The 72089-nt window shown below is 37.7% G+C and overlaps 3 protein-coding genes and 1 pseudogene across 6 annotated transcripts; 2 read left to right on the top strand and 2 right to left on the bottom strand.

The window, feature by feature from the left end:
- Window positions 1–26028: 26028 nt before the first annotated feature.
- On the top strand, window positions 26029–28058 carry LOC103444479 (protein S-acyltransferase 18-like; annotated as a pseudogene).
- Window positions 28059–28330: 272 nt separating this feature from the next.
- On the bottom strand, window positions 28331–32134 carry LOC103444478 (probable polygalacturonase). The gene is made up of 7 exons (XM_008383402.4): window positions 32081–32134; window positions 31498–31955; window positions 31001–31324; window positions 30120–30240; window positions 29864–30038; window positions 29638–29708; window positions 28331–29252 (listed from the first exon to the last, which is right to left on the bottom strand). The coding sequence occupies exons 2-7, from the start codon at window positions 31543–31545 to the stop codon at window positions 28552–28554; spliced, it is 1440 nt and encodes a 479-aa protein (XP_008381624.1). The 5' UTR covers window positions 31546–31955; window positions 32081–32134; the 3' UTR covers window positions 28331–28551.
- Window positions 32135–32327: 193 nt separating this feature from the next.
- Window positions 32328–33747, top strand: LOC103444477 (uncharacterized). The gene is made up of 5 exons (XM_008383401.4): window positions 32328–32596; window positions 32701–32748; window positions 32842–32902; window positions 33081–33356; window positions 33444–33747. Exons 1-5 carry the CDS (start codon window positions 32532–32534, stop codon window positions 33573–33575), a joined length of 582 nt encoding a protein of 193 aa, XP_008381623.1. The 5' UTR covers window positions 32328–32531; the 3' UTR covers window positions 33576–33747.
- A 14310-nt stretch (window positions 33748–48057) lies between these two features.
- On the bottom strand, window positions 48058–66494 carry LOC114826025 (auxin response factor 13-like). Of its 4 annotated transcripts, XR_011584092.1 has the most exons (6): window positions 66367–66494; window positions 66069–66164; window positions 65886–65942; window positions 65220–65299; window positions 49644–51493; window positions 48058–48826 (listed from the first exon to the last, which is right to left on the bottom strand). XR_011584092.1 is itself a non-coding variant. In XM_070827415.1 (4 exons), the coding sequence occupies exons 1-4, from the start codon at window positions 66162–66164 to the stop codon at window positions 51382–51384; spliced, it is 345 nt and encodes a 114-aa protein (XP_070683516.1). In that variant the 5' UTR covers window positions 66165–66484; the 3' UTR covers window positions 49596–51381. The 4 variants fall into 4 exon arrangements, 1 of the variants encoding a protein (XP_070683516.1); XR_011584091.1 differs by having other exon boundaries at window positions 66069–66484; XM_070827415.1 differs by lacking the exon at window positions 48058–48826 and having other exon boundaries at window positions 49596–51493; window positions 66069–66484.
- Window positions 66495–72089: the final 5595 nt, after the last annotated feature.

Here is a 72089-nt window from a genome sequence, read left to right as displayed (position 1 = left end):
AAACGTGACTCATTTGACAAACCTAATTAGAAGTGTCAACACTCTCTTTGCATATTATATAAAATATAGGGAGACTTTAGATGCGGTCCTTAGTTATGAATATTCTTTGATTGAAACCTTGTTTGTTTTTAATTTTTGATCGAGGTCCCTGAAATTAATGTGATAATTTATTTTTATGTACATTACTATATTTTTTTTATATTAAAAATTAGAAATTTTAGTTGTTTATATAAATGAGATTTTAAATAAAAAAACCATAATTTGTGGGATTAAAAATATTAAAAAATAAATATACCATTGTGTGTGTGTGTGTGTGTGTATATAAACATGGGTACATTCATCAAAATCAACCAAAACATTTATTGTATCAAAACATGGGTACATTCTTCAAAATCACAAAAAAAAAGAAGGGATATCAGGCTTAATAACATTAGTAAATTTCTTCGATTAAACTTGACATGGATACATTTTAAAATCAAAGAAAAAAGAATGTACCCATATAAGTTTAAAAATGGATTAGAAAAAAATTGAATAGATTTTATATAAAAAAGGGTACATTTTACATATAACAAATTGGTATATTTAACAATGAGTACATTTTAAGATTAAAAAGTTTTACATGAATGGGTACATATAATTAGCATGGGTACATTTAGCAAAATAAAAGTACAAACACAAAAAAAATATATGGTTACTAATACAAATAAACTTTAAAAAAATATGGGCACAAAAAGAAATTAATATATGGGTACAAATTAAAACGGAAAAGAAAATTGGTACAAGTTAAAAAAGAATTACAAATTAAAAATGGATACAAACTAAAACTAAAAATATATGATAAAAAATTTAGTCATAAATATAAATATACTAATTGTAACATTTTTAACATTAAGTGAATATATTTAGAAATAAAAAATATTTTATTATTGAAATAATTAATGATGTTATTAATACACAAGGACCTTGATCAAAAATTGAAAAGGAATAAGATTTTAATCAATAGAGTAGCAAAATGAAGGATGAGAACCTAATTTCTCCTAAAATATATGTGTATGCACACACACACGCACATGCACATCTCCTCACTAAATTTACAAGTGAATATATCGAGATATAACTTCTAACTTCAAATACAGCATGCAGGGATTAATTAGTAGAAAGAGCTCGTGACTATCCCTGTAACATCCCACATTGCCCAGGGGGAGTGAATCATGTAAGCATTATATGTATATTCCCATATCTACCTAGCACGAGGCCTTTTGGGAGCTCACTGGCTTCAGGTTCCGTATGAACTTCGAAGTTAAGCGAGAAGGGGGCCAGAGCACTCCCAGGATGGGTGACCCACTAGGAAGTTGCTCGTGAGGTCCCAGAAACAAAATCGTGAAGGCGTGGTCAGGGCCCAAAGCGGACAATATCGTGCTACGATGATGGAGCGGGCCCGAGAAGTGGTCCGCCCCAGGCCGGGATGTGACAAAATGGTATCAGAGCCAATCCCTGGCCGGAAGTGTGCCGATGAGAATGTCGGGCCTTTAAGGGGGGTGGATTGTAACATCCCACATCGCCTAGGGGGAGTGAATCCTGTAAGCCTTATATGTATATTCCCATCTCTACCTAGCACGAGGTCTTTTGGGAGGTCACTGGCTTCGGGTTCCGTAGGAATTCCGAAGTTAAGTGAGAAGGGGGCCAGAGCACTCCCAGGATGGGTGACCCACTAGAAAGTTGCTCGTAAGTTCCCAGAAACAAAATCGTGAGGGTGTGGTCAGGGCCCAAAGCAGACAATATCATGCTACGGTGGTGAAGCGGGCCCGGGGAAGTGGTCCGCCCCGGGCCGGGATGTGACAATCCCTGTTTCGATTGGTGGATTAATGATTAATCTTACTTAAGGTTCTCATATGGATTATTAAACTCTTTTGTTTTGAGGCACCAATTGCATTTGGTAAAACACCTGCCATTATGCTAGGACTAGGAGTACCTCATGTCATCCTTACCTTAGGCTTCTTAGCGTATTTCTTTTGTGCCATTTTTTTATTGTTCAGGTTTTTCTTGGTAGTCATTTGATAACCATTTTGTTTTCAATTTTTCATTTTTGTTTTCATTTTTTTTAAACTGAAAAAAATATTTGGTAATACTTTGCATTGACTTGCAAAGTGTTACCAAAATATCAAAGTTATGCAATTACTTTATCTACTTTGTGGTAAACTTTGCGTGTAACCAAAACATCATAATATATACATGCAATGTAATCAAAAGTCCAAAATAACTTAACGCCATTATAGATACATGTAACATGCATTTCTTTATTCTAAATTTCCAATCCTTGGTTATTGAGACACGGTTGAACATAGCTCTACTTGGTTATCACTTTCCTTGCTTCATGTTCCGTGCTTGCTTGATGATTTTCTGTGGTCTGGATCATGCTTAGAAGAGTGTGGGCTCTCTATTTCCACCAGCACAAGAAGTTTCCAAGGGAGCAAAGACTTTGAGTGAGGAAATAACATGCAAGCGTGATACAGAAAAAGACTCCTTGATTGGGCATGTGGACTCATACTTTTTATATAAAGATAGAAGACCCTTTTTTTTATCTTAGTGAAATGCAATTATGTGATGGGATGGAGAAGATGGAATTATCCAAGTCACAACATGTTCTTAGCTTCATTTTCTAGACTCGAGGATCACAACCAGTGCTAACTTTTGAGTCCATATCAACCTCGACAACGCTTGCTGCAACGAGTTATGCATAGACGATTGATATGATAATTTGTGGACTTTGATTTGATTGATTATATATAACTTACAATAATTTGGATCTAGTCCCCTTGATTATGACTCTGTTTGTTTGTTTGTTTGTTTTGCTCTTGGATCTAGAGTGTTTGTGTATTTATATTGAAGGAATATGACATGAATTTCATAAATACCATGAAAACTCAATAGCACCTCAAGGCATGTAGGCAAATTGCAATAGATACAGTCAGTGAAGTTTGATCTGAGTAAGCATATGTGATATACACCTATAAGAAGCACAAAGTTAAGTTCCTAATGAATGTGAGGTAGCCAAGGTCAGATATTGGCCTGGAAAGGGCATTCAATAGCCTTCTCTCTAACTTCTTTGTAAATAGATTGGAGGAGATTTTTATCGACACGACACGGCAAGGTCTATGATACCAGCCAAGCCAAGTTGATTCATTGTTCTATGAAAATGATACATGTTTGAAGTTGATTGTGTTGTAAATTTTGTTATGACATATTACTCACTCATTATATGACTCTATGATTGAAAAGGTTGACCCATATTTACCAAGGTCTAGTAAAGCAAAACTTGGGATGCTTATCGATGAGGTGGGTTGTTCAAGATAATTACGGTGGAGAGTTCATTCTTTGGATTTTGAGATCATCCAACGATAAGAAATCAAGAATTTAGAATTTACACTGAAATTTATTTGTATTTTATAGGATATTGTATTTTTTTATTGACTAAAAATGTATTCCATGTACATGTACAACAGAATTGACATTGTATCGGGATTAAAACACCAAAACGTGGTGCAATATTACACTTCTTGGAGTGATTCGACTTTTTCTCTTGAGAAAACTTGAATCGGAAGAAGTCTTGGAGATGGATGGTGATGGAAGTAAGTTTCACTCGAAGGACCTGGAAATAAGAACAAAGACAAAGAGAAGCAACAATGTCCTTACTTGTACATTGTACAAGAATGCTGTGAAATGTACCTTTAGACTACTTAAAGATATGTGTTATGTTTTTTTTTTTTTTTCAATCATAACTTTGTTTTATTAACCATGTTTTGCCGAGTGAAAAGATATTGGAGAGGAAGGGTAACATGACATGGGATGAAGCATTGAGTGTTTTCCGAGACATAACAAAAGGTTGTACACCCTCCATGAAGGTATAACGCATAGGTATCTGAATCCATCATATGTACTTGTAGATGACAACAAATGGAAGACGGGAGATTAAGGAATTGATGAGTGTTTTTGGTTTGTTTATTAGTAAAAGTAAAAGTTGGTGAGAACATTTGAGAAATAATTTTATGCACTTTTTTATGCAGCACAAAAGTTGGTGGGTGATTGTTTCGATGATGATGAGATGTAAGAAGAGTTGAAAGGTCAGACATAATGTGCCAGCAGATAAAGTGGACTTCAAAAAGGACATGTTCAGCCTTGGTATGATGCTCTTGGAGCTGCATAAACAACCAAGGACGATTTCTAAAAATTGTAGCATTTTCTATGGCTTCAAGAAGAAAGGAAAACTTCCTAAGAAAGTGATTGATCATCGATTAAGAGCCTTGTGCTAAAGCTTTTGGACAAGACCCTATAAAGCAGCTTTCAACTACAGAGGTATTGGATGATATTACTTTTAGAACGTATATGGATATAGTCTGATAGTAGAGATCAAAACCTTCCAATTCTCACAATCCGATGTCGATGAGGACAAACATGGACATAATTGTTGTGTGTTTCCATATGCAACTCTACAAACTCATTTGTCATTCACAATATGCTTAAATAGATTGAGTGAGTATGTGGAGTGAATGAAGGGTAAGTGAGTATGTGGATTGGCATTATACAACAATGCAACAACTATGTTCATGAATGTCTTCATCGGCATCAGACTATGATAGTTAGTAACTTGATCACCACCATCCTACTATATCCATATACATTCTACGCAGTGATATCATCCAAAATCTTTGCCGATGAAGGCCTCTTAGCAGGATCTTTGATGGTCATTCACTTTTTCAAAAAGGTTTCATTCCTTCTTGAAGCCGTAAAAAATGCTACCTTTTTTTTTAAACGTTTCTGGTTGTACAATCAGCTTCAAGAGCATCATATCAAGGCTGAATATGTTGGTTTTGAAGCCTACTTTTATCTTATGGCACATCATATGTCTGACCTTTCAACTCTTCTTCCATCTCCCTACCTCGAAAACAATCATCCATTAGCTTTCGTGCTGCATAAACAGGTGCGTTAAATTATTTCTTAAAAGTTCACACCAGTTTTTACATTTACTAATAAACAAACTTAAAACACTCACCAATCTCAAAATATTATATCTTCATTCGTTGTCTTTTACAAGTACATTTGATGAATTTAGATCTTCATGAAGTCTACCTTTTTAGTGGATGTACATCAAACTTCTTGTTATGTCTCAGAAACTCTTAACACCTCATCTCATGTCATGTTACCCTTCCTCTCAAATAGCTCCTCAGTCAAAGTTATGCAAAATAGGGTTATCAAACAAAGTTAACATAGGAAAAAAAAAAGACACATGTTAATTTATGCGGTCAAATAGATTTATGTGAGAAACTTGAACAATAAAACTTCCTTTTACTTATATAATGACACATGATTTATGTCAGATAAGTCTTGTGCAGATAAAACCAAAAAGCTCAGCCCATCACAAACTTGCATCATTATCATGTTGATTTATTCATTGATGTCATTGATAAGCAACTCCCTGAGTTAATTGATCGATATATTGAAAAGAATATTGAGTTACTTCTTTGTGTGGCAAGTTTAAGTCTAAGTAATTCTTTCTTTGCTTTTGATAAAGAAATATTGTTGAGCCTTGCCCATTTTTATCCAAGTGATTTTTTCGGAGAACGATCTTGAGTTACTCGAAGAACAACTTGAGAATACATTTGGGACATGATGTCTAAAATTGAGTTTGAAAATTTGAAAGCAATTAGTGATCTTGCACAAAAGATGGTTGAAACCAAGAAAGATTAGACTTACTCGTTAGTACTTGCTTTTGACAATATCATTCATCTTACATAATCGAAAACTCATCAAGGACCATTACTATGATTATTAGGAATATTTAATATTATCGATGCTACGTTATTTTCAACTTTCTTCTACTTTCGATGACACGCCCCAACCTCGATATCCTCAAATATCGAGGTAGGCACGTGCTGGCCGACAACCGAGGGTGACGAAGCCACTTTAAACATGTATGCAAATTAAAATAGGTTATTAAGAAGAAATATGTTAATGCAGAAACGTGTTCAAAGCATACAGCTAATAAAAAATAAAGTAAAAGAATTATTATAGAAAGGTACGAATCGAGGAATGTGACCTACACCGAAGAGGCTTGAAGATGCCTAAGAGGAAGTGCCCTGAAACCAGGATTGTGTGCCTCGAATCTTTCCTGAGGGGGCGCAAAAACAAAAAAGGTGAGTGAACCAATGTTTATAATAATACTAATAATATGAAAACCGATTTCTTTCTGAACATACTAACCCCCTGTTTTGAAAACATATATAATACTACATATAGTAAGTTTTTTGAAAACTATAGTGTGCCATGCAATTATTCGTAAAACAAGTACGCATAAAACAATGCTCAATAATGGTGTTATTGCCGCTCGAAGTCAAATCCGTAAATCTCAACCATACTGTACTCTCTAGGGGTATCATAGTCGCTCAAAGGCAGTACCTGTCTATCACCCAAAGGTGAAGTTGTACGACATTGGGTTACGACCATGGTCCATCACCCGAATGTGAAGTTGAACGACTCCAGGTTACGTTGGAGAAGATGATATATAACATCACACATCGACACTAGCCCTGAGCTAGTGAAGCTGGGGGTATATCATCAATATCATAAACTTCTCATTCACCCGAAGGCAGTACCTGTCCATCACCCGAAGGTGAAGCTATACAACATTGGGCTACGCTAATGAAGAAACCATGGTCCATCACTAGAAGTTGAAGCTGTACAACTCCGAGTTACGCTGTAGAAGAGGGTATATAACATCACACACCAACACTAGCCCTGGATTAGTGAAGCTTGGGGTATATCATCAATATCATCAACTCCTCATTTGCCCAAAGGAAGTTCATGTCCATCACCCGAATGTGAAGATATACGACACTAGGTTATGCTATTGAAGAAACATGGTAGACCCCATCACCCGAAGGTAAAGTTGTACGACTCTAGGTTACGCTGGAAGAGAAACATATACATAGATATCCTTAACAGTGTCCTATGGCCATAGACATCTACATACCCATGTTGTGTGGATGTGTTGTATGATAACCCACTAGTACCGAAAACATATCTTAAACTCATATCAAATCCGGAGTTAACAAGCTCAAAGCCTCATTCATAAATTCAAAATAATTCACATTCATAAATCCATAGAATTCTATATACGCAAATCCAAAGAGTCATAACTCATATTCGGAAATCCGCAATATAAATCATATTCATAATCCATAGATTTTCATATACGTAAACCCAATATTTCATAACCCTTCGTAAAACATAAATTCGATAAATCATAAATATTCCGGAAAAGCAATTTAAATAAATCATAAGTATGAAAATCCATAAAACATATTATAAATCATGCTCCATCCATGAAATATGCAATGCATGCAAGCCTAACATTTTATAAAAAAATGCAAGTTTAGAAGGGGTACACTCACATATATGTCCATTGGGGTGGTTGTGGTTTTGGAGGTTGGTTGTTGTTGGGAATGGGAATAATCTATTCGTACAACTTTGCAGTGATCTGACTTGATAGAGTCATCAGCCAAGGTAACACAAAAATTGACCTCCTCGGACTCGACTAGAGGAAGCAGGATGAAATCATGTTGTTTGGTGATGGGGTTGCTCACATAACACTAGTAAATTGTTGAGTTGAACAACAGAAGTAACCCATTAGAAGAGTCGTTGAGTTTGTAAGAGAAGTCACATCCCCAATCCACCTCAAATAAGGGATAATCATATAAGTAGAACAAAGAGATTAACTGATACATATTATCGCGAGAGTGGATCATACAATAGAAAAGACCCACAGTTGGAAACTGCAACCAAAATATCCGCAGTCACACATAGGAGGTTATTCGATGCCATTGCCAAGACTTGAAAACCATCTTGCACTTTACCAAATCCTTTTGTGATTATCTACACAAATATTAAACAACGAATCCTCACACCAACATCATCATCATCATCATAATAATAACAATAAAAAAGAATAAGAAGAAGAAGAAGAAGAAGAAGATGAACAAAATAATAATAACAATAACAATAACAATAACAATAACAATAACGACAACAACAACAACAACAACACAATAATAATAACAATAATAACAATAACAATAATAAGAACAACAACAACAACAACAACAACAACAACAACAACAACAACAACAACAACGACAACAACGACAATAATAATAAATTGCTCATCCTTGTACTTCATGAATCTGAATCTAAAACTAAATCATTAAGATTACTATAGGAGTTGGAAAGGAAGCCATTGTCGATGAAGATGCTGCCGCCACCAGTTTTGACAGAAAAACCCTACCTTACCCTACCCTAGAATGAATGAATGAATTCTGCAACTAAGTAATTAACTGAACACAAGAGAAAGTTGTCATCGTCAATAAGCCATTTTCTCACCAATAATGTAATCGTAATGCAATGGGAGAAGCTGTAAAGGGAAGTAGATCAATCTATTCTTCAAATAATTTTTTTTTCAAAGCCTCCTGATGAGTTTGCTCACCCTTCAGTGTTGTACTCTCCATATCTCATTGACCAAATAAAACATGAGAAATCATTTTCAAACAAAAACAACCGCTAAGATTAATGACAGTAGGTTATATGGCCTATTTGGTATCGTATTAAAAGTTTTTCATAATTTCTCAAACCATTTCTCAAGAACATTTAAGATTCAAAAACTTGTTTAGTATGAAATTCAAAAATATTTTTAAAATTTAATAATTGAAAAAAGACAAAAAAAACAAAGAGAGAAGGGGAAGAGAAAGAGCAGAGAGGAGAGAGAAATACGAGAGAGATTTGGAGGTCAAGAGAGAGTAAGATAGGATAGAGATATAGAAAAATCGAGAGTGAAATGAGAGAGAAAAGTAGTGGGTTTAGAGTTTAAAAACTCTAAAATTCACTTTTTGTGTTTTTCAAAAATAGGCTAATTTTCAAGTTAGTTTTGAATTCAGTTTTTTTTTTTTTAAATAGATTAACCAAATATTTCAGTTGTAAAATTTAAAAAGTGTTTTTGAGTTTAAAAAGATAGATTTAAGTAGAACACCAAATAGGCCCTTAATTATCCTTGTTTTGGTAGACTAGGACTAGAAAACTCACAAAATTTCTTCGTGCATTTTCCCTTTATTTTATTTTATTTTGTTTTATTTAAAAGGGGGGACAACTAGTGGCAAGCCACAGTTATCCATCCCTTTTAGGGGCTGGGAAGACTCACAGAGGCATTTCAGCCACTCCCTGGTCACAAGTCTAGCTTCCACACCAACAACGAGTTTTGAACCCGAGATCTTCACTTTTTAGTTTGAAGAAAGCCTAACAATCTACCATTTACCACTCGGCCACCAGTTCTTAGTTTCATGCCTTTTCCCTTTGGGTTTGGGGAAATTGTTTGTCATTTGTAACACTTGTGTGAGTGATTAAAGAAAGAATCCAAATCCAAATCGTTTATTTTATAAGAAAAAGAAAAATATCAAAATTTAATTAACCAAAATAAATGTAAAGTGGGCCATGCCTAATGAGTATTAGATGTATAATGGGTTTAGTATGTAGAACATGTGTGCTGGGTGGGCTAAGATCCTATCATGACCTTCAAGTTGAGAGTAGGGGTGGGTTCAAAAAACCGAAAACCGAAAAAAACCGAAAACCAAACCGAACCGAAACCGAAAAAACCGAACCGAATGAAAAAACCGAACCGAATTGAAAAAACCGAACCGAACCGAATTCTTTTGGTTTGGTTCGGTTTTAGTGATCTAGAAACCGAACTAAACCGAACCGAACCGAATTAATTAAATTAATTTTTTTATTTAATTATTTGTTTTGGGTATTATTTTCTAAACCTAATTTGTAAGTTAAAATGTGCTAAACCCAATGTGTTGCCAAACTTTAAGCTCAAAATATTTTAAAAAGGCCTATAAAAACTCTAACCCTAACCTATTATTTATCCCCCATATAAGGTTCCGGAACCAAACCTTCTCCAGAAGTACCTACATCCATCTCCATAGCACTGCCTACTTCTGTCCTAGCTTTCTTTTCCAAATCTACTCTCATATAACATGTAACAGAATCCATAAACATTTATTTCGAGTAGATTACTTGGGTAATTTGTGATGGAAAAGAATCTAACACACACTAAATAAATCCACACACGCATTATTTTTACTAATCAAGTTGTCAACATGCAATTACAAGCAAACAACCTTGATCTTTGAACAACATCATACAATTTAACTTTTCTAAGTCATTTGTATGATTTTTGTGTTGTGAGGTTGTTAGTTTGGACTTTGGAAGACTTGATTGATGATTTTAGTTCAATTTTAAATGTTTATTTTCATTGTCTTTGATTCTAGTTAGAATGCTTATGTTATGATTGTGTTGAATATGTTAAAATTTAAAATTTCAATGTTTTTCATTTTTTGAAAAAAAAAAAAAAAAAAACCGAACCGATTTAAACCGAACCCACCCCTAGTTGAGAGAGACAATTTTATTCTCGTTTCCACCAAATTTGAAACAAATTTTTGCCATTCACACAATCTAACGGCTCTGTGAATTCCTCACGACCTTAAGTAAGTATAGCTGTCTTGCTTTGCGTGTTTCGACTCTTTCTCTCTCCTATTTTTCCTAAAATGTTCAACCCAACCATATGAAGGCTACTTAATATTACGATCTAGTGGTATTTATCTTCATTTATAAGTGAGAGGTTTTAGGTTTGATTCCACCAAAGATGAATTTAAACCATATTATTGTTAGCCCATTGTATGAGGCTTAGTCCACCCTGACCCTCTTGGTATAGATAATATCGTTTGAATTAAAAAATGAAATAAATCATTCCCTAACAGCTAGTTATTAATTTGTAACCCTGTTGGTAATTATAGGGAGCTACTAACTGAGTCCTATATTATTGAATTTGAATGCTGACACCAATTTATCATTATTTTTTTGGAAAGCACCAATTTATCATATTGATTAGGTTTTAATTTCATAAATTGAATGAACAAATATATGTTAGCAGATATGAAAGGTGCGTATGATTAGGGTTTCTTGATAAAACCAAATAGTATAGCAGTATCATTATTGAAAAGACATGACTTTTGGAACGGTGTGTGAATTAGATGATAGTGAGGGCCGCCTACTTATTTTCTGAATATATGTGATTTCTCCAATCATGCATTATTGGTTTTATGGTTATGAATTAATTTCGTTCAACTCATTGATTCTCAAAATTTGCAAGTACATTACATAGAATTTTCTAACCTAATAGTTAAAAATTAAAGTTATAAGGTCAATTTTGAAATCAAATTTGAATATAAATGTTATATCATTCCTAATGCACATCAAATAACAGTTCAATTTAACTTGTTAAAGCAAATGTAGAGTTATATATGACTTCTAGAGTCAAATGCAAAATCAAAGTCATATATAAATTCTAATTTTATGAAGCATATTTAAAATTAAAAGTTATATTTACCTCTAACTTTTCATGTGTAGCAGACATAGGTAAATTCTGTCAAATTATATTTTAGTCAAACTAAAAAATCGAATGGGCCGGGATTGGGCTTTATATATGTTTGTAATTGCATCGTTGGAAATTCTCTCATCTCATCGACATGAATTATCATTCACACAACAAGAGGTTTGTGATTGTGAGACATAGAAAGTTTGAAACTGCAAATCCATATTCTGCCGAGTCTTGACTTGCCCAGGTAAGCTTCCCAGTGCTCAAAGTTAAGAAATTTCCAAATTCACAATCCAGTTAGATGTATTTGGAATATAGGGTTAGAAGAATTCATTTAATTCCTCAATATATTTTATTCAAATTTTTGTATATTAATTTCTTTAGTTGTGCACTTTTTACTTGACCTCTTTTCATGATTATACAGTGTTCTTCCATAGTAGGCTACTCGTTCTGCTTAAACAGTTTTACATATATTTTTTCAGCTTAAGTTAACTAGGGCCAAGTAACAAAACTCCTAGTATACTAACCGTGTCCCTTTAATGTCGACAGATTCAATGTTCACCCTCTCAACCAACCTCGGAATAACTACTCCCAGAAAAGGCAAACAATTTACCCCTAAGCATGTAGAGAAAGTCCTCCCTACCTACCAAAAACAATTATTTATATTCAACACGAACTGAAGCTAATTAGATAACAAGACAGCCATATATGCTTTTGTATCATCTCTATCTTACTCGGAAAGTATTTCTTTGATACTCTTCTTTTTTCTTTGTATTAGTGCAAGCTATGGTGACTGCAGAGTATCCCCGCCTTCATGTACACTTCTTTTAAGCGTATCATGCTGTTGCTGCATTGTTAATTCTTTCAGCAGTTAATTCTTTCGCAAAATGTATATCTACAGATGCAGGCTGCTGCTGCATTGACGATACTTTTAAGGGAATGGTTCAAGACTTGATTTTAAAAATGGCTTCCAAGAAAACTGGCCTGAAATTGTTAATTGGATCATAGTCGAATTCTTGAAATCCGAAGCGGAGGAGACTCTCTTGTTCGGAGCAGCCTTGCTCTCAAGATTGCTTCTAGAATGCTCGGACTCCAATAGAGGAGAAATTGGGAGTATAAATGATGAAATTCTCAAGCTTTTGTGCACCACCATGGCCGTCGGGTTGTCTTCCATGCAGTAGAATTACATAATGTCCCTCTCCAAGTCGAGATTTGCAAGGCTGTGGTGCTGTTAATCTTTCAAGTTGTTCCACTGGCCGTCCTAAAAAAAATAGGGATAATAAAGCGACTGTGTTTATACTTCTAGATAGCAAGACGACGAAAGAAGCTATTGAAAGGATAGGACCAATGACTAAAATATCGATAATATTGGCGAAATATTGCTGATATTATCGTTTTTCAGATAGACCGATATTTTCCCACGTATCCCCCTAATTGTCGCCAAAATATCGCGATATTATTGAAACAATCGTCGTCGCTCCATCGTCGGAAAGGCAGCCAAGGCTGCGTTGTCGCAGCTGCCCAGATCTCTCTCTGCAATCTAGGCTTAGACCCAAGATCTGCGCCTCCGTCGTCGGAAATGAAAAATCCATTTTCTCTGGATCCCAAAACCTGCTTGGGTTTGAATCAAACCATTTGATGGATCCCTTTGCCTGATGGTGGTTGCCGGAAGGTGAAAAAGGGAGGAGGAACGGTCCACAGGTAGTGACGGTACTCGCCAGAGTGTGCGCCACTGTGGTGCTCTGCGGGTGTGGGTGTGGTGGTCTGTGCTCCGGGGGAGAAGAAACAAGGACATGAATGAGGGAGAAGGTTCGAGGGATTGGGGAAGGGGGAAACACGGGGAAGTGGGGTGTGTGTGCATCTGTCTACTCTAGGAAGAAGACTTGCAGAGAAGAGATGGGGGGAGAACCGGAGATGAATGAGGAGAGGAATGAGGGAGAAGGAAGTGGTTTGTGCGTGTGTGTGTGTGTGGAAGTGAGGTGTGAGTGTGTGTGTGTGTGTGTGTTATCCGAGAGAAGAAAAAAAAAATCCAAATTTGCTTTCAAAATATCTAGCCCACGTGTCAGTGATCGTGAGGTTTGGTCTTCAATATATTCACCCTGCTTTACGCATGCAGGGTGGATATGGAAACTATGTTGGACCACCTCCCGGATTTATGAGTCCCTTTACTGGTGAGGCAAACTTCACGCATGCAACATACGATGAGGACCATGGCAGTAGGCGGGCAGGACCAAGAATTGGTGCCATAGGGAAGGACTATACTCGTAGAGAAAGAGGCAAGGGGACTTTGTTAAGTCAAGAAGATGACTCGTTATCTATAACTTTGGACTCTATTGGAGTGGGAAGTAGTAACTATGGTTATACTCATAACCAACCATTTCCCTGCCCTTCATATCCCATTCCTGTTGGGATGGAATCGAGCGACTCATGGAAAGAATCTAAGACTCAATCTTCAAATGATTTTGCTTATAGACAACGTCAACCAATCTCGGATCCATATGGATGACATGTTAACAATTACATGCAAAACTATTTTGGGGATTTAGCATTTGATGATTACTCCTCACAATACACTTACTCTACACATAGAGATGATGAAGATAGTCAAAATTTTGAACCTCATAGGAACTCTATGTGGTACTAAGTCACTCATGTATCTTACCATGCAATGTATAAAGTGTAAAATATTGTACTAATTCATTATATATAAATGATTATGGTGTGTTTAAACTTCTTTCATTAATTATTACATATTTTCTACACTTACAATGTTTGTTAGTTCGCTATATAATCAACTTAAATCAGTTAAATCCATCATGCAATGCATTTCCTTTCAATTTTTTGTGATAAACTAATAGATAATTGACTAAATAAACATTCTGCAAAGTTTCCATAAAAATTTCCAAGTTTTTCTTACAATTTCCGTGGTTTTTATTCAATTTTTATTGATATCAATAATATCCCGATATTCCATCGAAATTTCCGTGTTTTTGGACTATCAATATTTCCGATATCATCGATATTTAATACCTTACTGTTGAGCAAGAGATTGTGATGCAAGCCACACCTTGTAGTAGTCGAAGGTTTGGATGAACCATATAAATTGAATTTGCTTTGAACAGTCTTGATCAAGAGTGTGTGAAGCTTTCTACGAATTGTAGTTGCCCTTCATTGATGAAGCTTTTGTTGGCACTATAAATTGGTTTTGCTTCACACTGTCTTGATCAATAGTGTGTGAAACTTTTGAGAATTGTGGTTGAACTCATTTGATGAGGCTTTTGTTGGCACCATAAATTGGTTTTGCTTCACACTGTCTTGATCAAGAGTGTGTGAAGCTTTTGAGAATTGTGGTTGCCCTCTATTGATGAAGCTCTTGTTGGCACCATAAATTGGTTTTTGCTTCACACTGTCTTGATCAAGAGTGTGTGAAGCTTTTGAGAATTGTGGTTAAACTCTTTTGATGAAGCTCTTGTTGGCATCATAAATTGGTTTTGCTTCACACTGTCTTGATCAAGAGGAGCACCTATGTACTTGTGCTCACTAAAGAAGAGCTTGAACCAATGTACTTGTGTAAACCCTTCATAATTAATGAGAACTCCTCTACTATGTGGATGTAGCCAATTTGGGTGAACCATGTACATCTTGTGTTTGCTTCCCTATCTCTATCCATTTACATACTTATCCATACTAGTGACCGGAGCAATCTAGCGAAGGTCACAAACTTAACACTTTCTGTTGTACCAAAGTCCTCACTGATTTTTTGCATTAACAGATTATATAGTTAGTGGTTAATTAACAATGGAATTCGTAGGTTAGTGCATGTTGAGCAAAAATTGTACATAATATGTAAACAAATAATTCACTCGACACAATTTCACCCTTGTTCTTTTTTTCCGAAGAGTGTTTTATTAATTCGAGTTCGACCCATTCTAGGCTACGCGCCTATTAATTACAACCTTTCTTTTGGGAAAGAAATACCCTTTGATTCCAATTCGAATAAAATGCAACTTGAGTATTTTGATGTTCGTTTGATTTTGTGACTGCACCTAGGTCGAACCCTAGATTGCCTACGTACCCTCTTGAGAGATCAAGTCACTCGTAGTTCATGGTGTTTGGGGTTTGATGCCTTGTGCAGTTTCAGCTCGTGTGGGCGAGGACTTTAAGCCATTGGAGCATTTTGATGCCTTGTGCAGTCTTAGCTCATGCGGGCGAGGAGCATAGTGCCTTATGCAGTTTCAGCTCATACGGGCGAGGAGCATTTGAAAATTTGATATGGCTTCATGCCATTTGAGACTTTTCTTTGGCTTTGTTCCATTTGAGACCTTGATACGGCTTCGTGCCCTTTGAAACTTTTCTTCGGCTTCGTGCCATTTTGGTATTTGATACGACTTCATGCTATTTGAAGCAGCTTCATGCCATTTGATATTTAATACACGGCATGAGTTCAATTTGAGGTGGTGAGTCCATTGAGTTTTGTACTTTAAGATGGCTTGTGGCCACGGCATTTGGAGTAATTTGTATCCACGAGTTTGATGTCGACATCGTCTTCATACTCTTTTCTTTTTGCTTGGACTTGATATACCTCCATCACGCTATTGGACTCTTGCCCATTTATCTTGGCCCAAATTTATATTTTATAAGGCCCAAATTGAGATTGTATATCTTGCCGTGTTTGATTCCTTAATAGTTTGAGAAGAATGGGATCCAATTCGAGATGGCACAATTTAGATTGCCATAAAGAAATTTTGTCCTTTGTGACCACATTAAATCCCATAGCTCCATTGATCTCCACGTGATCTTTCCCATTTAATTTGGAGAGTTGTTCTGCAGCAAGTAAGTTTTGTTTTCTTATTTGTGGGGCCGAGTTTTGAATTGGCATGAAGATGGAATTCTACATAAGTCGGCAAAATAAAGGCAGAAAGGCATCAAAGTCTTGTTGGCTCTTCCTTTCCTTTTGAATTCAACTTAAACAGGCCTCTTCACTGGATTTGGATCTCATAAATCCTCTTGCACCTTCTCTGTCTCCACCCATCCTTTAGTTTATTAAATAAATATGATTCATATTTAAAATTACTTTCTTGATCTCTGCATTCTTTCGACAGCAGCATAGCTTTTGTGTAGAGACTTGGACTTTTGCTCGTCACATGCAGACTTAGCCAGAGATTTATGCCTTTGCAGAGGATAAGAATGAATTTTTTATTGCTCTTCGTTTCTCTGGTGCTCTGAGAAGATCTTGTGCGTTTCTTTTATGCACCGTTCTTCTCCGTCAATGACTTAAGCAATCTTCTTTTATGCTGGAGACTTGGGCCAAAACTTGCATTATTTTTTTATGCACTTTATACGTGAGCGCAACTTTCTTTTTTTTTAAATGTCGACCTCAACTTCAGTTTCTTCTAGGCTCTGAGACGATGATGATACGGATGCTTCCTTTAGTTCTTCCGTTGTAAGTTTATCACTTGCTTCATCTTTTCTCTTGTTCACCATCTTCGAAACTTTTTAAATAGGCAAGGACCATTTTTTGTTCTCCCATGATGAACTGCTACAATCACTGGTAGAAACTTTGATGATCTGATTTTGGAGAGCGTTCGTTGAGGGGCTGCTGCATATGTGAGCATGGACAAAGGGGACTAGTTGCTTCCTTTGTCTTCATCCGTTATAGGTTCAGATTTGTTGCTGTTGCAAATGGTGGTGATCGGCGGCGTCGCAGCAGCAAGTTGGGCAGAGATTCTCGGTGGCGCTCTTGTCCATCCAAGACTGCTATCGTCTTTGTGTCGTTAATACAAAGCATCGCTGGGCACAATGGGTGGGCGCTGTTCCTTCATACCAATCATACCTCAAAATTTCTTTGGGCACCCATGCAAGTGTTTCTTCTTTTTAGAATTGGGTTGAATTCAATCAACATGTTTTGCTGAAATCTTTGAATGCTTTGTTGCTTTTCCTGCTCCTAGTTCTTCTTTACTTTTCGTATTTCACCGTTATCTCTCAATTTCTCTCTTAACTTTCTGCAGGGTCTCCTTTTCTTCCTCCTCATTTTTTACATTCTTCTTTGAACTTTTCAACCCTATCTAAACACGGGACTTTGAACCCGTTTGATTGACAGCAAGCTTCATTCATTTTTTTTTATAACTTTGAAGCTTCCAAATCCAACAAACTCTATTCTTCTCCACGTGAGGTGCCTATTTTTTTCTTCCTTGCTTTCCTTTGTCTTGTCAGCTTGTCAGCAAACTCTTTTTTTCTTCTCTGTGAATTTTTGAAACTTTTCCAAATCCCGTAGAACTTTACGTGGGAGTAAACATCTATTTATTTCCCTCTTGTAGTAACTTTTTCCTTGGTGGGATTCATGCCGCCCGGGCTGAAGAAGGCATTTAAGCACCTTCTATTTTTGTTGGCTGAAGCTCTCCCAAAGTGTTTTGAATTCTTTTGAGAGTTTTTATTCAAATATGTAGTGTAGTGAAGACCCATGAGAGGAAGATAACATCCTTATTTTATTCCTCTGCCGTTGCTTGTTCATCCGCGAGAACGGAAGGATGATACACCACTTCTTTGCCGCTGCTGCTTGTCTCCCTCAATCTTTGACTTTCGACGAAAACGGGCGGCATGCCAAACTCTTCCTTCTTCGCCGCGAGGTGCGTGGCATCCCGATTTATTTCGTTCTTCACCATCTGCCGTTTGTATGGATGTATTTTCTTTCTTCATAGACCTTATCAAGCTTCAGAGTCTTTGATAAACTTTTATAAGAAAAACGCAACAGCACGTCTTCAACTTTAAAGCAGCAACATGTCCTTGTATTTAGAGCAACATCAATGTGTGAGAAAAAAAAGTTAGTGGTCTTCGTTCATGCCATGGATTTCTCGTGAAAGAGCCGTGCCTGAAGCTTGGTTCTGTTTATGAAGGCGACGAACTTCGTCGAACGGTAGGCAGCTAGAGAGTCCCTTGTAGCAGATTTATGCGAGCTTTCTCAAAACACGTACGGTAATCGATGACCAAACTTGAAGTCGCATTCTGCTTTCTGGTGAAGATGGAGGGCCGTAGACGACTTCTTTCTTAGGACCGAGAATGGACGATGAAGAGCATCGATCACTCAAATTTGATTGGAACTTCACGGGGTGGTTTAAAACACCCCAAAGAAATTCATGGAACTAACTTCAGCGGCACGGACCACTCCTTTTTCTTCTCGGCATAGAAGAGCTTGATGGGTAGAGAGGTCACGACAAGGCTGCAAGGTCCTTTTGGGCTTCTTTTTAACGTCTGTGATGAAGCTACAAGTTTCTTCACTGATGGAGAAAGGAAGGTGGCAGATTTCCAGAGGCCTACGGCTTTATTTTCTAGATGGATGTCGCGACTTGGGAGAGGATGAAGAAGCAGAGTGTTTCTTCTTCTACAAAGCAAAGAAATAACAACGAAATACAAAGGAAAGATTAACCCAAAAAAAAATAATGGATTTATACCTTTTGAGTCCTTGCCTTTCCTTTTTGGCGTCCACCCTTCCTCTGTATTCTTCTGTTTCTCTTCTCGTTTGATCTCTCTTAGTGGCCCACAATCTCTGCAGCGTTTATGTACCTTTCCTTTGTTGCTCTCCTCTTTTGTCTCAATTTCTGCAGAGTCTCCCTCATTTTCTTTCGTCCTCCGTGTGCTTCAATTTCTGCAGCGTCTCCCTTTTTTTTTCTTGTCCTCATTTTTTGTTGCAGCTGATGCCTATTTATAGGCATCATAGGAGAGTTCTAGAGCTTGCTACGTGAGGGGGGAAGATGGAGGGCATGACTTCCTGCCACTCTATCTTAACCTCTCTTAACTGACCCCACGTTTTTTTTTGTTGTAGGAAAGGGGGAACCTGTTTATTACTTCCCCCTTTTGTAGGAAAATTTCCTTATTTTCCTTATTTATATTTGTTTATGGATATTTAGTTTGTATGTAAAGCCCATTCTTAACTTTTTGGGCTGGTTTACATCTTTGTTTTGCCTTGTAGTCTGACCCAATTTGTATGGACTCTATTTTTTTATGTTGTATATTTTTGTTGTTCAATAGTGCAAGGGTTTTAGTTAACCAATGGCTACTTTAAATGGTGCAAGTCCCAAGTGAAGACGTGCAACGACTATTTAATCATATTAGCGTCTTGGGTTGTAAACTCAACAATGATTAAATGGGGCACTGTTTGGGTTAATATTTGAACATTTGATTTGAATGAAGGAAAGCCTAGGGATGTCAACTAAAAGGGGACTTGCTCGAAGCACAGCACTAAGCCCAAAGGCAAAGTGAAGCCTTCTCAGCCAAGATACAAGCCACGTGCTTATCATTGAAGTGACAAGTCATAAAGACTAACCTACTACCAGCCAAAGAACATTTTCTAGTTGCATTCCAAGTAAAAGCTGATGACTCACTACCCTCCAAGTACTTTCAGGCAAGAGCAAAATCACAGCAGTCGAGCTAAATTGCCTATAAAAGGAGGAAGAGGACCCAGAGACAAAGACAATCAACCAATCAAACAAATAAACATACAAACTCTGCTCTCAAGCCAGATTTGCATCCAAAAGCTGAAATCAACCCAGAATCAGTCATTTTTATCAACAAGCTATCTTTTGCCCAGTTTAAGGCTCTAATATCTCCTTTAGTGGCGTAGTATTGATTCCCTTGTATAAACTTGTTTACCAGCCATCCTTTTTAACATATAAACACCTTTTAATTCAAATAGAAGTGATTGCAAGAGGTTCAACCTTGACAGACAAGGTGAAATCTTGCCCGACGCTCTTTGTTTGTTTTCTAAATTTGTAGATCTATCACTTAATGCATTCTCCAGTATGTATTCAAGTTATTTCCATTAGTTTTCCTATCTTAAGAGTTCCATTTGCATCTGGATCTGGTTAGTTTAATGGATATGTTATCATTAAAATCAATCGAGAACTAAGCAAACAGCTTAAAGGGGCCTGGACTCCCTTCATTTGAACATACAAGACTATGAACTAAAAGTCCTCATTTACAAGGCAAGAAAAAGAACTTAATGTGGACTTAACCCATCCACGACAATCCTGTGATAACAAGAAGTCCGAGTACCTTTGATAACAAGAAGTCCGAGTAACTTGGAGCGCAAGTAATCGACTAAAAACACTCTTGTTCTACATTTGCTATATTGAGATAGTAGTGACACGCCTAGCACTTAGTTAGTTTTGATTGCAAGGCTCAAGGCCTACACCTTAGGCCCCACAAAGACACTTTTCAGAACTAACTTTGTCTTCTTCTTGTAGCACATCAACAAGTAAGAGCCTGACTACACATCTAAAGTGCTAATTCCTTGGAGAGCTGTGCTGAGGTCCGAGGATCATTCTCCAGGGAAATCTTCGCCACGAACAAGATCAGTGATTTGATTCATATGAGAAAACTAAATGTCTTTTCTCTCCAACAGTGCATAATGTGTGAAAGAGGAAGTGACAGTGAGGATGAGCTGTTTGCTCACTGCCCTATTGCTTTTAGATTGTTATTGAGACCGTTCTTAGAGAATTTGATTTGAGTTGGGTGATTGAAATTGCACGATGCTCTCTGTTCTCGTTTTCCTCCGCCATCTCTTTCTCCCAAACTCTTAATGGAAAAAAAATCTTCGAGTGGGTATTGAAATTATTGAAACAACTTACAGACTTCTCCTTCTACAGGTTCCTAATACTCAGGCATCCTTCTATGGTCCCTACTGTAAAAAAGATTCCAAATCCAATCGTCATTTATGTTAAAAGTTAATGCTTTACTTAAACTGATTATGTGTAAAAGGGCTGACTGTTGCCTATATCAGTCGACCCATTCTCTTTATCAGTCGACCCAATTACTTCAGTCGACTTATGTATTGAGCCATATAAATCAAAAATATCTGAATGAAAATATAAGATCTCTGTTTTAAGAAAAAGCATCAGCCTTCTGTTTCCAAAGCTCTCTGCACTCTGATTCTTTGATTTTCAATCTTTATCATTTTATTCAAGTTTTATTAATGATGAAAGATTGTCTAAATACCAACATGGTATCAGAGCCAATCTGATCAAAGAGTGGGGCGTTTTTTGATTCTCAAAAAGGGGGAAAATTCTAAGTGAAACCCTAGAATCAAAATTTTTCAAATTCATGGCTGGTTCAAGTAGCAGTGGTGAGATTCGAACTCCTATCTTCAGTGGAGAGAATTATGACTTCTGGAGGACAAAGTTGAGAACAATTTTTGTATCTCATGATTTGTGGAGCTTGATTGAAGATGGCTATGTTGTACCTCTAAGTACTGTGGCTTTAACAAAGGCTCAAACAAAGGAACTGAAGGAAAACATCAAGAGAGATGCAAAAGCTCTTGGGGTCATCCAAAATGCTATCTCAGATGAAAATTTTCCGAGAATCTCGAATGACACAAGTGCCAAATCAGCTTGGGATGTGTTGGAGAAAGTCTACAGAGGCTCTACTAAGGTAAGGGCTGTCAAACTCCAATCTTTGAGAAGAGATTTTGAGTATATAAGAATGAAAGATGATGAATTGCTAGATGATTACCTGAGTAGATTGTTTGAGATTATTAATAAAATGAAAAGCTATGGTGAAATCTTGTCTGATGAGAGAATAGTTCAGAAGTATCAATTAACTTGCCAAGAAAGTATGACAACATAGTTTCAATCATAGAGGAGACTAAGGATTTGTCAACTTTGAGTGTTGAAGAATTGATTGGTTCTCTCAAAGGTTTTGCTCAGAGATTATCTAGGCATGACAACAATGATGTAGAAAATGCTTTCCAAACACTTACAGTGAATCCAAAAACTTAAGCTAGTTCAAGTCCAAGCAAAGCCAAGTCCAACAAGAATTGGAAAGGCAAAAATAAAGTTTGGGAAGGAAAGGGTAATTTTGAAGAGAAGAAAAAGGTTGAGAAGAGTTTGTATGTTTCGAAGTGTAAAATTTGTGACAAAGCTCATTCCGGTGAATATTGGTTCAAAGGAAAAGTGAAATGCCACAAGTGTAGCAGATTCAGGCATATGCAAAAGGATTGTACCTACAAAGATAATCAGTTTGCTCACTACACCAAAGCAGAAGATGAAGAAACCAATATGTTTTATGTTGGTCATGATACAACCGTCCAAGAAGAAGCTAAAGTTTGGTTTGTGGACATCGGCTGTAGCAATCATATGACGACAAATAAGAACATTCTCCATAATGTTGACACTACAAACCTAACCCGAGTGAAGATGGGAAATGGGCAGCTAGTCGATACATTGGGAAGAGGTACTATTGCCGTGCATACGAAGAATGGAAAGATGTTCATCAAGGATGTCATGTTAGTTCCTGATTTGAAGCAAAATTTGCTAAGTCTTGGACAAATCATTGAGCATGGCTACTACTTATATTTTGGAGACAATACTTGCAAGATATATGATAGGAGGAATCGTTAACAACTCTTGGCTAAGATTGAGATGAGGAAGAGTAGAAGCTTTCCTCTCACAATTGAGTATGCAACTCAATCTGCATTCAAGATGGAAGTGCAAGAAGATTCAAAGCTATGGCATAAAAGGCTTGGCCACTTGAGTTTTCAAAGTCTCAAGAAGCTACAAGAAAAAGAAATGGTGCATGGGTTGCCGAGTATCCAAGAAAATGAAGAAATCTGTGAAGGGTGTGCACTTGGGAAGCATCATAGAGATTCATTTCCACATGGTAAAGCTTGGAGAGCAAAAGCTCCATTGGAATTGATTCATACAGATGTTTGCGGACCCATGAATACCTCTACTCAAGTGGGAAACAGGTATTTCCTAATCTTTGTGGATGATTATTCTAGAATGACTTGGGTATACTTTCTAAGACAGAAATCAGAAGTGTTCTCAATCTTCAAGAAGTTTCAAGCTATGGTTGAGCGACAATCTAGTTATCTAATCAAAGTTCTTAGAAGTGACAGAGGAGGAGAGTATACATCCACAGAATTTGATAAGTTTTGTCAATATATTGGCTTAGAAAGACAACTTACTGTTAGCTACACTCCACAACAAAATGGAGTAGCTGAGAGAAAAAAAACCATAGTCGAAATGGCTAAGGCAATGTTACATGACAAGGGAATACCTCAATATTTGTGGGGTGAGGCAGTTAATATAGCGGTCTACTTGATGAATAGGCATCCAACATTGGCAGTTGAAGATAAGACACCATTTGAGGCATGGAGTGGAAGAAAGCCTTCCGTGAATCATTTGAAAGTGTTTGGGTCAATCTGCTTTGCTTATGTTCCGAAAGAACTAAGACAAAAACTTGATGAGTCAAGTGAAAGATGCATTTTCGTAGGCTATGCTTCATACACAAAAGGGTACAGACTCTACAATTTAAAAAAGAAGAAAGTTGTGGTTTGTAGAGATGTTCTTTTTAGTGAGAAATCTTCGTGGGATTGGAATCAAGCAACCATCTGAGAGGAATCTGCACTAATTAGAATTGAAGAAGAAAATAAACCAAATGAGGAAGAAATTGAGCTAGAAATTCCACAATTATCACCAGAAAATAGTCCTTAAGTTCACTCTCCTACACCTTCAAGTCCAAGTTCAACGCCGGTTTGGTTAAGGAGCTTAAATGAAGTCTATGAAAGCTGCAATTTTTGTGTTGAAGAACTAGAAAACTTTGATGATGCAATGAAAGAAAAGACTTGGAAGGCTGCAATGCAAGAGGAGATCAATGTCATTGTGAAAAACAAGACATGGGAACTAGTGGACAGACCTTGTGACAACTCCGTCATTGGAGTGAAGTGGATTTATAAGACTAAGCTCAATCAAGATGGTTCCGTTCAAAGGAACAAAGCTAGATTGGTAGCAAAAGGTTATTCTCTAAAACCCGGGATTGATTTCCAAGAAACATTTGCACCGGTAGCTAGGCATGAAACAATCAGAGGCCTTATTTCCGTGTTGCTCAGAAGGGGTGGTTTCTACACCAACTTGATGTCAAGTTGGCTTTCCTAAATGGAGTCCTAAAAGAAGAGGTGTTCGTTGATCAACCTCAAGGATTTGTTCTTAAAGGACAAGAGCACAAGGTGTATAAGCTTAAGAAGGCACTTTATGGCCTGAAACAAGCTCCGAGAGCATGGTATGGAGAGATCGACTCATATTTCAATGAAAGAGGTTTTCAAAGAAGTGAGAATGAACCTGCCTTCTATGTCAAAACAGAAGGTATTTCAGATATCCTTATTGTTTCCTTATATGTTGATGATTTGGTTTATACTGGAAGTAGTCATAATATGATCTTGAATTTCAAGAATGACATGATGAGGAAATATGAGATGAGTGATCTAGGCATGTTGCATTATTTTTTGGGAATTAGTATCATTCAATCAAATGATGGTATCTTTATTACTCAAAAGAAATATGCAAAAACACTTCTAGAAAAGTTCAAAATGGTTGGTTGCAAGCCTGTTGCAACACCTCTAGTTGTGAATGAAAAGTTTCAAAGAGAAGATGGTAGTGGTGATGTTGATGAATCTGTGTATAGAAGCCTAGTTGGGAGTTTGTTGTATTTGACAGCGACTAGACCCGATATTATGTATGCTTCAAGCTTGTTGTCCAAATTTATGCATAAGCCTACTTGCATTCACTATGGAGCTGCAAAGAGGATCCTAAGATACATACAAGGTACACTTGACTTTGGTATTATGTATGAAAGGAATGTTGAGCCAAAATTGTATGGGTTCTGCGATAGTGACTGGGGAGGTAGTGTGGATGACTTGAAGAGAACATCTGGATATACTTTTACACTAGGGACTGGTGTATTCTCTTGGGCATCTAAGAAACAGAAATCAGTTGCACTATCAACGGCAGAGGTTGAGTATGTGTCGACTTCAATTGCAACTTCTCAAGCAGTGTGGCTGAGAAGAATTATGCAAGATTTTGGTGAGAAACAAGAATTAGCAACTCATATCCTTTGTGACAATAAGTCAGCTATTGCCATGAGCAAGAATCCTGTTTGTCATGGTAAATCAAAGCATATTGCTCTGAAGCATCACTACATCAGAGGTGATGTGGAAGACAAGGAAGTGGATGTGGTTTACTGCAAGATAGAAGATCAAGTTGCTGATATCTTCACCAAGGCATTACCAAATGACAGATTCATCTACCTAAGAGAACTTTTGGGAGTGAAGCAGCAAAGCATTAAGAGGGAGTGTTAAAAGTTAATGCTTTACTTAAATTGATTATATGTAAAAGGGTTGACTGTTGCCTTTATCAGTCGACACATTCTCTTTATCAGTCGACCCAATTACTTCAGTCAGCTTATGTATTAAGCCATATATATCAGAAATATCTAAATGAAAATATAAGATCTCTGTTTTAAGAAAAAGCATCAGCTCTTTGTTTCCAAAGCTCTCTGCACTCTGTTTCTTTGATTTTCAATCTTTATCATTTTATTCAAGTTTTATTAATGATGAAAGATTGTCTAAATACCAACACTTTATTTCAGAAGGAAGTTTTATTTGGACTCAACTATCTTATTTTAACTTCCAAATAGAAAATTTTCTCCAGTAAACTTCTAAATTTGCTCTTAAATAATTAAGAATAAGAAAAAAAAAAAGAAATAAATATTAGTTAGTAGTACTAGTATTGTGTCCGGAGAAGGAGCAAGTGGCAAGACGATTAAGCAACTAGTCTAGTCTAAAGTCTAGCCTAGTGTTGTCTGTGTTGTTGGAAATGAAAAGGAGATGCCATGGCTGGTAACGCCCTTTCCATCTCTGCAGGTAACTCCGACTCACTTGGTTTCATTTCATATTTTGGTTTCATTTGTTAACTGGTAATTCCGTGATTGGTAGCCTTTGATTTAATTTACGAACCAAATGTAAATGTGGGAATTGCAGATTGTTGGAATTGCAGTTTACAGTTCTCTTGTGGTGGTCTTCTACACATTCCTTGAATTTTTCCTCGGAAATAGAATCGTCGAATCACAGTCCGTCTTTTCCTTTGTGGTACTCTACTCTACTCCACTCTTCTCTATCAATCCATATCAGCATGACATCTCATATCCGAGTGAATTAATTTTCTTTGAAATTTGAAATGTCAATTTCAGGCTGTTTCGGTCATGTTTCTCCTCATAAGGTGCACAGCCACTGACCCAACTGACAGAGCCAGCCTTAAGAAGAAGAACAAGAAGAAACCTCAAGGTGGCAAAGGCCTTCCAAAGCTCAACTACGGCTTCCTTCTCGGGTAGATTGTAGTGAGCTTCTTTAGGAGGGTGGAGAGGAAGATCCCATGGAAGACCGTCGCTCAGTTGGATCCTTTGCTCCCGTTTCCCTTTGTCCTCATAAAAGAAGAAGCTGTCTCTCCTGATTTAAGGGACGACATCTCTTTCTGTGCACTCTGCGACTTTGAGGTAACGGATTAAATCCCTAATCCTAATCCGAGCTTAGATATCTCACTCTCATCATATAATTTGTATTTACACAAGTAATTATAATTCTGTTTTGCAGGTGAAAAAACACGGCAAGCACTGCAGGACCTGCAACCGTTGTGTTGATAGCTTTGACCACTACTGCCGGGTGAGAAATTGTTACAACTCCTTTTCTTCTCATTCAATTTAGAAATTCAAATATCAAGTAGTTAGGATATGTTATTCAAAACTGAAAATAAAATTCAATTGTTCTTCTCTTCCAGTAGTTAAACAACGGAAAATAAAATTCAATTGTTCTTCTCTTCCAGTGGTTAAACAACTGCATCGGAAAAAAGAACTACACCACATTCATTCTCCTTACGATTTTCCTTTTGTTATTGGTAAGTTACATTAATTGACAGCTCCCTCATTAATATCTCGGTTTATATGCCGAGGGACAGGTCCAACTCAGGTAAAGTCTATATCTTACACGGCATATACATACAGCCTTCCCTAGTTTTGCCTCTTCAGATTTCAGAAGGCATGCAAGTCTATTTGCAGCATGACTTATGGGATAAATTGCTATTCTAAGTTTCAGAACAACCAAAGGCTGTCCATAAGAACTGATAGCGATCCTCAGCCTTTTACCTCAACTAAGAAACAAGGCTTCCATGTCAGCATTGACCCCTGAAGGCTGACGAAGTTGAGTACAGAGAAAGCATCGATAACAGCAGAGAAAGCCAGAGGATGGATTGTGAAACAGAAGCCGCCTACAGAAGAGGATTCATTGAACCATTACCGTTAGAGACCAAATGTCGACCATTGATGACGAGCACAGATAAAGGCACGACCACTGCTGTAGGATCGGGCTTAACACTTCTCATATCCAAAGGGTGGATGCCAGGGTCACCCGGCGGAAAGTTTTCAAGCCCAAGAAGGCGGGTTTCTGGTTCACTGACTATGTTCTCCGGCACTGTGCCCTCACCAAAGCACAAGTACCGAAACAACTTTGAATTGAACTTGATGGAGGTGTCGAGGAAGCTGGAAACCTACATATCAAGGCAGGTTCTATGTTCTGTTACGTAGAAGAATGGGAGTGAGGCGTCCCCGAGATAGGGAGGATTGTGTTAAATAGAAATTGATTCTCAGCCTTTGAGAAAGCATCATTCGCCACCTGTGTGTGTATACCCACGATATCTTATGTGGATTTTCTTGGAGATTAATGTATATGCACGCTTAGAATTAGTATACCTCCCGTTGCCATTGGATGTAATTCTTTTAAACACTACATCGCTGCGCTCTTGTGTGCGGGAAGCAACTGTCAACAGTTTTATTTTTCTTTTTATGCTAAAGTTACACTATATGCTTCATTGAAGTAAAAGAAAGCTAACTATAAATTAGAATGTTCATAAATCATTGCTGGAAGACTCCTATGATGTGAGTTTTCTGATGGTTTTCGACCCAGCCACATGAGACTTGTTTTTTTTTTTCTTCCGAATTTCTGCAGTGTGCATTGTATTACTTGAAAAGCAAAGAGAAGAAATAATAGTGCACTCAATTATTATTTGTTACTCTGCACATATTTACAAGAAATATAATTTCTCAGTACCATCTTCCAAGGCACAAACCACAAATTGGCAACTCCGCTTAACATCTAATGTCGGGCATTATTTTCTCCATCTGTGCAGTGGGATGATGTACTGGGAAATGGAAAGGATCAAATTTGCAGCAATCACAGAAGGCGACTTTCATTAAATCTACCAAGATAGCCACCGAGCACCTCTGTTTTGATTACTGGAAGAAATCCATGTGTCATCAGATAGAGAGTAACAATCTGAATAATGCCGTGGGGAGATATTCTCCTTGAGAGGCGCACAAGTTTCTGGAGAAACTAGGTCGGAATATCCTTGAACAGAAGAGCATTTCCATGGAGATTTTGATCTCACGTTAAGGGTAATATTAGATAGGCAAATGTTCAGAAATTTTTCACCTTCTAAACCCTCTAGGAGACCAGCAGTTTTGATATTCTCTCCTATGATATTTTTAAAAGTAATTCTCTCTACTTTAGGGAGGGCATTTGGGTTGTAAAACTCATCTGGGTGCTCCCCATACTGACTGGTGAACCTTAAAGCTATGCCTACACCATCCAAGTTCATGTTTGATACATATATATTTCTCACATAACCACCCCTTCCTGGGGAGGTCTTTATCCTGATACCTGTTTTAGAACCGAAAAAGTGAAGGTCTTCTACATGAACTTCTGACACACCTCCTGACATCTCACTTCCAATTGCAATTCCAGCGCTTGTTTCAGTTTTACCGGTAATTCTGTGAATAATTATGTTTCTACTGGGTCGACCATATGAAATTCCATACTCATCCCACCCACTTTTGATGGAAATCAGATCATCACCAGTGCTAATATAACAGTCTTCAATGCACACATTATCTGAAGAATCTGGATGCATTATAATGGATGGGTAAGAACAAATTTGTTTGCTTGTAGTTTACAGCTGCTAAATGAAGGTAGAATGCAGATTAAAGTTGATGCAGTTGGTCAGAAATGAAAGTGATATTATGTGCTTTTTTGACACTCAGAAATTTTCAAGTGGGAGAATGAGGAAACGATGACGGATAATACGGTTTTCACATGCAAAACTATGATGTTTTCCATGCTCTAGAGTCTATACCGAGAAGTTAAACAAAACGCCCCATAGCCTTTTACAAGTACTTTTCAAGTTTTGACATTTATATGACAATCAACCATTAGTGATTCGCATTTCTAATTGCTTAAACTAAGAAAATGTTATCTTCATAATGAAAAGGAGATTCTGGTTATTCACCTGGATCAATCCCATCTGTGTTTGGAGACTTGAGAGGAGCAAGGATTGTCAGATTCTGGATAGTTACATGGCTGTTCAATCAGAAAAATAGCCTCAACTCCTCACTCTAATTCATAGAATCTTTACCCTTTTCCATAGTATTCATATAATACTCAAAACACTTGAAATCTACCAAGCAAGGAAGACAGATGATATTCAATCCTTGTGGATAAATCATAAAACTAACCTGCAATATACAGGGTGAATGGTCCAAAATGGTGAATTTAGGAAGGTCAAGTTTGAGATGACAACCCCAGTTGAGTTTATCAATTCCAACAAATGGGGCCTCGTATAATTCAGGGTTTTGCTATGGAACCAATCCCACCAGATGCTACCTTGGCCATCAATGGTACCATTATCACCTGCATGATAGAGTAGCAACATCTATAAATCAAACAAAGTGTATGTATACCAGAGACGATTCATCATCAAATACTACCAACCTGTTATGATAATGTCTGTCAAATCGCATCCATAGATGAGACTTCGATGTCTTCCTCCTGCCAACTCCCTTCCTCGACCGTACGATGGTAATGGTTCAACAATTGGCCAATCATCGGATTTCTGAAACATTACAGAAGAAGTTATTCAGTATTATGAGCTAAAGTATTTTTAACATGGCCACAAGGTCAAAACAGATAGCAGTGCCCTATTGGAATTGGAGTTCAACTCTTATCTGGAAAGGAGACTGAAGATAATGTATACTTTTGGGACTAGCAATGAACCAATAATGATCACAATAAATAAGCTATCCTGAATGCACAATACACTTGGCAATTTCTCACTAAGAGCATTTCAGAATTCTGACAATAAGCTTAGTATGGACACTAGTGATATATAGGATTGTGAAATACGTTCTATTGGAAGATTACGTATGGTTGTAGCTGCCACCTTACCAAGTTGTTAGGGTTGTGGCTACCAACTTACCAAAAGATTTAAAAGTTATTTTTCCTTTCAATCTCTCGTGGAGATGTTAGGTATGGCTTAAAGTATGGAGAGGGTTGTAGTTGTTTATTTCTCCTACTTTCTTCCATCTATGTATTCTTGTCCATTGTAAATCTTACACAAATATCAATATACAACTTCTTTTATCAAAATTGACACGTTCCTACAATACAATATACTGAGGAGTCTGTTTTAGTTTAATTACAACAAATGAATCAAAAGTGAGCCGAAGCTGCGGACAAATGTACCGAGAGAGGGCTAGCATCAACCAATCAGGTTGCATTGTCTTTGTATATGTGTGTGTGTGTGTATTGCAAAATGCAAGCATATTCACAAATTTTTGTTGAACTGATTGGAAAGAAGGTGAGCGGAAGATTACCGTTGATCCAAGAATGACAGCGTCCTTATCCAACCAGAGGGTTAGATGACTGATGAGACGGAAGCTTCCTGTCAACCAGCGGCCAGCAGGGACAAAAAGCTTGGCCCCACCCTTGCGTGTGAAAGAGTTGAGATAGAAGACGGCATTCTGAAAGGCTTTTGTGTTGAGAGTGACCCCATCTCCTACAGCGCCAAATTCAGTGATGGCGACACTGTGAGGTCGAATTTCCCCAGAGTTGGCCTGATTGCTGCACTTTGGGCTGCCTTTGACAGACGACGGAGCAGCAGCGCCTAGCAATGCAAGTAGCAGAAGCACGTCCACCACCTGAACACACGTAACTTTGACTTTGAGATGAATCTCGATAAAGAGAGCATTTAGCATGCTAAGAATTGGTATAATTTGATGTTGAAGTGAGTCACAAACGAACCAAAGGACGGAATTTGATGGTTTCTCTCAAAAAAAATTATAGTTAATCAAACAAGACTTAAGGAACTGACAGTGACAGTGAGAGTGGAAGAAGAAGAAGATGTCGTCGTCCTCATCATAGCATAGCATATGAAGGAAGGAAGGAGATGATCCAAGCAGCTTCAGCTTCCCAGCCTTTCCTTTCCTTGTGACTTGTGAGCAGAAGAAGGAAGGAGATCACCACCCCCACCCAAAATTAAGAGTATAATAAGAAAATCACTGAAATCTCCATGGATATCTGCTCATCTGCTCAATTGCACTTTTCAATTCATGTCATCATGTGACATTGGATACCGACAAAAAGTGAGTATTGTAATTGTGGCTACCGATGGATGCCTTTTCTTTTCTTCCCCGTTTTGTCAATATTACTCTTTACTTGCTCCAAATCCAACTCTCCTTCCTTTTTCCTTTGTAATTCCCTCAATTTTATTAGTTTTGGGTTTCTTTCTCCCTTTCTTCTGAAACAAGAGCCTGAGTCTTCTGACTTGACCTGAAAAATTTGCCAACCAAACCAATGTCATATTTTCCATTCATTTATTTTTTTCCAACTCTCATATGAGTCATAACAAATATTAAATTGTAACAAAATACATATAAACAAATAAGACTTTATACACAGTTTTCCATCTGTATCTTTTCCGTTCCGTTCGATGCACTTCAAAAATGAGGTTACAAACTCTTTTTCTTTTAACAAAGTTAATATGAAAGATGTTTTTAGAGAAACAATTAATAGTTTCTTAAAACAAAGGAGAGTTTTCCCGGCCTTTAGAAGAAATGGATAACCGTGACTTGTCACCAATTGTTTTTTATAAAAAAAGAAAAAAAATTTAAAAAATAAATAATTAAAAAAAAATAAGGAAAGAGAGACAGGACAACAAATTATTATTAGTAGCATCTTGGGCTTGGCTTCCGAGTCCACAAGCCTTTTCTTATCTGTTTCTGTAGGCCCAAAGCTTGGCGCTTCTATTGGGGCAACCACCCTTTCTTCCTTCTTTCCGGTTTTGCTAAAACCTTAAGTAGGTTAGGCTGGTTGAGGTTTTTCGTCGAGCAGTCGGTGTGCGTAAACATGCCGCCCAGAAACAAAAACTCTCAAGGGCATTCCAAATCTGCCTTTCTCCCTCAAGACCAAGAGTACGTGCCTCCTTTCTCCTTTGAGTATTTGATGCGTTTTGAGTTCCAATTATTTTCGACATATCGATTGTTAACAACTTACTTAATCTCTGCTAAATATGTAGCTTGTATGAAGGGGAACGTCTCGATCGTCTTCTCCAACAAATTCAGAGGTCAATAGCTTTAAACTTGAGTGAGACTTGTCATCATTAACGACAACATTAGTCTAATGCTTTTTTTTTTTTTTTTTTTTTTTTGTAATACAGAAGAATAGAGTCAACAAGACTTGAGGATGGCAAGTCATTACCAGAAAAGATATGGTTCAAGGTTTGTGTATCTTCTGTTTGATAAGGTGTCTTTTTTCTTTTCGTTATTTAATTGACGGGAAGAGAGATTTGAAGTTGAGCCATCTTCCAACACTGCGACTGCGAGTAGAACTAGAAATAATATTACTTAGAACAAGTTTGATAATTCATAAAATTGAATAATTGTATTATGTTTGTAGAAACTATTCGCAATAGGGGTGAATGACGTGACTCGCGTGCTTGAACGCATGCCACCAACAGCAAGAGCAAGCAGCTTGGCAGGTAAAGCAGCATGCATTGAGCTTCAGGCTGTTGTGATCGCATATGATTGCAATCCACGATGGCTGTCAAAGCACCTGCCAAGCTTGGCTCTTTCAAGGAAGGTCCCAGTCATCTTTCTCAAAGATAACAAGGGAGCTTCGTTGAGATTGGGTCAACTTTTCAAACTTAAAACAGCCATTGCCATTGGAGTTAAGGTAGCCCTTGTTCTACTTCCTTAGAAACGCATTCAGTGCTCCAACATAAGCCATTTCCTTTGAATTGTACGTTCTTCTGTTTTGCAGGCTAAAGGAAATGCCATCAATCTTCTTTTTGAGGAGATTCTTAGTGGTAATACAATGCAACTCGGTGTCGGAAGTGAATGCCTCAACTCTTCTCAAATGCTTACCACAACACAAGGAAAAGTCCAGAGATGAGCCTCCTGTGTGTATAGATGTTGAAGACAACAGTTGCAGGTGCTGTTTCTGTTTCAGTGACTGTATTGTATCCATGTATGCCTGATTATGCAGTTAACTTGTTATGAAGAACCCAATGAAAGGAACAAAGATACGGTAATCTTGTAATTTCTATAAAGCTTTTTATCCAAAATGGTCCTTGAGATTTTCATAACACATCACTTTGGTCCTTGAGATTGAAAATCAATAGAAATGCCCCTGAGATTGTCCATCATCCATTATTTTAGTCATTCCATTAAAAACTTCGTTAAGTGTCCCGAAGCTCTTGGCCGGAAGTTTGGGCAATTTTCAAAGCATCGTAACTCAATTGTTTCTTAACCAAATTCGACCCATAATATATCAAAATGAAGATAGGAAAGTGTAAAACAAGATTATACCCATTTGGAAGCCCAATAGTTGCCGGAGATGGCCGGAAAATAACCTGAAATGTGACTGGTCTGCAGGAAAACTGGAAAACTCGCCGGAAACTGGGTAAACTTTAAACGTTCATAACTTCTTCAATTCTCAACGACATCGAGTGATTCAAAAATAAAAATCATACTTTTCGATGAGACGAAGAGAATGATACATTTCTCGAAGGTTAACGCGTCATTGTTTGGCTGGAAAACGACTTGAAAATGGCTGTCTTGGTCATCGAGTTAGCCGTTTTCAAGCTGTTTTCCGGCCAAATCACGACGAGTTAGCCGTCGCAAAAGGTATCATTCTCTTTGTCTCGTCAAGAAGTATGATTTTTTTTAAATCACTTCGTTGAGTATTGAAGAAGTTATGAACGTTTAAAATTTACTCAGTTTTCTAGTTTTCCCATTGACCAATCACCTTTCAGGCTATTTTCCAATCATCTCCGGCAACCGTTGGGCTTCCAAATACTTATAATTTTGTTCTACACTTTCCTATCTTCATTTTGATATATTATGGGTCGAATTTTGTTAAGAAACGATTGAGTTATAAAGCTTTGAAAACTGCCCAAACTTTCGACCAAGAGCTCAGGAACACTTAATGAAAATTTTAACGGAATGACCAAAATAATGGATGGTGGACAATCTCAGAGACCATTTCTATTGATTTTCAATCTCAGGGACCAAAGTGATGTGTTATGTATATCTCAGTGACCATTTTAGCTAAAAAGCCTTTCTATAATTATGATCATGGTAAGTGTTACAACAAATTTCCTAATTTTAGTTCTAATTTTCGTAATGCAGTAGACAGAACCACCTCCCCCTTTTCCTATTCTTAAAAAACACGTTTGGAGATTTAACACCCTATTCTCCAAAATTTTACTTTGCAACAATTGTACAGTAATATATATACCAATCAACACAATGGAATGAAGCTTCCATTTCTCCGCACCTTCCTTTCATCTTCTCCAGAAATAACCATTTATGCCCGTGTAGATGTTAAGCACTAGATTGGGGGGTCGCAGCTGCTGAAGACTCAGACAGCGCTCACCGGATCAGGGTCATTATTACTCCTATCATTTGTGACAACTTTTCCCGAATTCTTATCCTCTCTTTGGTCGTCCTCCTTCTTTACCATCACCGGCTGAAACTGCCAAATAATAACACCAAAAACAAAACCAGAATTGGAATACTAGGAATATTTGACAAACATGCTTCTTATGAAAAAGTTTTTACTTGACAATTTGATACACACCTGGTAAATGGAATATATAACATTTCTTCTAATCTGTGCCATCATCTCCAAGAAAAGATTATACCCTTCAAGCTTGTATTCGATAAGTGGATCCCACCGAGCATATCCACGTAAACCAACTGCTTGTTGAACAAACTTAAGTGCTTGTAAATGCTCCTTCCACAGGCGATCAATATTGCTCAAAACTAAGAAGCTTTCAGCATCCTTCGTCAAGCCTGGTGCTTTGCTCTAAAAAATATCCTGATATGCGCAGTTCAACAACATTGATAATCAAAATTTTATGCCTTCCAGAAAACTGATATCAAGCCTAGATTACAAAGCCAAGATTAGTCATAGCAAAAGATCACTTGCAGGACTTGGTCTATCAATAGGCAGCATTAAATTTACATTCAGAAAAGGTCACAACAGTAGCATTTGTCAGTAGCTAGTCGCGATTATCTTAGCGAGTATTACACAAAGAACATGCACAAATATTTGTCAGAGTATTCATTCATGGTTAGCACATTTTAGCAGAATCGTAATCATAATTATCAGAAGATTGCCCCTTCTAATTATAATGAAACATTCCTTTGAATGGGCTGAGATCTTAAAATTCTCAATAACCGATCAAATGTCTTCTAATGAAAACTTCTTTTACCGACCCTTTTCTGCAAATATGCTTCACGACCACGAAGACGAAGGTACTCCTGCAAATCTTCATAACTTGAACAATTGCTCCTCAGCAACTCTGGGGCCAAATCATTCAAAAGGTAGCAATATCTAAAGCCAAGGAAATATTGTCATTAAAAGTTGTTGATGCACAAAATCAACGAGGACTTTGATACAATAGAAAGTGTCAAGTTTGTGACCTTCACTAGATTGCTCCGGTCACTAGTGTGGATAAGGATGTAAATGGATAGAGACAGAAAAGAAAACACAAGATGTATGTGGTTCACCCAGATTGGCTATGTCCACGGAGTAGAGGAGTTCTTATTAATTGTGAAGGGATTACACAAGTACATAGGTTCAAGCTCTCCTTTAGTGAGTACTAGTGAATGATTTAGTACAAATGACATTAGAGATTATTGTGGGAGAATGATCTCCTTTTATAGAAGAGAATTTCTAGTTTTGTTCTGGCCTTGACACGTGTCATGCTGTGATTGGCCTTTGATGTTGTCACGTGTCGCCTAGTGATTGGTCTCTTGGTGTTGACACGTGTCACGCTGTGATTGGCCTCTTGGTTGGAGGGAAACTCTTATGGATCATTGACAGTATAACGTTGATCGGTGCTCAATAGTTTCGGGATTGGTCAACTATGGTACAAACAGTGCTCCCCTAAGTTCCCGAGTGAGGGAAGCTCCTCGGTTGGGGACTTGCAAGATCCAAGCCGCTGAGTAATCACGAAACTTCTAAGTACCGAAGTGTGGTATCGTTTTCACTTGCCTTATATGTCTCATAGGTAGATGTGGCATCTTCTCTGGAAGTACTTGTCCTCCATCCAGGGGTGGTATCTTTAACCGATGGAGATGCACAAGGTAATGTATCAATTTCACTTGAAGCTTACTTGTAGTTTCGAACTTGGTCAAGCGCGATACAAACCCTATAGTAGGAGTCCCCCAAGTCTTTGAACGAAGAGATCCGCCGAAAGAGATGATAGCCAAGGTAAGCAATCAGAGTTCCAAGCAATCAGTCCCAGATCAGAAGTTTGATTTCGAGTTCTGGCTGATTGTTCTCATTCTCCCTATCTTGCAAGCAGTAAGAAGGATAAAGAGAAGAAAAAGAAGAATAGATGATATGAGATACTTTTGCTTTTGAAGAAGTAACTTTCCACAGACTTATTTTTGAATTGGGCTGAAGGGTTTTCTAGTTTCCTCCAGAGTATAAGGCCGACTCAAGAATTTGAGGGTCAAAACAAGTCCATCAAATCAAGAATTCGTTCAGCCTTAATGATATGGGATACTTTTGATGCAGACAAAGTAGGGGATGTGGTATGGCGAGGCTTTGCTCTTTGGCGACCTTGATGAGTTGGCTGTTAAGGATTCTCTGGCTCTTAGTGTTCAGCGTGCAGGTTCTGTGTCTAAAATGGCCCAACGTCTATGTGCTCGAACCCGCCAAGTTGAATCATTAGCGGCTTAAGTAATAACTCTCAAATAGAAGATCCGAGGGCTCAAGCATGAGAATAAACAGTTACACAGGCTCACACATGACTATGCTACAAACATGAAGAGGAAGTTTGACCAGTTGCAGGAATCTGATGGTCAGATTTTACTTGATTATTAAGGTTTGTGGGTTTGTTCTAAAGACATTTATTGCCTTCGTCTTCTGGGACTGTACCATATAATGAAGCTCCAAATGATCAACCTTCGGTGCCTCGTCCTTTTGGGGTTCTACCCAGTACTGAGGCTCTGAATGATCACCCTCTGGTGCCTTTTCTTTCTGGGGCTCTGCCCACTGCTAAGACTTTTCGTGAGCAACATTTGTGAAGGCTCCCTCTTGTTTGTTTATTTTGATTCATGTATATGTACATATTTGTAACTTGAGATATCAATAAATAAGCTTTACTTCATTTCAACATATTGTGTTAAATACACCAAGGCCTCATTCTCTAAGTTCTTTGAATTTTTTTATCTTTTGTTGAAGTTTGTATGTTGAAGCTTTATGAGTGAAGCATGTAGGTTGAGGTAATACTCCCTTAATTTCCTGAGTGAGGAAAACTTCTCGATTGGAAACTTGAAAAATCCAAGTCACTGAGTAGTCGCGAAACTTTCAATTACCGAGGTGTAGTAGCATATTGATAGGAGCATATTTATGCGACTGAATTAGCTTGTTCTCATGCATTTATATTGTTATTTCTTAGTTAATTATGTATTTTAAGCTATTTTTGTGTGTTTGTAGGTTCATAAACCTTATGAAGCAATAAGATGCATTTTGGTGCATTTTGGAGCAGTTTTGGGCTTGGAATGAATAGCACATGCATGGAGCAAGGTGGATGGACGAAATTGAAGACTAAAGAGGTTAGAAATGTATTAAAGAGAAAAAAGAATTAATGTAAAACGGACAAAGAGCTCAGCCACAAAGGGGTGTCACTCCACCATTCACCTTTCCATCATTGTTGTGCACCACCATTGCACTCCCTTTGGATTCCTATGTCGTGCATCATCATCCATGTTCCCTCCATTGACTCATTTGTTGCATCATTCCACCTCCCTTTCCTTTCTCTACCATGTGCACAATCATTCATGTTCCCTAGCTGCAACACCACTCCATTTTACCCCCATGGTTTGCATCATCACTTAACTTTCACCCTTAAATCATTTCAAACACCACTCATTGCACTCAATTGCTACACCATTCCTTGTTCCCTCTATCATTTCAGATTCTTGCATCATTACATTGAATCATTGCACTCAATTGCTACACCACTCCATGTTCCCCTCCATTGCCATGCACTTCCTCTATAAAAGGAAGTGTGTGTAACATAAATTTAGTTCATACTTTGTTAGATCATTCACTCCCATTTCAACATAACCTTCATCCAAACACATCCATTCTTCTTCACATCCATTCCTCCATACAAACAAACCTTCAAACACTCACCAACACCTTGTGCCGTAGCAAAGGGAAGGAAAGTGCTTGGACGTGCTTGCTGTCCAACTTGGATCGTTGGAGCGTTTAGGTGTTTTCTTTCTTTTGTTTCCAATGTTTAAATTCATTTTCTTTTGTTTTGTTGTGAATATGAGTGGCTAAACCCCTCTTGGCTAGGGGTGATTTCAAAGCTATGATTATGTGTGTAATATGATTTGATAAATTCCAGCTATGAACTCTTGAATCGTAAGTGCAATTGGCTTAACTATTTGATTGATAACTTATTTGTATATGTTGATTAAGAGTCGACACTTAATTGATATGCATAAATCCGATGCTAGAATATAAGAAAGTTTCACATAATCGTTACAAACTTATATTCATAAGTAGTGGAAGTCGCTTATAAACGATCGTGTTACGTTTAATTCTAGCATGAGTAACATGATGTTATAGTTGCAAGTGCTTTGTCAATACTTATGATTTTCATTAAACGTAATGATCTTTGATTGTATCTCTATTATGATGTCATGTAGGGAACTTTGGAAGAATGTTTTGGGTTGTCGAATGATGTCATCCAATCCAATAAAATAAGGAAAATCTGAGAGTTAACTAGTGATGTCACGGTTAATTTGGAGCATTGTTCATAATTCAATGAAGTAGTAACTGGAAATCGAGTTATTTGCATACATGTCATGTGTGGAGAAAAAGCCTCTAGCTATCCCATCCATCATCTTATTTCTCACATTTGTTTTACAATCTGTCTAATTTTTCATACTTGTTTGTTTGTTTCAACTTGCGCAATGGCGTTCTAGGATTCATATAGCCGACCCCACTTAGTGGGAAAAGGCTTTGTTGTTGTTGTTGTTGTTGTTGTTTGTTTGTTTGTTTCAACTTCATCCAAATCAAAACCCCCCTTTTAGTTTCTTGTTTCAAAGTGTTTCAAATATGTTTTAGTTGTGTTCTTAAGTGTTTTGATTCAAGTAAAAGTCAATTTTCGTCCAAAGTCATTCCTAGTGTCTAGTTTAAGTTTATTTGGTTGTTTTAAGCTGTTTTGAGTATTTTAAGTTTGCTTTGAGTCTTGTGAGTCTTGTTAAGTGTTTTTAAATTTAGTTTTATGTTTTTGAGTCAGTTTAGAGGTTATTAGCAAGCCCTCCTAATCCCCGGTCCAAAACGATCCCTACTTATACTTGTACTACAATTGTCAAAAGAGAGTTAAATTTGTGTGTTAAGATAATTTTCGCATCACATATGATAGGAGTCTCCCAAGTCTCCAGTTAAGGGAGTTGATGAAGGAGGTGTCTTGCTAGTAGCCAAGTTTCCAAAGTAACAAAACTTTACCATTTTCCTTTCTAAGTGGTAGCCCAAAACTCATCTTTCATATATATTTGTTATGAAAGTTGTTAGGCTCAAAGAAGGGGAGGCCATTGCCCTTTTTTTTTTCATTTTTTTTTTCGAATTTTCAAAAAAATATATATTTTTTAAAGCTTTATAGATGAAGCTTTGTAAGGTGAAGCTTTGTAGGTGAAGCTTTGATGTTGAAGCTTTGTAGGTGAAGCTTTGTAGGTGAAGCTTTGGAGGTTGAAGCTTTGTAAGTGAAGCTTTGTTGTTGAAGCTTTATAGGTGAAGCTTTGTGGTGAAGTTTTGTAGGTGAAGCTTTGTGGTGAAGCTTTGTAGGTGAAGCTTTAGAGGTTGAAGCTTTGTAGGTGAAGCTTTAGAGGTTGAAGCTTTGTAGGTGAAGCTTTGTTGTTGAAGCTTTGTAGGTGAAGCTTTGTGGTGATGTTTTGTAGGTGAAGCTTTGTGGTTAAGCTTTGAGGTGAAGCTTTGTAGTGAAGCTTTGAAGGTTGAAGCTTTGTAGGTGAAGCTTTGTAGTGAAGCTTTGAAGGTTGAAGCTTTGTGGAGAAGCTTTGAGGTGAAGCTTTGAGGTGAAGCTTTGAGGTGAAGCTTTGAAGGTTGAAGCTTTGTAGGTGAAGCTTTGTTGACACCATAAATTGATTTTGCTTCACACTATCTTGATCAAAAGTGTGTGGAGCTTTGAAGGTTGAAGCTTTGTAGGTGATGCTTTGTTGACACCATAAATTGATTTTGCTTCACACTATCTTGATCAAGAATGTGTGAAGCTTTTGACATTTGTAGTTGCCCTCCATTTGTTGAAGCTTTTGTTGGTGAAGCTTTTGTGTTGAAGCTTTGTAAGTGAAGCTTTGAGGTTGAAGCTTTGTTGGATACCATGAATTGATACTTCACACTATCTTGATCAAGAATGTATAAAGCTTTTGGCATTTGTAATTGCCCTCCATTTGTTAAAGCTTTTGTGTTGAAGCTTTGAGGTTGAAGCTTTCTTTTTTTTTTTTTTTTTTGGGAAAACTAGAAATTTGAAAATGTGGGAGAGAAAACATATACAAATTTTGCTTCCAAACTATTGAGCAAGAGAGTATGATGCAAGCCATACCTTGTAGTAGTCGAAGGTTTGGATGAACCATATAAATTGAATTTGCTTCGAACAATCTTGATCAAGAGTGCGAAGCTTTCTACGTAGTTGTAGTGTTTGCATTGTTATAGAGGAGAAATGTCTGAAACAGATGCAAGAGGGCTGAAGAGCTTGATCTTCGTATTCCAATGCTAGGAATACAAAAGATTCAAAAGAAGTTGTCTGAATTCCCTCTTCTTTAAATATTTGTCGAATGGCTTGTGTGACAAAAGATCTCAAGCGGTTGAAAGTCAAAACATTTGTAATGTGTATACCTTCTTATAATAGCATTTCCTTCAATACCTAGTCCTTCACTTTGAAAGAATGAGGTTTGGCCCCATAGTCATAATATTCAACGGTACGTTTACCCCTGGTTGTCTTGATACGAACTTTTATCTCTCTTGTGGTAATGGGCTTGCTGAGAGTAAAAATCCTTCTTCTTACCAAGAGACAAATATGTTTGGTGACTTAGCGAGTAGCTAAATGAGGTAGGAGACGATGCAATGGGTGTTTGAATGACCAAGATCTCCTCACTTGGTAGAACTTGGCTTCTACTTCCCACTTGTTGATAGGGGTTAACCATATGGGGGTTCCCTTGGTATGTCCTTGCTTCGGCAGAGGTGTGGTTGTAAGCATGTGCCATCACCTCAGAGTAAGTCTTCCAAGTGTTGGCATTGATCATGTACTTGAAGAAACAATCACGTAGGCATACCATGAAGGCTTTGAGGACGGTCTTATCATCTGCCTAAGCGCAGCGAGAATACTCATGGCTGAAGCGACCGGTATACTCTCGTAGTGACTTGTCCGGTTTCTAGCGAATGGTGTACATGTCATCTGCAAAATGTAAGCAATCGGTTTGGAAGATGTGTTGAGAGACAAACAGTTTCATTAGTTCCTCAAATGAGTTTATTGTCTCGGGTGAAAGATGACAATACCAGTTTAGAGCTCTGCCAGAAAGGGTAGAAGGGAAGAGAAGACATCGTTCTTTGTCGGTGTGCATCCGGTATGCCATGGTGAACTCGAAGAGGTTAAGGTGTTCAATCAGGTCCTCCTTTCCAGTATAGAGTTGCAAGCCAAACTTCTGTTTTGTCTTTGCTTGAAGAGGGTGTCGAGGATCCTCATTGTAAGAGGGTCAGGCCTAGGTTGGTTCCAATCAGGTATCTCAACTTGTTGTTCGGCCTTCAACTTGTTTACTTTCTTAAGGAGATATAGAACAAGATGGTCCTGAGTGAAGTCATGTACCACTCGAGCTTTCTTTCGTAAATCTCCATCTCCTCTTAGAAGTAGGAAGGTTTAATCAAGAGCATGTGATTTTTCCCTGGACTCGCCATACTGACTTCCAAGGTTTGTTTATCTGAACATTTCTGAGTCCCCTATACCTTCGTGTTTCTCTAGGACTTGTTGCTCTTTCCCTAAATTGGTGGCCTGGGCCGTGGTAGGGGACCAAGTCTCTCAGAAACCCTTGGGTCATTGATCTTTGAGCTTATGTGGATGGAGTTCTCTCGACGTTGCTTCAAGAAGTCCCAACAGTCACGATAAACAGATTTCGATCCTTCCGCCCCTTCCGCAATGAGGTGTCTTCCTCCACTTCTCCTACTTCGGGTTGAAGCAACTGGGTTGAGAGAAGTCTCATGTTGATTATCACATCGATGGGTAGCACGTTCCCTATCAAGGATATCTATGTCGAAGGCAGGTGACCCTCCGTGTTGGGGGCACCCAGTTGATGGTTAGCTTCCACGGGGGCAAGAAGCTCGTGTGTTTGAGCATGCCTAACTTCGTGGAGCGTCTCGGAGAGCTTCTCATATTGCTATTGGAGAACCTCATTCTTCATTGCTATCATGTTGTTCTGAGCTTCTAGCTCATCGACTTTAGCTTGAAGAGCAACACTTTTTCCTTCATTCTTTCGTTGCTTCGCACTAGGTGCAAGATGAGTGTCATTCTATGTGTTGTGGCCAAGGTTCTAAAAAACGCTAGGCGGCTAAGCGGGGGCCTAGGGGGATTTAGGTAAATTTCTTATATATCTTGTAAATAAATGTATACTGATACTTACAAAAAATTATACTTATATGAAATCTCTAAATAAGATAGTAAAAGAATAATAAAATGCGTATCTAACAAGTCCAAAAAATCCATAGCACTTGATGCTATGAACTGATAACTTGACAATTAATGTTTTTTTAATGAGAAAAAAATTAATTTTTTGTCAGGCTATTAATTTTTTGTAGATAGCAGCTAGGCTGCCCTTTGTCCAGGAAGAGATGAGTGCTCCATCGCCATCTACAAAAAATCCATAGCACTTGATGCCACAAAGATTAATAGCCTGACAGCCTTTTTTCTTTAAGAAAAGTCAAGGCTAGCTATCCACACTTGAATGGACAAAAAAAAATATAAAAAAATATATAAAAAAGTTTAAAAGATCACATGGGTGGGTGTGGAAAGAAGAGAGAGAAACTAATTCTCTCATCTTCTTCCTCTTTTGCGAACACAGACCACCAGAAGCTTGAAGTCCAGAAAAGCCAGAAGCATTCATCCTTTCTCAAGTTCGAACACAGAAAAAATTGAAATTCCCAGACTGCCTAGGTCGCCCAAGGGCCGCTCAGCCCGCCTTGGCACCCGCATAATCCTTGTCCTGATTTTTCTTCCGATTTTGCATTAATCCCGACGGTTGGCCACCGGCAAGCGTTTAGGCGGCCGCTTAGGCCGATTTTTAAAACATTGGTTGTGGCTTCCTTCGCTCCTTATGTTGGAGAGGGATGCCTGGTCAAAACAGAGTGTACGAATGGTGGAAATCAGCTTGACAAAGCTGAAGAGAATGGGAATAAGTATCGTTCCCACAAACGGCGCCAAATGTTGATGCACAAAATCAGTGAGGACTTTGGTACAACAGAAAGTGTCAAGTTTGTGACCTTCGCTAGATTGCTCCAGTCACTAGTGTGAATAAATATGTAAATGGATAGAGACAGGGAAGCAAACACAAGATGTACGCCCAGATTGACTACGTCCACAGAGTAGATGAGTTCTCATTAATTGTGAAGGATTTACACAAGTACATAGGTTCAAGCTCTTCTTTAGTGAGTACTAGTGAATGATTTAGTACAAATGACATTAGGGATTATTGTGGGAGAATGATCCCCTTTTATAGAAGAGAGTTTCTAGCTTTGTTCTGGCCTTGACAAGTGTCATGTTGTGTTGGCCTTTGATGTTGACATGTGTCGCCCTCTGATTGGCCTCTTAGTGTTGACACATGTTGCACTGTGATTGGCCTCCTAGTTAGAGGGAAACTCTTCTTGGTCCTTAACGGTATAACGTTGACCGGTGCTTGGTAGTTTCGGGATTGGTCAATTATAGTACAAACATACTCAACTAAATAAAATAATACAAAAATAGAAAATAATAGAAATGGAGATTTAAGGAAATGAAATACAGGGTACGTATAAGAAGGAGACATACATTGGATTAGGCCAACCTTCAATCGAAGGAAACGAGGAATCTGGCCAACCCACTCACAATCTCGCTGGGCCAGATAATCATTGATAGTAACAACACAAACTCCTTTTCCAATTAATGCATTCAAATATGTTGGTAAGATAGCAACAAGGGTTTTTCCTTCTCCAGTTCTCATTTCAGCTATTTCCCCCTTATGAAGAACCATGCCACCTAAATGATCAAAAAGTAAGATCCGATAAGTAAAGGCATAATACGCATATTTAAGCACCTAGCAGAAGAAAACAAATGCGTCCTTCCTGTTGAGACAATGGGTGATCTAAGCAGAAGTGTTCTTCCATTTGAGTATCTCAACCAATACCAACAATAGTATAACAAATGAAATGTCACGCACGTAGAAGGCGCCAAATTAAATGTTCATTTATTTTGACAGGACGAACTGACAGGATTCAGATATATAGTATGCAAGGGAGTGGAGGACATCTACCTATGAGTTGGACATCAAAGGGATGAAGGCCTAAATCCCTCTTCGAAGCCTCCCTTACGACGACAAATGCTTCCTGGAATGGGAGTGCTTCTTTAGTTATAATATTCTCTAACAAAATATACAACAGAAACTACAAAATGGAAACCAACAACTGAGAAGCATCCTCGGACTGAGCAACAAGCACAATCCAGAACATAAAACCAATGTTTTAATTCCTACGTTAGAGAAAACCAATGTTTTAATTCCTACGTTAGAGAAAAGCAAAATGTTAGAATTCAAGGAAGAACATAATACTGACAGGTAAAAGGGAATCCAAAGACTCTCCCTGTTTGGCGCGTTCTTGAAAGAGGCGTGTCTTCTCCCTCAGCTCTAAATCGGAGAGTGTAAACATTTGAGCTTCCAAGCCATCGATGACAGACACAGTGGGTGAAGGATTATTTTGTGAAAAACATGTTCATTTGAGCAACATCTATAGTATGCAATTAACAAATTAAAGGCGGAATCATACTTGCATGCACTCAAAACAAAACATTACCCATTAAATTCAAAGCCTAGTAGATTGGTGAACCTTGACTTAACTTAAAACAACATTTGTTAGTTGAGAAATTATACCTTTGTAGATTCCTCTTTGCATAAGCAAAGGCTAATCACCCAAAGAGAGGGTCTTCATTCCTTGCATCTTAGATCTATGGATTTGGATGGATGAAATGGTTCTCCAAGTTCCCAAAATTGAGAACCTCTAAGTCTTTTCACCAAGGTTAGATTGGATAAGAAATGAGTGACCTTGGAGTAATAGGATTGCTAGCTAAACCCTCCAAGGAGGCCGGCCACTTTAGAGAGAAATGAGAGCTTATGTTCTCATCCTTTCCCCAAAAGAAAACCCTAAATGAATTTTGGCTATAAAGTCATATTTATACCTTTATTCATTGGAGTGGCAAACTTGTAATTAAGTCCAAAACCCACTCCTTTAACAAAATGGCCGGCCATAGGGTTTCATTGGGCTTTTAAGGCCTTTGTGAATTATTTGTCATTAAGTTGTCATACAACTTAAGTCAATGGGCTTGACGTTCGAAGCCCATTGGGCCTTGAGGCCCAAAACTAACCCGTGGTCTTTTAACGAACTTGATTCGTTTGATTAATTAACATATTAATTAATCCTTGCCATAAATAATTAAACCATTTAATTATTCTTACTCATCTCCATTGTTTCTTCAATCTATGCCTTACACGGTGTACGATCCATTAGGTTCCTTTTACCGAGGCAGTGGGCGATTAGAACCATTTCAAATCGATTGTGAATTGAAACTTACTTTCAATTCTCCCTTTAGTGATTATACACGTTTAGGGCTTCCACAAACCATGAGTGACACCTAGCAGCATATCATGGTTACCCAAGCTAATCAGAAGAGGTGGAGAACCTATTCAGTTTAGGATTACAAATGCAATACGGTGTTTCTCTAATACAATACTCTTGACCACATTGTTTGATTTGATAGTTTATTCATGTCTACTATCCAATGTGATTTGTGTGCTTATATGATTACCTTGAATGTGATTTGGAACGACTTCCTAAATCTCATTCATACTCTGGCCAGAGATTCTTAATCATATCATAGAGTATTCTCCCCCAAACGGTTTGAAGGTTAGAGATCCCTTGTTGCGCATTCACTTGCCTCTATGGCTAAGTGGCTTAACCCCGAAGATGCCGTGGACACCTGCGGATGGGGTGACTTTGACATAATCAAAGATTAAGTACCTAACCACAAGACAACTATGATGCCTCAGGTCAAATGACTATTTTGCATTATCCCAACCATGAGTTCTCATGTGACATGAATATGAGAACTCTTTGTTGATCGTGTTCAGTGAACTCATTCTCTATTGAGCACCTACGTACTTGTCTTGATGTCACACACACCAATGACTCGAGACTAGTCACTCTCCCTAAGAGAAGACACAACACGTACTGATCTTAACGGACTGTCAATGCCCAATTGGCAATCCTATGATCAGGAACGTTTAGGATGTGTCTACGAAAGAATGGTCTCATGAATCTAACTTCTTTAGATCGCATTCTCCCAATCACATATTCCTTGGACTTATCGTTTAAGCGTATAACATTTATATGAGACGGCTCAAACAATAATCTTTGCCCTTGATATTAAACTAGATTAGTTTAACATGTGATATGTTCGTAAAGTATCATCATATGATTGGTTTTAGGACACATTTCCAACAGTGGGAGCATACTGCTGCCTGGTGGACTCACCAGTGTCGCTTCCTTTGAAAATCCCACCAAATAAACCTCCCAACAAAGCCACTGCTTGCATTCTTCGTCTTCTTCGGATCACCGTTCTCGATGTTTGGGGCATTTGGAAAGTTCTTCCGCCGAAAAAGGAGGAACCTAGCTACCAGTTTTTTAGGATAAAGGTGTGGAAGACTTGGAGCATAGAGGTGACAGTTGATGATGTTTCACCAGAGGAAGAGGCACCATCACCATTATTCCTTGAGGTTGTGAATTCGGGGAGGGATTCAAATGGTTTCAGTCTTTTTAGGGGAGCAGTCAAATTTGGAGAGGATTTTAATAGATTTTAACTAAAAATTAGGCCTGCGAGTTGTCGTGGGAACCAGCTATTTCAAGCGTAATCGGATGAATAAAATACATTTAAGTTGAATAAATTCAACACAATTATGAACAAACAAAGGGATACATGAGTGAATGAGATCGATAAGATAAGCAGTTTTACTTTTATATACATTCAAGTGAGTTGGCATATAAATACATTGTACAATGAGTGGAAAGAAACTGAACGTCTTTGATTAGAAAGAGATGATTTCCAAAAAAGTTATGTTTCCTTAAGAAACAGAAGAAACATTTAGTTCACACATAATATGTGTCCTGCAGTGTAGGCAGCCATTTCAACAAGTAATTAAAAATAGAGAGTGTTGAGGACTTGTTCAAGTAGCTAATTTTGTAACCACAACGATTCAAAGGCAAAAATAAGTAGAAGGTTTGTTTCCATACGAAACTGAAGAAATAGAAGCAAGCTGCAGTTTACACATATTTTGCCCCTACAGTTAAGACAGCAAAATATATGCCCTGCAGCCTACATACCTCACTTGTGCAACATATGCCTTACACTAGAAAAACATCAAAAATCGAATACAAATTTGTAAATCATGGACGGATTTTGTTTTACATTTTTCAAATCAAGTGGCAGTGTAGCACGTAAAATTACAAACTTGAAGCAATCAAAAAGAGCAGAAATTAAGATGTAGAGATATCCTCAAACTTGCAACATACTGTATAGAAGCTAACCGTAGAGGTTTGTGAAGCAAACTGCGGCATGAGTTGCAGTCAATTGAACAAAAACATAGTAGTTTAACTAAAAAATGCATGATGAAATAGATTCATAGTTTTCATGCATGACACAGCTCTATATTATTCCATAAGTCAACTTAATATCATTCCACAAAGTAAAATTAGAATGCTTACTTGTCCTAGAGAGGGCAATGCCACAATGAAGGCATATGGCGAAACTTAGTAACTTGTAGCATTCATTGCACCTTGTAACCGATATGATTTTGCCTATCTGATGACATCTGCCAACACAAAAAAGGACACAAAAGGGATGCCAAGTTTACTTTGATTCTTATGGCATGCGATAAATAGAACAGATAGATGATGTTTTCCATATCAATAGCATAAAGAAATGTAAAGGACACAACACATTAGCTTACTAATTCAAAATATTAAATGAACTATAAATGGACTAGTGGTTAATCGAACAAATTCAATACAACTTAATCACATTCTAATTTTAAGCAAAGCATTATATTGCCAAGAAAAGTGCCCATATTGTTGTGAATGTAAGAAAAACGAGTTAGCACTATCCATTGCTCATTTTGCTAAATGAAATGTCTAGAATCTATTAATTTCAAGTAAGTAAAAATCTTGAACAGGGAGATGGAGATATCGGACGTTGAAAAGTGATTAAATTGTCATCTTAACAATCGATTTAACCTATATAAACCTACAGGTATCAAATTCGATCTTAGATAAAAATAAAGTTGCTGATGAGATAACTGATTCCTAGTGTGAGTCATCACTTCTACTTTTTATGGCAATGATTACTTCAAGTTCCCATGCATACTCAATTGATCAATAATATCAACAATATATCCATCATTTCAGAAGGGTCATTACTAAACATCTACTAATCTGTAGTTACCTGTAGTTTGATAACTGGAAGCCTAAGGCTTAACAAACTTGTAGATGTTTGGTAATGACCCTCCTGAAGCTCTTTTATCAATATCTAAGCATGTGAAGTTAAGAAAGGCATGAAGAAACTGGAGAAAGGCATGAAGAAACTGGAGTCAAGACAAAATTAATTTTAATTTAAGAATTTGAACAATGAACCTTGAATTAGTACACTTGGTGATATGGATTCCATGTTCCATCAGGACCACTCTGAACAAATGCAAGATTTTGGCATGGATTCTTCGTTCCCATTCTCACTTTTGGCTTCACATCTATTGCTTTGTTTAACATGTAACATTATATGTATTAATATAACATGTACATAAACAGATAGGTAACATATTGCATTGTGTGTATATAATGTAATCTTTTTCTTATACCAAAAAATAGTTGGCAAAGGACAAATTCAACCTGCAGACATAAGTTCTATTCAAGTTTATACCAAATTTATATAACATTTCCAAGTAAATTCATACATAATTCGTTTAAAAATAAACAAAAATTTTAGCAAGTTGGGCTAAAATACTGCAATTGCTCAAAATCGAAAAAGCCGGGAAAAAAGGTAGTCAGCTTAGCACAATATACAAATTTTCAAGCTTTAAATTGCCTTGTTCTCAAATCAGTATTCTATTATATATACAACCATTGAACTTATTATTTGAATCCAAAGCGGAAAAGTCAGGAAGACATTCACAAAACCAAATCAAATGCACCAAATATCACATCAAAGAATAAATTAGATAAATTGACAGGTTGAAAGAAACTCAGTAGAGATAAGAAGAGAAAGAGAGACCGGAGGAAGTGGGAATGTGAAGTGAGACGTCGTTGTGGAGGTAAACGAAGGAAGCCATTGCCAAGAAATCAAGCTTGAATAATTAACATTTATTGTTACAGATGATTAACTCTAAGGTTTTTCAATATCTGTGATCAAATGCATGTAAATGGTTAAATGAGTAATTTAGCTTGTTGATTTTTCTTCGTCCACCAGTGCAAAATTCATACGAATTCTCTCATATGCTTTGTAAATCTACCAAGATTGGTAATAACATGCTACTCAGCAGAACATTCATTATTCACCCATTAGTATTTAGCATCTACACTGAGTCACTAACATATATTGCTCAGTTAGGACTCTGTTATACTCATCATCCATGATCAATGTAATCATATATTTCATAGCTACACTCCCCATTGACATACACTAACATAGCATCTACTTTTTTGTTGACTTTATTTGCTTAGTTAAGCAATAACCAACATACACAACTTGACAATCATAGTAGCTACAACAATCATCCATAAATGGGCAGAAATACAAATACTATTATATTGGGGTTTGGAACAAATAAACCAATCATCCAATTCGAATGTCGTTTGGAACAAATACACCAAACATTCAATTGGAATCGGGTTTGGTACGAATACATTTTTCCATTAATTGGATATTCAATTAACTGGGATTAAAAAAAGATTACCAAACAAAAGCCAATTTTCTAAAGAAAATTAGTGTTTTATACTTGCCAATTCCAAAGGCCTGTATGAGCCCAAAATTGAGGGACGGCGACATTTCCAATTTCGAGTTGGGGATCTGCATTTCCTGCAATTCCATAGTATACAACACCCTTCACCTTGAATAGGGTTTGTAGTAATTGAGTTGAGATGCCCGCATTGAGCTTTTCACAAGTTTCTACATCAATTTTTTTTCAGCAGGTTTCTACAGAAAATACTTCAATAATATTGAATGATATGGGAAATAAACGGTTCAGATTTACACTAAAAGATTTAATAATTGTGAAAGTCGAATCTAACGGATAATACACTTGTAGTATTGAAGCCGGACACTGTTTCTACATCATTTATTAAATACATTATCTATGATATGCACTGACCAAAGAAATTAATCAAAGTAAAACAGATGGTCATCTGCATAATTAAACATACCATGCTCAATCCAGTCATAACAATTATAACCTTTTTGTCTTCCAATTGTTCGATTCAAAACCTTCTTCCTGTCAAATTGAGTATGAAGAATTCGGTCCAAAGTTATTTCTCTTTCAATTACAATATTCTATGTATTTATAAATTTCAGAACAGAACGTGCAAAGGCAAGAAAAGCAACAACAAAAAAACTCATATATACCATGAGCTATAAAGATAAACATTTTAGCAAATGATACTGATTTCCGCATACTCATTATTCTCCATATACACTCGTGTTTATTTTGGTCATTTGAATTGAATAAAAAAATTAAAGGACAAAAATTCAACAAAGGTGCAGAATAAGAAAATAGTGTGAGAAATTAGTTTCTTTTAGGAAATATATGTACATAGCACTCAAAGAACACCCATGTAATTATATAAACTTAATGAATATATATATATATATATATATCAATGTTTTAAAAGGCTCGCCTCAAAGTGCGCCTAGGAGCCCTATGAGGCTGGGCTTGAGGGTTGCCGCCTCTGTTTTGAGGGAGTGGGCGGAAGGCGGCGGAAGATGCCGCAGGAGCCTTCTAGGCGTGCCTCAAGGGATTTTTTTTTTTTTTATACTCCCAAACCCAAATTTAGGATTTTAACTGCCTCATACCTCTTCCTTGCACTATCATCTCTCTACATTTTTTTTCTAATTTTTATTTTTTTTATATAATGGATGTGTGTGCTTTCTGCGTACATTGTTATATATGTGCTCATTGTGCTTTTCATCCTCTATTTTATATATATAATATAATATATGTATATATATGTGTGTATATGTATTTATAATATATGTGTGCGCTCAGGGTGATTATTGATCACTCATATATTTCATGCATTTATACCATCCATTTCTAAAGTCTTTGTGATGTTTTTGTGTTAAAATTGTGGCATTTTACCTTACCTTGTGTTAATGTGCAGTTAATTTTGTTTTAGGATTAATTTCAAGCAAAAATGAAGAAAAGAAAAATAAATAAATAAATAAATAAATAGAGAGAGGGATAGCACGGCAGGGGGATATAGGTGGAGTGCGCAAGCAGCAGGAAAGGCAGAGGGAGTGGAGAGACAATGGGTGAGCACTGAGTGAAAAACAAAAGAAAAAAAAATAGAAGTGGAATGCTCATGGGACTGATGGAGGAATAAAGAAAGGAAGTGGAGGAATAAAGAAACGGACTGAGAGAGAAAGAAAAGAAAATAAACTGCAAAGAAATAAAGAGGAGAGAGTGGACTAACAGACTGGCAGACAAAGAAGACAGAAGGAATAAAGAAAATAAAAAATAAAAAAATAAAAAAATAACAAAGAAGAAGCAGAGAGCAATACAAAAAGAGGTGCAGGGAGTGAAAAAGAAAAGCGAACGCAGAGGGAAGACACGCAGCAGACGCAGAGAAGAGAGGACAACAGGCGCAGGGTGCGCAAGGAGAGACTGACGGAAGCAGCAGAGAGCGACAGAAGAAAAGGGTTTTATCTTCTCAAACCCATGTTTTACTTTTGGTTTAATTTGAGAATAATGTGTAACTAATTTTTAGTAGTTAGGGGTTGTTTTGAAGCCCCGAATATGATTGTAAGTTTGTTGTGGTATTTTGTTTAAATGACTTTTATAAAAGGATGAAAATTGTTTCACTACTTATGTCATTGATAAATTCTTTATGTGTTTCTATGGATGCATACATAGTGAGCATATCTAGGATTTTAATGCTATGAATATATGTTTACCTGCCCTTGTTGAATGAGGACCTACATATGTTCTAGAGTAGCACTTGTTAATTGTGGTTAACATGTGAACCGATTTCTAGGATAAGTAAGACAACGCCAGTACTTACGATGCCTTGTGATGACTCAAACTCTTTTTATTCTTAATGATTTCTACTTGTTAAATCTATGAACACGCCATTCTAGATTGCATGCTAGGGACTAAGTTAAGTAGAAAACGCCATTCTCTTAACATACTACGTAAGAAAGAGTAATAGGTTGTGTTCTAACATTGAGCCAACTTGAGCATCTTCATCCGGAAATAAAAGGAATTTGAATGAAACATAACATATTTGCATGATTATTTGGTGGTGGATAGCATTTCCCCTAACTCGTTTTCTTAACTTGTGAATTAAAATCTATTGGTATTATTTAAAACTTGTTGAGGTCCTGTTTTGTCCGATTTAATTTAAATAGCTAATCAACTCCAAAAATCCTAAACATTTGTGTGAGCATAGCTTGGTGTGTCTAGTTTATGTGTATAAAATTTCGTTGCATTTGGATAAGTGTAAGTTAGTCTAATAATTATTGTTCGGTGGCTGGTCAGTGGAGACAGCCACCCTATTTTTGGGACATTTTAAGTATTTGGATAAAACAATCTTCTACGAGAAAGACCCTTATTTTCATATGCTACAATCGACAAATTTTAGTGTTAATAAGGAAAATTAATAGGATATTTATGGGCTACTTTGTGGTGTGCTTTTATCCCTACCAATTTTTGGCGCCGTGTCGCCGGGGATTGTTATTTCTAAATTATTTATTTTTCTATTGTTTTCTTTTCTTGTCCAATTAGTGTTTTTGTTTTTATTTCAGGTACTTTTTGTAGTACATGCATACTCGAAAGTCTAAGAGCATTGATCTAGCTTCCTACGATCCAGAGATTGAACGAACACTTCGAAAGCTTCAGAGAAAAATCAAGCAAAAGTGTGCATCGGTGTCTTTACCACCATCTTCTCCACCACATTTAAGTTCGGAAGAGGAGGAGGAACCACAAGAAGGCATGGCTGATAACCGTACATTGAGGGAGTTGGCAATGCCAAATACGGATCAACAACCATTGTGCATCACATATCCAAATGCAGAAGGAGGATTTGAGCTTAAGTCCGGCATGATTCACTACTTGCCTAAGTTCCATGGCTTCTCAACAGAGGATGCCAACAAGCATCTCATGGAGTTTCACGTGGTATGCTCAGGAATGAGACCAGCAAATGTGGATGAGGAGCAAGTCAAGTTGAAGGCATTCCCATTTACATTAGAAGCTAAGGCAAATGAATGGCTTTACAATTTACCTTCGGGATCAATGAACACATGGCATCAGGTGAAGCAAGCATTCTTGGAGCAATATTTTCCGGCCACAAAAGCTGCAAGCATAAGGAAAGACATATGTGCAATCCGACAATAACATGGAGAGCCATTTGGAGATTACTATGAGCGGTTCACACATTTGGTTGCATCTTGTCCTAACCATCAGATTTCAGAGCATTTACTAATACAATACTTTTATGAGGGATTGTATGGTACTGATCGTGTAATGCTTGATGCAGCAAGTGGCGGAGCATTCATGGACAAGACGCCTACTAATGCTAAGGCATTGCTAAAGAACATTGTTGGCAATACACGACAATTTGGAGGGAGAGATGAGCTACCTTTTAAGAAAGTTAACGAGGTAAGTGCTAATTCTAGTATTGAATTACAATTAGCTAACTTGACTAATCTTGTGCAACAGGTTATTGTGGCTCCAAAACAGGTGTGTGGTGTATGTTCAATGATGGGACATGCCACGGACATATGCCCTTCGTCGATGGATCAAGGTGGTCTTGAGCAAGCTAATGCATTAGGAGGATTTCAAGGGCAACAAAGGCAAAAGTATGATCCATATTCCAACAACTATAATGCAGGATGGCGCGATCATCCACACTTAAAGTGGAACAATCAAGACAACGGACAACAATTTGTTCCCAACAACTATAACCATCCGCCTGGCTTCTTTCAAGCAAGACCGCAGGCACCATTTCAGCCTCAACAACAACAAGCTCCAAGTAAGTCTCTTGAGGATTTAATTGCTTCTTTAGCTAACTCTACTCAATCTCATCAACAGAAAATAGACAAAGCAATTGAAAACCTTGAGCGCCAAATGAGTCAGTTAGCAAGTTTAATGGGGCAACAACACCAACCAGGAAGGTTGCCTAGCCAAACCGTGGTGAATCCAAATGCGGAGCAGATGAATGTTGTGACTTTAAGGAGTGGAAAAGAAGTTTTTAAGCAAGATGAGGCTTCAACAGAAACTGAAAAGTCTCCTAAAGATACAGAATTGAACAAAAAAGATTCTGATAAGGTAAGTAAAGAAGTTCAAAATTCATTTAACTCATGTGTCCCTATTCCTTTTCCTCGTAGGTTTATGAAGTCTAAGAAAGAGCAAACTGATAAGGAAATCTTGGATACTTTCCGGAAAGTCCAAGTGAACTTACCTCTTTTAGATGCCATAAAACAAGTGCCCAAGTATGCAAAGTTCCTTAAAGAGCTTTGTACGAACAAGAGGAGATTCAATGATCAAGAAACTGTGGCATTAAGCGAGGAAGTATCAGCTGTTTTGCAGAGAAAGCTGCCACCGAAGTTGAAAGATACCGGTAGCTTTACCATTCCATGTGTAATTGGAGGCAAAGAGTTTGGGAGAACATTGTGTGATTTGGGGGCATCCATCAATCTGATGCCATATTCAGTGTATGAGTCATTGAACCTTGGAGACTTGAAGGAAACAAAGGTAGTAATCCAGTTGGCAGATCGTTCAAATAGATATCCCAAAGGCCTTTTGGAGGATGTACTTGTGCAAGTGAATGAGCTCATTTTTCCCGCTGACTTTTTTGTTCTTGAGATGGAACATGATCCTATGCCTATTGCACTTCCTCTTATATTGGGAAGACCATTCCTTAGAACAGCACGGACGAAGATTGATGTCTACGATGGTACCTTAACCATGGAAATTGAGGGGGAAAACGTCAAGTTCAGAATCTTCAATGCTATGAGGTATCCTAGTGAATTAGAATCTTGTTTGTCTATTGATGTGTTTGACTATTTTGTGCAGGATTGTTTTAATGAAGGTGTGGGACAAGATAATTTAGAGAAGGCATTAGTGCATAGCATTACACATGGAAATTTTAATTATTCAGAGCACATTGAAGAAGAATTAATCCAAACAGTGGCCTCTCTTGAGTCTCTTTCACCAATTCGTGGTAAGTGTTCTTCCTATTTTATTTCTCTTCCTACTTCTAACGAAAAAACTCTTCCTTCTGTGATTCAGGCACCCAAATTGGAGCTTAAACCAATTCCTGAACATTTGAAGTATGCATTTTTGGGAGAGGATGAAACATTACCAGTCATCATATCGTCACAACTGACAGCAGAAAAGGGGGAGAAACTGATCCGGGTACTGAAGGATCACAAAACTGCCATAGCTTGGAGCATTGCAGATATCAAAGGTATAAATCCAGCTACATGCATGCATAGGATTCTGTTGGAGGAAGGTGCAAAACCAACAAGGGAAGCTCAACGCCGTTTAAACCCACTCATGATGGAAGTCGTAAAAAAAGAGGTTATCAAACTTCTTGATGTTGGCATCATATATCCTATTTCGGATAGCAAGTGGGTAAGCCCTATTCAAGTAGTCCCTAAACGATCTGGAGTCACAGTTGTTAAGAATGAAGCTAATGAGCTAATGCCTACACGTGTGCAAAATAGTTGGAGAGTCTGTACAGACTATCGAAAGATAAATAACACCACACGCAAGGATCACTTTCCATTCTCATTCATTGATCAAATGTTAGAAAGGCTAACTGATCATTCTCATTATTGTTTTCTTGATGGCTATTCTGGGTATAATCAAATTGCAGTTGCTCCGGATGATCAAGAAAAGACGACTTTCACATGTCCATTTGGCACATTTGCATACCGGAGGATGCCGTTTGGACTGTGCAACGCCCCTGCCACATTTCAGAGGTGTATGGTAAGTATCTTTTCTGATATGATTGAGAAAATAATTGAAGTGTTCATGGATGATTTTTCAGTTTATGGTGATTCTTTTGATACATGTCTACATAATCTGTCCCTAGTTTTAAAACGTTGTCAAGAAACTAATCTAGTGTTAAATTGGGAAAAATGCCATTTCATGGTTTCGCATGGATTAGTTATAGGGCATATCATATCTAAAAAGGGAATTGAAGTTGATAAATCTAAAGTAGAACTTGTTAGTTCTTTACCCATCCCTACTACTGTCAGGGAGATTCGTTCTTTTCTTGGACATGCAGGTTTCTACCGTAGGTTTATGAAGGACTTCTCAATGATTTCTAGACCCTTGTGTCGTTTACTTCAAAAGGATGTAACATTTGATATGAATGAAGAGTGTGTGGTAGCATTCAATAAGCTTAAGGAGTTGTTATCCACGGCTCCTGTAATCATGCCACCCGATTGGAGTTTACCTTTTGAGTTAATGTGCGATGCTTCAGACTATGTTGTTGGTGCAGTTCTAGGACAACGTGTCAACAAATTGCCACATGTCATCTATTATGCATCTCGAACACTCAATGATGCACAGTTGAATTATTCAACAACAGAGAATGAGCTTCTCGCTGTTGCCACGACTCATTCGATGGATACTTCTGCTTCAAGAGTTTGACTTGGATATCAAGGATAAGAAAGGGAGTGAGAATGTTGTAGCAGATCATCTTAGCTGACTTGTGCATTCAAACACAGAGGAAGATCTCATCCCTTTACGTGAAAGTTTTCTAGATGAGCAACTGTTTTCATTAAAGATTACTAACCCTTGGTATGCAGATATTATCAATTATAAGGTCATCAAAAAGATTCCGGATGATTTTACACGTGCTCAAAAAGATAAGCTTGTTAAAACCGCCAAATACTACGAGTGGGATGATCCTTATTTGTGGAAATATTGCACTGATCAATTGATTAGAAGGTGTGTCCCTGAATCTGAGTTTAAATTTATTCTAACTTTTTGTCATTCTTATGCATGTGGTGGCCATTTTGGAGCAAAGAGGACAGCCCTGAAGGTGTTAGAGGGTGGTTTTTATTGGCCTAGTTTGTTTAAGGATGCGTATGAGTTTTGTGCAACATGTCATCGTTGTCAACGAACAGGTAACTTGGGCCCAAGAAATCAAATGCCACAAACCCCTATTTTGGTTGTTGAGATCTTTGATGTGTGGAGCATTGATTTCATGGGACATTTTCCATCTTCAAATGGTTTTCTTTACATTTTATTGGCTGTGGATTATGTTTCTAAATGGGTAGAAGCAAAAGCCACCAAAACTAATGATTCAAAAATTGTTTCAGATTTTATTAAGAGTAACATCTTTGCAAGATTTGGGATACCTAGAGCAATCATTAGTGATGGAGGGAGTCATTTTTGCAATCGAACATTTGAAGCGTTACTTAGGAAGTACAATGTCACACATAAGGTGTCTACACCTTATCATCAGCAAACTAGCGGTCAAGCAGAAGTATCAAATCATGAGGTGAAGCAAATTTTGGAGAAAACTGTGAGTCCTAGTAGGAAGGATTGGAGCATGCGCTTGAATGATGCATTGTGGGCTTATAGGACTGCCTATAAGACTCCTATTGGAATGTCCCCATTTCGGTTAATTTATGGGAAACCATGCTTTCTTCCAGTAGAGTTAGAGCACAAAGCTTATTGGGCGATCAAAGCCTACAACATGGACATGAGTGTTGCCGGAAAGCAAAGGAAGCTTCAATTAAATGAGTTAGACGAAATCTGGAATGATGCATACGAGTCTAGTCGAATATACAAGGAGAAATCAAAGGCATTTCATGACAAGATGATCTTAAGGAAGAGCTTTGTCATTGGACAGAAAGTTCTTCTATTTAATTCTCGCCTTCGGTTATTTCCAGGTAAGCTTCGTTCTCGATGGGTTGGTCCATTTGTTATAACAAATATTTTTCCTCATGGTGCAGTGGAAATCCAAAGTGCAAAGACCGGATACATGTTCAAAGTGAATGGGCATAGACTCAAGCCATATTACGAGTCTTTTGCGGAGCATGATGTGGAGGTTGTACCTCTCCAAGAACCAGTTCCCTTTGGATGATTACTCTTGGTACCGTCTGGCTGCGGACGTAAAAGCAAGCGCTTATTGGGAGGCAACCTAATATTTCTATTCATTGCCTTTTTCTGACATTTTCAATTTTCTTGCGTGCTAAACTGAATTATTTCTTTTCTTTGTATTTGGGTTATGTCCACCCTTGGAGTTGATTGCAGAATTATAGTTTGGGGGTCATCATTTGATTTCACTGCAAATTGGGGAAGTTTTTAGTCCAAATGCCGGATCACTTCAAGTATCACCTTCCATTCGAAGTTCACTTCCATGCCATGGAACCTAGGGGAGTGTGACTGGAGGCATCGTCCTGCTGCAAGACGTTAAAGAAAGCGTTTCTTGGGAGGCAACCCAAGCTTTCTATCTTTCATCTTTATTTTGAATAATTTTAAATGTTCTTGTTCTGTTTTTCTCTTGTTTTCTGGTTTTTGTGTTTAAGTCCTACTTTTGTTCCTTTATACAGGTAATGATTTTGCAATCTCTACTACAACTTCTTGCAAGGTAGTTTTACATTCATAAAAACGAAATGAACATTAAGCATATAAATACAAGAGGGAGCCTTCACAAAGGCTGCTTAGGAGAAGTTTCAGCAGTCGGCGGAGTCCCAGAAGGAGGAGGCATCAGGGGTTGATCATTTGGAGCTTCACTACGCGGTACAGCCCCAGAAGACGAAGGCAAATGATGTTGGAACAAACCCACAAACCGCTGATGATCAAGTAAAATCTGACCATCAGATTCCTGCATCTGGTCAATCTTCCTCTTCATGTTTGTAGCATAATTATGTGCGAGCCTGTGCAATTGTTTATTTTCATGCTTAAGCCCTCTAATCTCCTGCTTGAGACTCATCACTTCAGTCGCCAATGATTCAACTTGACAGGTTCGGGCAAATAGGCGTTGGGCCATATTGGACACGAAACCTGCACACTGCACACTGAGAGCCAGAGATTCCTTAACAGCCAACTCATCCGACCGTTTGGCAAGAAGTCTGTTATCTTTGGGAGTGACAAGGTTCCTGGCCACCACCGCAGCTGTCATATCATTCTTCATCACCGAATCCCCAACAGTAAGGGGACCAGTAGAGGATATGAAGGATGGGCGCCATATGTTGTCTGGAGAAGGCGGAGCTGCCTCTTCACCAAGGTTCAAGTCAAAACAACGATCAGAAGGGCCAGACATTTTTCAGAGGTGGTAAAGAAAGAAGAGGTCGAACAAGTCAAGATCGTAGAAATGCAAAGAGGGAGTTTTTACAGGCAGAAATTCAAGTGTGCTTTGAACGTCCTGCATACCTCTATAAAAAGCAGCACGCGATGGGATTTCAGAGATCGAAGAGGCAATTCCAGATATCGAAGAGGCCAACTAAAAAAATCAAAGAGGCGCTAGCTTTCTCAAAAGCTGAGCTTGCTCAAAAATCACGGGCCATCTTTTGTTCTCGATTTGTCCGCACTCGTCACATGCAACCTCTGCACTCGACGGAGCTCAGATTTCGAAGAGGCAATTCCAGATTTCGGAGAGGCATCTGCTTTTCCAGACGTGTCAACATCTGTCACATGCAGAGTCTGCTTTGCGGCAATTACGGGCAATTTGTCGAAGATCTCTGGTAAAGTAGAAAACATGTGAAGTTTACTGTTCCATCATCTAATGGTTGCCGACAAGAGTAAAAGAACAGTACCGGTTATTATTTCCTATAAATGTCAACCTTCACCCTCCATGGCAAGGAAGACATACATAACCTTCCATCATCTCCGAGAATGCTTTTCCAACAAACCCTCCCGAGTCACTCAGTGTTCCTTATTCCTTGGGGTACCTCTGCAAACAACCCATTCAAAGCAAAAGTATTACATATCATGAAGGTTGAAAGCAAGAGTATCTCATATCATGCTTTCTCCCTGTCATTCTCCTTGTCGTTGTTTTAGGACAAGGAGAAAGAGAGCAATCAGCCAGCACTTGGTATCAATCTTCCGATCTAGAACCGACTGCCTGGAACCCCTTCCTGATTGCTTACCTAGCCTTGCTCTCGAGTACTCATCTTCATCATCTTATGCTTTCGCTTCGTCTACCGCACCATAAGGGAAGTGAAAATGATATCTCGAAGCATGTGGAGACAATTTGCCAATTCATCCTCAGCTAGGGACAAGGAGAAAGAAAGCAAGAGGTGGGCACTTGGAAAGATTGAAGAAAGAAACAGACCAACACCTTTACCTCGTGCCTGCCTGCCGTGCAGAAGAAACAAGCAGAGAAGAATGCAGACTGCACAATTCAGAGTTCCTTGGTTTCAAATCAGACTCCGAGATTCGCCTACACAAATTGGTGTGTTCTTTCCTTTTCTTTATGTGTCTTTATTTCATTTTATATTTCTTTCCTTCCATTTTTATGTCTTATTGTTCAAAAATTCCTTTCATTATCATTGGGGACAATGCTATAATTAAGTTTGGGGGTGGAAATATATTTCGTTAGTTTATTTATTAAAAAAAAACTAAAAAAAAAAAAGTTTTTGCACTTTTATTGTTGTTTGTAGCTACTTCTCAATTCAATGATGAGATTTGATTTTAATTTCCTTCTTACTTTCAAGAAGTCTAAGTTCTTTTCGTTGTCTTTGTGTTAACGGTGATTTCCAGAAGTCAACTTGAAAAATAAATGTGCCTAGTCTTGTCAATGTGAAACTTGAGCATGATTTAGCGTTTCATATGTGAATCATGTGAGATTATGTAAACCTTGTGAGTTTTTGAGCCTATACATGATTGAACCATTATGCATCAATCTCATTCCTTCTTGTGCGTGTGATCTCACTGTAGATGTATCTCTAGAACTTGCTTTATACTACTCGATTCATTAATCAATTCATGTAATAACTTGGAAGTGATATAGGCCATCTTTGGATCGTTTGAGCCTTTCATACCTACCTTATATGCTATGTTTATCCGTAGTAGCTCATTGAGCTTTTAACTAAGCCATTTCTTTGTTAGCCACATCTCTTTACCTTGCTCCAATATTGGAGTTGAGCCCATACACAAAAATCGATTCCTTATTGTTTTGAGAAAGTACTACATGGGTTATGCTTTTGGGGGTTTCATTTATGTAGAAAGACGGATGGAGCATGTGTATTACAATGAAATGTGAATTTGATGGGTGATGTAGCTTTTGCAGATTTGTTTCTTTCATTTGAATTAAACTCAAAAAAAAAAAAATGTAAATGAAAAAAAAAAAAAAAAAGAGAAATATATGAAAAGTGGAGAGTGTTGATTTGTTGAAAATATGTCTGCAAAGTATAAATTTCCTTTTGAAGTTAAATTTGGGGAGTAACAGGTGCTCGAAGTTTATTATTTTGCTTTCAATTTGAGGTGGTGTGATATTGAGGTGTTGGAAAACTACTAAAGTGTACTTTCTCAAAATTTTTGATTTTCATATCCTTTCTTTCATTAGCCTACCACCTTTAGCCCTATTACAACCGTAATAAAGTCCTATTGATCCAAGGTATTACTTAAATATTGATAGCGAGTTAGGTGGACAAGCAAGCATATGGCGGCATGTACAATAAGATCACTTGAGTGAAACAGATTAACCAAAACTTATGAGTGAATGAGTGTATGTCTTGTGAGAAGCTCACATGTTTGCATATGATGATTTAAAGGAGTTTGGAATTGCATTGACATGGCTAGCTCACACATGGCTTTTCAACGTTTTGTTTGAAGGAAATTTGGTTAACTATTGGATGATGTTTTGAGCTCTTGTTACTTACTTCTTGGTTGTTTGTTTCATGATTAGCACTTATCTTGAAATCGAGTTTGAGAAGTTGGCTACTAAGTTATTGAATCTAGTCTTAGTTGAGTGGTGTTGTTTTGTGTTTTGTTTTGCTAGAAGACTAGCAAAAATGTAAGTTTGGGGGTATTTGATCACTCATATATTTCATGCATTTATAACATCAATTTCTAAAGTCTTTGTGATGTTTTTGTGTTAAAATTGTGGCATTTTACTTTACCTTGTGTTAATGTGCAGTTAATTTTGTTTTAGGATTAATTTCAAGCAAAAATGGAGAAAAGAAAAAAAAAAAAAATAGAGAGAGGGATAGCACGGCAGGGGGATATAGGAGGAGTGCACAAGCAGTAGGAAAGGCAGAGGGAGTGGAGAGACAATGGGTGAGCACTGAGTGAAAAACAAAAGAAAAAAAAATAGAAGTGGAATGCTCATGGGACTGATGGAGGAATAAAGAAAGGAAGTGGAGGAATAAAGAAACGGACTGAGAGAGAAAGAAAAGAAAATAAACTGCAAAGAAATAAAGAGGAGAGAGTGGACTAACAGACTGGCAGACAAAGAAGACAGAAGGAATAAAGAAAAGAAAAAATAAAAAAATAAAAAAATAACAAAGAAGAAGCAGAGAGCAATACAAAAAGAGGTGCAGGGAGTGAAAAAGAAAAGCGAACGCAGAGGGAAGACACGCAGCAGACGCAGAGAAGAGAGGACAGCAGGCGCAGGGTGCGCAAGGAGAGACTGACGAAAGCAGCAGAATGCGACAGAAGAAAAGGGTTTTATCTTCTCAAACCCATGTTTTACTTTTGGTTTAATTTGAGAATAATGTGTAACTAATTTTTAGTAGTTAGGGGCTGTTTTGAAGCCCCGAATATGATTGTAAGTTTGTTGTGATATTTTGTTTAAATGACTTTTATGAAAGGATGAAAATTGTTTCACTACTTATGTCATTGATAAATTCTTTATATGTTTCTATGGATGCATACATAGTGAGCATATCTAGGATTTTAATGCTATGAATATATGTTTACCTACCCTTGTTGAATGAGGACCTACATATGTTCTAGAGTAGCACTTGTTAATTGTGGTTAACATGTGAACCGATTTCTAGGATAAGTAAGATAACGCCAGTACTTACGATGCCTTGTGATGACTCAAACTCTTTTTATTCTTAATGATTTCTACTTGTTAAATCTATGAACACGCCATTCTAGATTGCATGCTAGGGACTAAGTTAAGTAGAAAACACCATTCTCTTAACATACTACATAAGAAAGAGTAATAGGTTGAGTTCTAACATTGAGCCAACTTGAGCATCTTCATCCGGAAATAAAAGGAATTTGAATGAAACATAACATGTTTGCATGATTATTTGGTGGTGGATAGCATTTCCCCTAACTCGTTTTCTTAACTTGTGAATTAAAATCTATTGGTATTATTTAAAACTTGTTGAGGTCCTGTTTTGTCCGATTTAATTTAAATAGCTAATCAACTCCAAAAATCCCAAATATTTGTGTGAGCATAGCTTGGTGTGTCTAGTTTATGTGTATAAAATTTCGTTGCATTTGGATAAGTGTAAGTTAGTCTAATAATTATTGTTCGGTGGCTGGTCAGTGGAGACAGCCACCCTGTTTTTGTGACATTTTAAGTATTTGGATAAAACAATCTTCTGCGGGAAAGACCCTTATTTTCATATGCTACAATCGACAAATTTTAGTGTTAATAAGGAAAATTAATAGGATATTTTGTGGGCTACTTTGTGGTGTGCTTTTATCCCTACCAATTATTGACTAATAATCTTCTTCTTTTTAAAAAAAAAAATATGTGTATGTTTACTGTATATATTAAAAAATTTAGGTCCCATGAGGCTTCACCTCACGCCTAGGTGGGGCTATCCCTCAGATGCCTCGCCCACTCCTCACGCTTTTAATACATTGATATATATAATTTTATGCTTAACAACAAAATCCAAACACAAAGCTTGTAGACTGAAGTTCTAACGAGAGAAATCTTTGAAAAAGGCAGATCAGATTCATGAGGAAATAAAAAATTTATGTTCAAATGCAAAAAGCAAATCAAGAAACAAAAAAACTTAAGAACTAATCGAAACCCAATAGAGAAAAATGAAAATCCAGAGAAACCACTAACCTGTTGGTGGAGTGACAAGTTGCAAACCTTCCCCATTTTGACAGGAAGAATAGCAAAGTGTGACATAACCATTCTGAAAACTATAGTAGCAGGTTTCCAAATCATTGAAGATAATAAATGAATAGCTAGAGACAGTGAGAATAGTTTTCTTCATTACTTAAACAATACAATGTGTACAGGGCATAAGTGAGGTTTGCTAATATAAATATCCTCATTATAAATATCACTAAAGCATGCATTTACATTGTGAGGTTTGCCAGCTATTTCCAAGTGTGTGCTGGTGTGTTTTTTTCCTTTCAAATATAGATGTTAATATTTCTACGATTCAAGTGCCACTTTATTTCTTCACTTGGAAAAAGAACTAAGCCTTTTAAAGTGGCCGTGGTGGAAAGCAGTTGGACACCATTGTATAATTTCTTGACTCACTCCACATTTTGTACCTAAAATTTCCACTTGATTATGTTTTAGCCTCTACCTATTCTCTTCCTTAATTTGGCTTTGTCTAACCAAAGTCTTTTCCTGTTTAAGGACGCGCGCCCTATGTTATTTCCTTCTCCACTGCATTCTCATCTTGCTAAAATTTATAACATCAAACCATCAGAATCTCAACCCATAATCAGTTTTACCCGCCCACAATAAATCAGAATCCTCAAGCCAACAACTTACATTTGATTTGGGAAGTAAAGTGACTTGTGAAAATACTTCATTAGTGTCTGGTTCAGCCTATAATTCAGCAGAAAGAAACATATTATTTCCTCGCAAAGCCCAATAACTTGAGTACAAAAGAAGCAGCTAAACAATTAAATCCAGAATTCTTAGTTTTCTTTATAAGAGCAGCCACCACAATACCTTCAATGATACATTGATAACCCGACAAAGAATCTTCGATGCAAGATTATACACTGGCATCTGCTGATCAGCCAGCTGATTAGTCGATGCCTCCATCTATTTTTGAAACCAAAAAAATCCAATTGACAATTAGTGATAAAACCCAGAAACACAAAACATAATATGCATCAGCTACAAAAACCCAAATAAATAAATAAAACACTTAAATTTCTATGTAAAGGTGAACATATTTTGACCCCAAAACAAAGATGTCATAGATGGAGGAAGAGAGAAGCGACAGAAAGGGAGAGATACTAACTCAACCCCACCATCTCTCTACAGCCAACACACTCATTCCCTCAACCCTACCCTCAAATCTTGTACCTAATCAACTTTCTTTATGTCCCCTAATCGTGCACTCGCCGTCACCTTCTCTCTGCAACCAACCCCCTCTCCTATCTCCCCCAAATTACACCCCCACTCTCTGCAACCAACCCCCTCTCCTCCCTCCCCCCATATCACACCCCTATCCTGTGAAGGCACTGACACCAGACCACCTCCCTAGAAACCGGCCCTAAAAACCCATACCCATACCTCCCATACGCGTTCCCTTTCTCAAAGCAAAAAGAGTTTAAATTGACTTTATATATAAATTATACCTTTTTATATTTAAATAATAATGTACATTGTATAATTACAGTTATAGTCCATGAATACAATTAGAGGCCTTTGAATTTCTTTGCAAGAGAAGATTTATACGAAAAAGCGACTGCAAATATACAGACAGAGGAAATTTGAGGTTTGTAGTTCACCTACACAAATATAGATACAACTGAGTAGTGAGAGAGCTTTAGATAATATTATTCAAGTCCACAGGTAATTATAAACTATAATCATATAATATCTCACAATAAAAATCAATGTGACTAAAAACAAATGATATATATTAATTTTGATGATTTCTCTTATTTTCCCTCTCTTTCTCAGCAACCAAACAGCAATCGAAAATTACCAAAAACTGAAAAGATTGAAGTACCTGGGCAAGTTGGAATGCCTGGGTTGCCATCACCACTTGGTGTAAAAAAAATCAAGGTGGGCATCTTCAAGAGCACCTAAACCCTTCATCCACAACCATATGTATAAAAATCAACAAAATAATCCTGTGATTGCATTAATAAGTAGAAAAAAAAAAAAAAAGCTAAAATTCATAGTTGGGGTGCAAAGAACCTAATTTTCAGCAATCCAGAGTCACAGATCCAAGGCATTCAAGCACACAACAGAGAAGAGAGTATATTTTGAGGCAAAAACCGAGTCTCCACTCCTATTAATCAAACCCTCAACCTTACATGTTTTGAGGGGGAGGAGCACAACTTGATTACAGAAACCAATTTCTATCAATCTCTTTTAGTTATATAGAGATTTAATATTTCAAGCATCAATGCATTGAACATTTGGTACTTGATATGAAAATTTGATAATTGAGAAGCATAACTTTTTGTCTTGTCCAACATTTAAGCTGTAAATGTTTTGTTATATACAATTCTGGAAATACACAGATCGGTTTGTTGCTTTGATAATAATATTAAGTTTCAACATATCCAATTCAAATTAGCACATATCCAAATTCCAACTCAATAAACCACATTTCCAAATCCATTCAAACTAAATACCTAATATTCAATCACATATTCAATTCAAACTACATGGCTAATATTCAATAACATGTTCAATCTTTAAGCACATTTACCATAAAAAAGTTGCATCTTTTTCATAGTATTTTTCCAGACTTTAATCACATGAATTTAAGCAACAAAAGAAGGAACCAAAAGAACAAAAAAGTACCTGAAGACATTCAAGGGTCGGAAAACTGGTTGATTTGGATGGCCGGAATCTAAGGTGAGCTGAGCTGAAATGGAGGTGGGGTGGTGAGTTGTGGAGGTGTCTGGGTGTGTGTGTGTGTGCATGCGTGTACGTGTGTGTGTGTGTGTGTGTGTTGAGTAGAACTGGTTTTGTGCTTTATGGTACCTGCGAGCATCATCCCACAGCCAAAAATCAGACAGAACCAACAAAACAATAAACAATAATTTTCAAACAGTGCATAACCTATTGAATCAGAGGGAAAAACTGAAAACTCATACCCTCCTATACACCCCTCTGTCACTCTCTCCTCATTGACCATGCGCACCAACCCATTAATTAACCCCAAAAAATGCACACAGCCATGATTTCTCCCCTCTTTGTCAATCTCTATCTCCCTATCCATCTCTCTCCATAAAATCACAAAACCCCCAAAACCGGACCTAACATACTAAACAATTAGAAAATCTAAGGCACCATTAAAGAATACAATTTAAAAAAAAGAACTTATCTTTGGATTTGAGGCATGCAGCTTAAGATCTGGCACACATCACTCTCAGTAGGGTTTGTTGATGGGACCTAGATTGTCTGCCCTCCCCCATCCTATACTCTTCCCATCCCCTCATATTTATGTGGTCACGGTTAAGCCAAGTCAACATTTTATATTCCCATTGCTTTTTGTCTTATTATTTTTATAAAAAAATCAATATAAAATGTTGACGTGGCTTAACCGTGACCACAAAAATAGGAAGGGATGAAAAGGGTATGGGATAGAGAGGACAGACAATCCAAGTCCTTGTTGATGACCCCTACCCCTCCCCCTCGCTCTCCTTACATCACCATCTCTCTCTCTCTGTTCAGACCTTCCCTGAAACCTTAATTGAACGACAACAAATGATACCTACCCAATGACCCCCCATCTCACCCAAAATGGAGAGGACAAAATTGCCCCTCGTAAAAGGAAATTTTAATGAAAAGCTCTTGGTACTGTTCATTTTAATGATGTTGATGCACAAAATCGGTGAGGACTTTGGTACAACAGAAAGTGTTAAATTTGTAACCTTCGCTAGATTGCTCCGGTCACTAGTATGGATAAGTATGTAAATTGATAGAGATAGGGAAGCAAACACAAGATGTACGTGGTTTACTCAGATTGGTTACGTCCACGGAGTAGAAGATTTCTCATTAATTGTGAAGGGTTTACACAAGTACATAGGTTCAAGCTCTCCTTTAATGAGTACAAGTGAATGATTTAGTACAAATGACATTAGAAAATATTGTGAGAGAATGATCTCTATTTATAGAAGAGAGTTTCTAGTTTCATTCTGACATTGACACATGTCGTGTTGTGATTGGCTTCTGATGTTGACACGTGTTGCGCTATGATTGGCTTCTAATGTCAACACATGTCGCGTTGTGATTGGCCTCCTGGTTGGAGGGAAACTCTTCTAGGTCCTTGACAGTATAACGTTGACCGGTGCTCAGTAGTTTCGGGATTGGTCAAGTATAGTACAAACAGTGCTCCCTTAAATTCCCGAGTGAGGGAAGCTCCTTGGTTGGGGACTTGCAAGATCTAAGCTATTGAGTAATCACGAAACTTCTAAGTACCAAAGTGTGGTATCATTTTCACTTACCTTATTTGTCTCATATGTAGATGTGGCATCTTCTCTGGAAGTACTTTTCCTCTATCCAGGGGTGGTATCTTTAACCGATGAAGATGCACAAGGTAATGTATCAATTTCACTTGAAGCTTACTTGTAGTTTCAGGTTTAATCAAGTGCGATACAAACCCTATAGTAGGAGTCCCCCAAGTCACTGAGCTAGGAAATTTGCCGAAGGAGGTAACAGACAAGGTAAGCAATCAGACTTCCAAGTAAGCAACCTGGATCGAAAGTTTGACTTCAACTTCCAGTTGATTGTTCTCATTCTTCTTGTGTCGTAAACAACAACAAGGATAAGGAGAAGCAAATGGAGAAGAGATGATATGAGATACTTTTGCTTTTGAAGAAGTAACTTTCCACAGGCTTATTCTTGAACTGGGCTAGAGGGTTTTCTGGTTTCCTACAGAGTATAAGGTCGACTCAAGAATTTGAGGGTCAAAACAAGTCCATCAAATCTAGAGTACGTTCGACCCTGATGATATGGGATACTTTTGTTGTTGACAAAGTAGTGGATGTATCAGCACATGTTCTGTTACGCTTGTCTCCACATGCTTCCTTGTATCCTTTTCACTTGCCCTATCTGTTCCTCATGCAATGTGGTATCTTCTCTGGAAGCATAAGATGTTGAAGATGAGTACTCAAAAGCAATGCCAGGTAAGTAATCAGGCAAGGGGTTCCAGGTAGTCAGTTCCTGACTAGAAGCTTGATTCCAAGTGCTGACTGATTGTTCTCTTTCTCCTTATCTTGCAGGTAAGAATAAGGCCAAAAGAAAATACAGGGAAAAAGCATGATATAGGATACTCTTGCTTTTAACCTGATGATATGAGATACTCTTGCTTTGGTGTGGCTTATTTATAAAGGTATTATTGGGAGGAAAAGAAGCTGAGTATTTCGAGAGACTCTGCTGAGAGTGCCCTCTCGGATGTGAAGAAAAGTTGAGCATTTTTTTTTTATTTACAGGTTTTCCTGGCTGTGGACGATGGAGGTCAACATATATAGGAGTCTCCCTAACAACAAGTAATAGTGTTAGTCCTTTACCCTTCTTGGTCATAGCAATGTAGTGGGAGCTGCAAGCTTCACGTGTTTTAACTTTGTCAGAGCACTTTGAAAAAATGGTATGTGGTATCTGGAAAGCTGATGTTGCGTGTGAAGATTGCAGATAAGCTTTATCCAAGGAAATCTGGCTCTCAAAGTTCGGAGAACGGTGCCTCTTCGGTTTTCGAACAAGCAATCCTGTCGGGGATATGGCTTTCGAGATTCAGAGAACTGTGCCTCTTCGATTTTTTGAGAAAGCAATCTTTTTGGGAGTCTGGCTCTCGAGATTCGGAGAGCAGTGTCTCTTCGATTTTTGAGAAAATAATCCTGTTGGGAGTCTAGCTCTCGAGATTCAGAGAGGGTGTCTCTTCGATTTTTGAACCAACGGCCCTGTTGCCCTTTCTTTTATAAGAGCACTAATTGTGTGCAAGAAGTACATTCAGAGAGTTATTGCTTGTAGGAATTTTCCCCTTACTTCAGAGATTTATTGCACCTCATTTCTCCTTCATCATTTCTGAGAATGTCTGGCCCATCCGACCGTCGTTTTGACTTGAACTTTGGTGAAGAGGCAGCCATGCCTTGTGAAGACAACATATGGTGCCATCATTCTTATCCCTTACTGGTCCTCTTACCATTGGGGAATCTGTGATAAAGAATGATATGACCGCTGCAGTGGTAGCCAGGAACCTTCTCACTCCCAAAGATAAGAGACTACTTTCCAAACGGTCTGATGAGTTGGCTGTTAAGGATTCTCTGGCTTTCAGTGTTCAGTGTGCAGGTTCTGTGTCTAATATGGCCCAACGCTTATTTGCTCGAACCCGCCAAGTTGAATCATTGGCAGCTAAAGTGATAAGTCTTAAACAGGAGATCAAATGGCTCAATCATGAGAATAAACAGTTGCATAGGCTCGCACATGAATATGCTATAAACATGAAGAGGAAGCTCGACCAGCTGCAAGAATTTGATGGTCAGATTTTATTTGATCATCAGAGGTTTGTGGGTTTATTCCAAAGGCATTTATTGTCTTCGTCTTCTGAGGCTGTACCACGTAATGAAGCTCCAAATGATCAACCTTAGGTGCCTCCTCCTTATAGGGTTCTGCCTAGTATTGAGGCTCCGAATAATCACCCTCTGGTGCCTCTTCTTTCTGGGGCTTTACCAACTGCTGAGACTTCTTCTGAGCAACCTTTGTGAAGGCTCCCTCTTGTTTGTTTATTTTGATTCATGTATATGTACATATTTGTAACTTATCGGAGATATCAATAAACAAGCTTTGCTTCATTTCAACATATTGTGTTAAATACACCAAGGCCTTCTTCACTAAGTTCTTTAAATTTTTCCTTTTGTTGAAGCTTGCATGTTGAAGCTTTGTGAGTGAAGCATGTAGGTTGAGGTAGTGCTCCCTTAATTTCCCGAGTGAGGAAAACTTCTCGTTTGGAGACTTGAAAAATCTAAGTCACTGAGTGGTCGTGAGACTTCCGAGTATCAA

Source organism: Malus domestica, chromosome 09 (assembly GCF_042453785.1).
Source record: "Malus domestica chromosome 09, GDT2T_hap1".
NCBI lineage: Eukaryota > Viridiplantae > Streptophyta > Magnoliopsida > Rosales > Rosaceae > Malus > Malus domestica.
The sequence above is the reverse complement of the archived record's forward strand: the minus strand, read 5'-3'. Positions and strand labels throughout refer to the sequence as shown.

Excerpts from the sequence above, each read along its gene's own strand:
- LOC103444478 (XM_008383402.4), bottom strand. The coding sequence starts at position 31,545 with ATGATGAGGACGACGACATCTTCTTCTTCTTCCACTCTCACTGTCACT. Across the intron at positions 31,325-31,497 it reads CTTCCACTCTCACTGTCACT|GTGGTGGACGTGCTTCTGCT; the intron begins GTCAGTTCCTTA and ends ACGTGTGTTCAG. Across the intron at positions 29,253-29,637 it reads CACAGATGGGATTGATCCAG|ATTCTTCAGATAATGTGTGC; the intron begins GTGAATAACCAG and ends TAATGCATCCAG.
- LOC103444477 (XM_008383401.4), top strand. The coding sequence starts at position 32,532 with ATGCCGCCCAGAAACAAAAACTCTCAAGGGCATTCCAAATCTGCCTTT. Across the intron at positions 32,749-32,841 it reads CTTCTCCAACAAATTCAGAG|AAGAATAGAGTCAACAAGAC; the intron begins GTCAATAGCTTT and ends TTTGTAATACAG. Across the intron at positions 33,357-33,443 it reads CCATTGCCATTGGAGTTAAG|GCTAAAGGAAATGCCATCAA; the intron begins GTAGCCCTTGTT and ends TCTGTTTTGCAG.
- LOC114826025 (XM_070827415.1), bottom strand. The coding sequence starts at position 66,164 with ATGGAGGCATCGACTAATCAGCTGGCTGATCAGCAGATGCCAGTGTAT. Across the intron at positions 65,300-65,885 it reads CTTTACTTCCCAAATCAAAT|TTTTCAGAATGGTTATGTCA; the intron begins GTAAGTTGTTGG and ends CTGCTACTATAG. Across the intron at positions 51,494-65,219 it reads ACTTGTCACTCCACCAACAG|GAAGAAGGTTTTGAATCGAA; the intron begins GTTAGTGGTTTC and ends TCAATTTGACAG.